The sequence below is a fragment of the Strix uralensis genome, chromosome 10 (assembly GCF_047716275.1).
Source record: "Strix uralensis isolate ZFMK-TIS-50842 chromosome 10, bStrUra1, whole genome shotgun sequence".
NCBI classification, from domain to species: domain Eukaryota; kingdom Metazoa; phylum Chordata; class Aves; order Strigiformes; family Strigidae; genus Strix; species Strix uralensis.
In genome coordinates, this window is record NC_133981.1 from 24,751,653 (window position 1) to 24,809,929 (window position 58,277).

The 58,277-nt window shown below is 43.7% G+C and overlaps 2 protein-coding genes across 9 annotated transcripts; one reads left to right on the top strand and one right to left on the bottom strand.

Moving 5' to 3' along the window:
- Window positions 1-1,555: 1,555 nt before the first annotated feature.
- NINJ1 (ninjurin 1) lies at window positions 1,556-21,483 on the top strand. Its single transcript, XM_074879847.1, has 4 exons — window positions 1,556-1,934; window positions 11,879-12,113; window positions 16,873-17,034; window positions 20,064-21,483. Exons 1-3 carry the CDS (start codon window positions 1,863-1,865, stop codon window positions 17,025-17,027), a joined length of 462 nt encoding a protein of 153 aa, XP_074735948.1. The 5' UTR covers window positions 1,556-1,862; the 3' UTR covers window positions 17,028-17,034; window positions 20,064-21,483.
- Window positions 21,484-34,647: 13,164 nt separating this feature from the next.
- CARD19 (caspase recruitment domain family member 19) lies at window positions 34,648-56,131 on the bottom strand. Of its 8 annotated transcripts, none has more exons than XM_074879841.1 (7): window positions 50,906-50,982; window positions 47,251-47,507; window positions 45,442-45,584; window positions 43,124-43,277; window positions 38,676-38,735; window positions 36,758-36,829; window positions 34,648-35,101 (listed from the first exon to the last, which is right to left on the bottom strand). In XM_074879841.1, the coding sequence occupies exons 3-7, from the start codon at window positions 45,550-45,552 to the stop codon at window positions 34,989-34,991; spliced, it is 510 nt and encodes a 169-aa protein (XP_074735942.1). In that variant the 5' UTR covers window positions 45,553-45,584; window positions 47,251-47,507; window positions 50,906-50,982; the 3' UTR covers window positions 34,648-34,988. The 8 variants fall into 8 exon arrangements, with proteins under 8 accessions (XP_074735942.1, XP_074735941.1, XP_074735939.1 ...); XM_074879840.1 differs by lacking the exon at window positions 50,906-50,982 and adding an exon at window positions 48,303-48,435 and having other exon boundaries at window positions 47,251-47,514; XM_074879838.1 differs by lacking the exons at window positions 47,251-47,507; window positions 50,906-50,982 and adding an exon at window positions 56,015-56,131.
- Window positions 56,132-58,277: the final 2,146 nt, after the last annotated feature.

The window sequence follows — 58,277 nt, forward strand, 5'->3', positions numbered from 1 at the left end:
TTGCCACAGTTCCACTCTGGTGCCTGCTCAGTAGCTATCGCACGTTAGAGGTGTGCTCGCTGCTGCATGGGAAAGGCTGCAGTGATACGGTGTATGGCACAGATTTTTATCTGATGTGTCGCAGTCCTTAAGCCCGAGTCTCCGTCTCCGGCAGACCCACGCTGTAAGGTCACTGCAGTCCGAGACCTGCTTTTCTGCAGATGACCTCGTGTTTGACACGGATATGATTTAGCAGCAATTCAAGATTTATTAATAGTGTGCGGTGGATCAAAAAGTTGAATTCTAGCAGCACTTAATAACTGACTGATTTAAAGGTGATTTGGTAGAATATGTTATGATTAAAATAGCGACTTAATTACAGATTTGAGAATGACAAGATTCACGCTAACTTACCACAAAGTATCCTAAATCAAAATGTATATAGGTATAAACACAAAACATAGACACAGAGAGACAGAAACACTTGGATCCAGTGAAATATGTAGATGCCCACACTCATTTATACCTCTTCTAAAGAAGTCAATGTCTATTTATTTATATTTACATTCTGTACATTTGTTTACATTCTGTAAATAGATTATCTTTTAATTCTGCTAAGAGAGTGGGAAAAGCAATTCCTTCCATAGAAGATTTCGAAGGAGTTAACATGGGGAATACATGTTTGGCCACCACACATAGGAACAGGTTTGCTGAACAGCTACTCAAGAACATTTTCAGTGCAGATGAGCAGTTCCTGCTAGCCTTAAAAGAGATTACATATGGTCATATAAGACACATCTTTTTTTTTTAAAAAAAAATTATTTTTTACTCTGAACACTGCTAAGTAAGTAGCATAAGCTTTGTCTGTAATAATAACATTTAAAAATCTAATTTATTTTGTTTTGTTTCACCCTTTAGGCTTACTTTACTGCTCTTGTTGCCAGTTGTGTTGTTTCTGTGCATCTGAGTGTTCCTCTGATGTTCCATCACCACCAGACCTGTACGTTAATTGTTTTTATGTGCATCCTTTGCCATGGTACAGGTGGGAAAATAAGTTTAGGGAGGGAAAAAAAAAAAAAGGACAGTGAAACTGAAAACCTTAAAGTGCTGCTGAGAGCACTCTTAAAAGCCTTCAACTTTAATTTTGTCCAGATCGAGTTTTCTAAAATGAAACATTCGCACAGAGGGCCAATTATCTGTACCCCTCCCCAGAACTGTACAAACTGACTCCTGGCCAGCGTCGGGTCTTAAACCCAAGCTGTCTGGTCTTAAACCGAAGCTGACCGTGCGAGGCGGCCGCTCAGCCCCCGGCCCCGCTCAGCCCCGGCCCCGCTCAGCCCCCGGCCCCGCTCAGCCCCGGCCCCGCTCAGCCCCAGGCCCCGCTCAGCCCCCGGCCCCGCTCAGCCCCCGGCCCCGCTCAGCCCCAGGCCCCGCTCAGCCCCCGGCCCCGCTCAGCCCCAGGCCCCGCTCAGCCCCGGCCCCGCTCAGCCCCCGGCCCCGCTCAGCCCCAGGCCCCGCTCAGCCCCCGGCGCAGCAGGGGCCGGGTCACCCCAGGCAGGGTTTGGGCAGGGAGGAGGCTGCGGCCGCAGGGGCGGGCGCTGGGTCCCCGCCGCCCGCCCGCCCGCTCTTCGTCCTGCGTGGGAACCTCCACCGCCGGGGACGGGACTTCCCCGAGCGGCGTGTCTGAGGGGAGGGAGGGAGGCACGGCACGGCACGGCACGGCACGGCACGGCACGGCACGGACTGCGGGGGCCGCCGCGCCAGCGCCGGTAATCGCCGCCTCGCCGGAAGCTCCCTTCCCGCCGCGGGGCCGCCGAGCCGGGCCCTGCCGGGACATCAGCGGCTCCCCGCGGGCGGCGCGGCTGGGACCTGGGCCCGCCGGGATGGACTCCGGCACCGAGACCCACGAGCTCAACGGGCAGGCGGAGGGCGCGGAGCCGGCGGCCGTCGAGCGGGTAGGGGCCGGGGCCGGGGCCGGGGCCGGGGCCGGGGCCGAGCGGGGGGCGGGAGCGGGCTCGGCTGCCGCGGCGCCAGGAGATGGCGGCGGGAGCGCGGCGGGAGCGCGGCGGGAGGTGGCGGCGGCGCCCGCCGGGCCGGGGCCGGGGCAGCGGCGGGTCTCCCGGCAGCGGCGAGACGGAGCCCATCGCCGCCCCCGGGGGCTGCGGCAGCGGGCCGGGAGGGACCCCGGGGGGGCGGTGTGCCGAGTGCTGCCGCAGTCCCGTCACCGGTGCTGCTCCATTGCCGCTTGTCTTTACACGTCTGCCATTCATTCAGCACCTTTTTTTTTTTTTTTTTTTTTTTGTAAGGATGCTGCTCGCAAGCATCCCATTTTGTCTCACTCCAAAGACAGGCAAGTGCCAACGGAGGACTGAAAAGCAAATCTTTTTTAGCCCTTGGCACGCTGACCCCTTAGCCCCTACACACGTCAGCTGGAAGGCGGTGACCTCCCCCCCCCGAAATCTCTGCCCGGAGCACCCCGGCACCGCTCCGAACCGGGAGGGTCTTTCCATCCGGATGACTTGGGAGAGGATGGAAAAGTTACTCAGGGGTATCTACACAGGAGAGAAGTGGGAGGAATTACTTAAGGAGTTGAGCCTGTATGGGGTTTTTTTTTTCCGTACAGTAATCCAAATAAAAACAAGAAGAGAAATACCCAGCTTTTTACTACTCCCTGTTGTCAAAACATGACCAGAGATCTGCACTGGAAAGCATTTCATCCCATATTCTGTTTACGCATAAAGGATGTTCTCCAAGCATGCCACTTATCTGAAAAGCCAGACTGGTAAAAGAGCATCTTTTATGTTGTTTTGGAAAGGACTAAAAAGCAGCTCTTATTCCAACCTAAGACTCTGCCACATAGAAACAGTTGTACTAAACCACCTTTTACGTCACTGGTAAAACTTTCTGGTTGCAGACAGACTGGACTGATTGTGTAGCAGATCTCTCCTTCCTCCCTCATTTCCTGACAAACCCTTGTACTCATGAATGTCATACCAAGAAAAAAAAAAAAAAAAAATCTGGTTTTAATAAATCCTGGAAAGTACCTAAACAGAATCGAGGCTGGGATATGTGGATCAAACAGGTGGCCTGAAGGGATTTCCTTTAAGCCACTGACTTCTTAGCAATTTTCTTTTTTTATTAACATAGTTATGATTGCATCACAAATGCTAGTCATGGGGGTTTATTTTTTTAAACTTGATCTGCTCCAAGAATTTTTCTGCAACTTTCCTGTTTTGCTTCATCTTCAGTTGCACGCAATCATCGTTTTGTTACATCTTTCCCATAGAAACTGCAAGTTTTATGTGAGCATCATGTAAAGAATAGGCAGAAGGATGTACTAGTATATTGTATTATATGTATACAGTAGCACTTCAGAGAACTTCACACTTTTTTTCATTTTCTCACCAAAAAAGAGAAAAGTATATGTGAGGTAAAACAGATGGGGACAGATTTCTTAAAACCCAATCTGTGGATAGGAGATACCTTTAAAAATCTGACCAAGTTCACAATTCACACAAACAAAAGAACACCCCAACTCAGCAGCCAACTAAACCTGGAGAGACCACAAATCCACAGGTGCCTGGATCTCCAGTACTGGAGTCAAAAGTGCGTAAGTGTCTGCTTTTGGGCATGCTTGCAGGCATCGCAACTTGGACCACCCTGGTTTGCTTCCTGCCCACCCGAGCACCTCGCCTCTCCTCTGAACAGACTTTCTTGCACATCTTCAGCAATAGACTGCTACCTTCTCTGACAGAGGAGATGACATGAAGTGCAGATGTAGTTGTCTTACCTTCAAAGCATTCAAAGCACACAAATTAAAAAAAGACTGGTTAAGCCCACTGTAATTCTGAATGAGAGGTCACACAATGGTTTAATGTGGTTTATTTTAACGCCATTGTTAATTTGGATAAAATTTTTTAGCAGCTGTCAAGCTTTTAGAAGCAAGAAATTCCTTACTTCTAATGCTGTGTTGTCCTGGCACACCTCACTGGCTAATGTGAATAATTACACTTGGCAGAAGTGTCTGGCTGCTTCTGCAAAGGATCTGTTCATACCAATACAGATAGTAACTGTTTTTTCATCTTCCTCTGTCTGCTTTCCGTGTTCATGGTCCATATTGAAACAGTCTAGATTCACAGTGTTGTAAAATCTGGGTTAATGTTTCCAAGATAACAGAAAATGCTAGTTGAAAGAGTTAAAGAAGAACTATGAAAAAGGTGAACAGGGACAGTAGAAAAGAACAGCTCTGGAATAGTGAGCTTCTGTTATAGTCATGTTACTAAAAATGTATTCAAGATTGTATATTAATTCATAAGTAATTTTGGGACATGGTAGTTTCTTGATGTCATACAGCAAGTAATAAGCTTCAGATTTGTAGGAACTTGAAATTATTGCATATAGAATGAAATGGCAGTTCTAAAGCATTACTTATATGAAACTGAATGTGGAGTACTTGATATACTCCAAATATTGAAACTGTTGGTGATAAGTTTTTGTTTGCTTGTTTTTTTAAGTAGCTAGAATAAACAAACAGTGCTTTAACAACACAAAATAGGCAGCAAGACCAAATCACTGGAATGAGGCATGGCTTGTATCAGCACTAGCGTGGCCAGCAGGGACAGGGAAGGGATCTTACCCCTGGGCTCGGCACTGGTGAGGCCGCCCCTCGATGAGTGGGTTCAGTTTTGGTCCCCTCACTCCAAAAATGCCATTGAATGACTCGAGCGTGTCCAGAGAAGGGCAACGGAGCTGGTGCAGGGTCTGGAGCACAGGTCTGATGGGGAGCGGCTGAGGGAACTGGGGGGGTTTAGTGTGGAGAAGAGGAGGCTGAGGGGGGAACTCATTGCCCTCTACAACTCCCTGAAAGGAGGGTGCAGAGAGGGGGATGAGTCTCTTTAACCAAGTAATGAGTGATAAGACAAGAGGGAATGGCCTCAAGTTGCGCCAGGGAAGGTTTAGACTGGATATTAGGAAACATTTCTTTACAGAACGGGTAGTCAGGTGTTGGAATGGGCTGCCCAGGGAGGTGGTGGAGTCCCCATCCCTGGAGGGGTTCAAGAGTAAAGTTGACTTAGTGCTGAGGGATCTGGTGTAGTTGGGAACTGTCAATGTTAGGTTAATGGTTGGACTGGATGATCTTCAAGGTCTTTTCCAACCTAGACGATTCTGTGTGATTCTGTGTGTGTGAGCAGTAGTAATGCAAGACAGAAAAAAAAAATCACACAGGAGAAAGCTTCTATTTAAACAGCTGCATGAACAACTTTTAAGTTATTACTTCATTTCACAAAGTTAGTCATCAGGTGTGCTGATTATTTTTAAGTCGTTTAAGGAGCGAAAATATTCTAACTTGGTCCTGGAACCAGTATAGTTTTAGGAAAATAGTGCTCTGCCCTGAGCTAACATGACTGTACTTTTCCCTTTTTTTTTCATAGTAACTTTTTAGCTCTTGGGAATCAGAGTGGTTACCACTCTTTTTTTCTTAATGTAGTCATACTTACATTTTCTGTCTGTATAGCAGGTGGCTTTTCTTAAGTACAGGCTTTTAAAGATGCTAGAAAATTGATGCAGGCTATGAAATATGAGCACAGACTGAGATCCCCCCCCCCCCTTTTTTTTTTTAATTGCCTGCAACCACACTGTCTCAACATATGATTGCAGAAGTCTGACAGCTAGTGCTTGCATGGCCAGTTTTCTCCCCCCCACCCTGTGAAATTCCTACAGGAAATGTAACTGATGATTCAGTCCAGATGTGGGGGGTTTTCTCTCTGAGTCAGTGCTGAACAAGTGATCTAATGTTTTATTGGGTATCTTCTGAGGAGGTGTACAGAGGATCTAATTATTCATTGCATAAGTGTTATAGCCTAAAATATTTTTGTTGGAAGAATATTTCTTTTCTTTGTAGAATATTTTCCCTATTTTTTTAGATCAGCAAGATCCCTGAGGCAGAGGGGAAGTCCAATTTCAGAGTAGCCACGTATGGTCCATTACATTTTCACTAGGCAGGTGATGGAGATGTGGACAGAAATTCCAAATCTATGAGGATTTTAAATAACTGTGTAAAGTTACTAGTGCAATCTGTAACTGTAGGGTTGATCTTAGAAAAAAATAAAAGTTCTGAAATTGTGTTCTGTTTTAGTCCTGTATTATTATTTTTTGATATAACTGGAATTTTTCCTGAACATGAAATTACTGCTAAAAGATCCGGAAAAGTTTGCTGTGCAGTATTTTCTTAAAAGTGAATACTTTAAAAACGTAGAAAATTACTTTTTAACAAAAGAGCCTTTTAGCATCTTTTTAACAGCTTTGATTAGAAAGACTGTTGCAAAACACAGAACAGAACAGTCCACTGTAAGATCAGTATGACTCAGCCTTATGTTTCCACAGCCTCATTATTACATGGCAAGTTTACATTATTTTAAATTTAGGACTGTCCCTAAACACAATAATTTAAGGAAGCTTTCTCTGTGACATTACAAACTCAGAGGTCATCTTGATCAACAAGCTTGTCTGACCTCATTTTGAATCAATTGTCATAAAATTGCAGTAATCACTAGCCTCAAATAGAAAGAAAACTGTATGCAGAGTTAGAGCAAGCCAAAGACTATGAAGACTGTATTTCAGAGTAAATGTAACTGAAGGTGAAGAACCTTCTGACAGCTTGAGGAAGGTGTTATTAATCAGAAGCACAGTTCAAGAAACCTTGTTTGGAATACAGACATAATAATCAGCATTATTTTCCCAATTATCCCAATGCAAACTGTGGGTCTCCTGTATTTAATAAAGGCATTCTGCTGCATAATGATTTAAAGTTAGAATACCATGGAAGTATTTTGTGCTGATACTGTAGCAATACCAATAAGTATTCATGTGTTTTCAGAACCCAGATGTGGGACTCTGGGCCTGACATGCAACACACATTGAGCTCTGGGCCCTGCAGTCCCAGCTGATATTAAGTAGCTGCAATTACAAATTGCAAATCAAAATTAAAGAGACCCAGGCTGTACTTCTGGCTTATACTTTGCAGTTTCTGGTTCTAAGTATTTATTTGGGAAATTGGAAGTTCACCTGCAAAATACTGGTTTTCTAGTGGGATATAAGAAGCAAAAAGTATCTGTTAACTTCATTACAAGAACAGTAAATTCAGTGTTTATAACATATCTGACTCTTGGAAATTTCAAGGTCCTATTGGTTCAGGCAAAATTTGCCTTTTACAGTTTTTATGGGGCTTTTGTTTTGGCTTTTTTTTTTTTAGATTTTCTTAAAACAATCAAGATAGGGGAACATATATATGGTGGAAGACATTTAAGAGGCTGAGTAAAGTACCGAGGAAGATACCAAATGAGAAGGAATGAATCCTAAAAACTTGCACTCAAAACCCAAATGATTTCTTTCCTCCTGCGTTCATAGGGCAGAGTGACAGAAATGTACATAACTAAGTTCTAAATACAAATGCAAAATAGACATAGTTTTCACTATTTCCCCCCCCCCCCCCCCCCCCTGTGGATTACAGATGACTGGCATGTCAAAAACCCAGCCTTTCTTCTCTGGACAGACCAACTGGTACATTTAGGGAAACTCAGGTCAAGTTGGAGAAGGAAAAGAAAAACTACTTCTGGGCTTTCCTTATTTTTTGGTCAGACTATCAGTACGTAAATTTGACTACTTCAGCAGTCACTAGTGTTTGATAAATGCTCTGTTGAACAAACAGCAGCATAAATTTTGTCACAAGTAGCGATTTAATGCTGTAATAGAACCCGAAATCCTTACTATAGGAAGTTACTGTATTTAGCAAAGATACTTTATTATTTGTTTTCAAATGTTTCCATTTTCAGTGCTGTTTCCTTCCTGTTGAATCACCAGGTGGGTCTTAGATGTGATTCCTGAAACTCAGCATCTAAGGACATTTGCCTCAGTGGCACTTTTATTAATTTTTTTAATAAATGTGGCGATAAATCCTTTCTGTGTTTCAAAGGGACTCAGTTCTTCTGGGTGTACTGTTGAGATGACGAGTGAAGCAAAGCAGCGGCAAAGTCTGTACCAGCACAGTAAGACTCTGTATCCCACACCATTCATTTCCAGTGTGAAGGTTTGCTCTTACAGAAGCAGACAAGTGCCAGCTTCTGATGTAGCATCTTAGCTTTTTCCTCGCAAACTGCAGTGCTCTGGGCAAGCAAACAGACCCGGCTGCTGTGCAGAGACGTGGAGCAGTACTGTCTGTGGGGACAGCATCCTGTGGTTGAAAATAAGCTCTTCCACAGGGGATTCTTCCAGTCACAGATGGGGCAAGAGGGGGAGGCTTTTTACTCCTCTCCTCTCTATAACTGTGCATAGACCAGCACGGCGGGTTGTTGTGCTCAGAGGTTGACATTCTGCGGGCGATGGCAGACCTGAGGGTGTGCTGTTACCCACAGGGAAAGGAAGATACAGCAGTTCTAGCTACACCTGTCTCTGTGCACACACACGTGAGCACACGTGCTGTTTTTCCGCAGACTCATTTGGCGACACCAACTGAAGGGATCAGCTTGTCTGTACCAGGTAATTTGAATACTGGAAGTGTGTAATGAGGTGTTTTGATTACATTGAGACTGAAGCAGATCATGTGCAATCCATCCTGTTCTCTTGCCCAGCGGCAGCTGCAGGAGAAGCTGTACTTTACCTGCATCCTAGAAAATCTCTGGCAGTTTCACTTTCCCTCTGTGAGCCCTGCAGGTGTAACAGCACCATACGTGTCGTTCCGTGCTGCAGGCTGCACGTGTTGCCACAGGCTTGGAATCTCCCTGAAACCATAAAGCCACATAACAAAGTTCCCATATAATTTCTGTTGTACATGACTCTCATTATGCTGAGATTAAGGCAACAGCTCTCCTTTCATTGCCTGTCTATATATCGCTGTGTAACATAGAATCACAGAATCACAGAATTGTCTGGGTTGGAAAAGACCTTGAAGATCATCCAGTCCAACCATTAACATGTAGTCTGATCTTAAAAATTGCCGCCATAGTACTGACTGCCTTTGTTTTGATACTTTTGGCAGTTGCCTTCAACTTGCTTCCAGAAGGCAAGGCCAATTTGCCTTTTGTTTTGGTGTGGTTTATGGTTTTCCAGCATGAGTCAGGAGGTTCCATTTCTCAGTCAGGAGATGAGAAGTTATTGTTTCTGGGGCTTTCGTGATTACAGATCCTTTTTCCTGACAGAGGGAAGATCACAGGCCGAGAAAAAGCTCTGTACAGTACAACTGACATTTCAGTTCTCCATATGCCTAGTTCCAATTCCGAACCGGTCTGCTTTCAGGAGTGGTAGCTGAAAGCCTCTTAACAGAGTAAAATGCCATTTTTTAGAATCTAAACATAGTAGATAGCTGAGTTGTCATTCCAGAAATAAGAAGGTTTGCCTTAGTTAGCCTTACAGCACCCTACTTTGAATAGACTTCTCTGTATATTGGAGTTCAGAAGTGACTCAAAACCATTGCTTCCACGGCAGTTCAAGCGCCGTAGCACCTGCAACTTTACCATGCAGAGAATTACTAAACAGCAGGGTCCTGAAAGTGCAGCAGCACATTTCTCCAGGAAAAAAAAAAGATCATATTCTGTTGTTTATGTGGAAACTGTCTTACATCATGTAGTCACAGCTGTAACTGAAAGGAAGATGTAGCCTGGACTATGTACTCTTTTGTATAGCTAAAAAAAAAAAAAAAAGCCACATCAAACATGATCACATTCCTACATCGAGTGAAAAGAAAGAAACTATTTGTCGTGTTTTCACTGCAGTCCCCTGAGTCACAGCTACCCGTGTAGTTTTTGCCCGTGTTACACACTGCTGCCTCGTAGACCCAATAGATACTTCAAAGTCAGTATTTTTGGCAGGAAGGAGTTAATTAGCTACTAGGCATAGGAAAAAACTTCCTCGATTATGAACTTGTGACAAAATAGATTATATTACTTCTACAGTCTACTGAGAAGAATTTCTTTTAAATTCATGCTCAGAAATTGAATTCTGCTATTACACACGTAGTTCCCCATCCCCTCTTACACTGCTAGCATTAAGTAACCAAGAACTAAATGTGTGTGTTGGGCTTTTTGCTGTACAATAAACAGTGAAAAATGTTAGTCTGGATTTTTCTACGGAATACTGCCAGCATATATTCCATGCTGCTTTCCATAAGGAAATGACCATCCACACCTGGGTTAGTGTTTCTGGGGGATGATATACTGGGACGACAGTATTTTTTCTGAAGCACCCAAATGCTATAGTGGTTTAATGAGGCAGGGGGGTGGGAAGAGGAGACTCTCCTTGGCAAGAGAAAAGGTGACAAATGGGGGACATTCCCCAGCCAAACTGTGTTTTTAGATTGTGGGATATAGACAAAACCAAATGAATTTTGAGTTCTTCCTGACTGAAGTCAGTATCCGTCTCAGAGCCATTTTCTTCCTGGGATCTCAGTAAAGAAGCTGTCTGCACGGAGCTACAATTACATGTTTGCTTTCTCTTTGAAGCAAAAAAATCTGCTGCTGCCCCATCATATTTTTCTCTCAGTAAAATATTTAGCCTGTGGTTGATTACAAAAGTCTCTGGTGAAAATAGGTCAAGTTTGGTATTTGAATGCCCTGGAAAAACTGGCAATGTGTTTGCTGTCTGCATTAATATGTGTCCTATTTAAAAGGAGATTTTAAAGTCTGGACAGTGGCAAACCTGGCTTTGGACTGGAAATTTGATAGTTATTAGTGCTGCTGAAAAGAATAATTAGAGAGTGTTTTCTGCATTTGAACTAACCTTCAAAGAGAGACTTTCCTCTCCATATTTTCTGACAAGTGGGAACACATTTGTGCAGTGAGAAGGTCTCTAAGAAGCAGGTTTAAAGAAGTCAGCTAGAATAAGCTTACTCTTAATATATTTGTGTATTATTTTTTACAATAAAGTCTAGAATTAAGAGCAGCAAGAATGAAGTTCCTAACCTGTTCAGAGACTGCAGAAAAGAGGGTTACCTGCTCTTTCTTCATCTCAGTTAAGTAGCTAAGCCTTACCAAGTCACCCTGAGCTGCATCTAATCTGTAGAGAAATAGGCACCCCTGGGAGACGAGCGATCAGATTTCAAGCTGAGTCACATGAATCGTCATCAGGCAAAACTCCTTTTATTTATCCCGCCTGGTTAACTAGCTTTGGTTTTGCCCTGCAGTTAGTCTTTATTTTCCTGTTTGTTTGCAGGGGAATTAAAAAAACCCCACCCAACTGCTGATGCAAAAATGGAAGGAAAAATTTCCTTGTAATTGGGCAGTGCTCGGCAACCACAAATCCTATGATATTTAAACAGAAAAACAGTTCACTGCGTATGGATGGACCTGGACGGTGGCATGGCGGAGTGCGAAGCAGTAGGGAAAGAGGTCAAGCAAAGCTCATACAGTGGCCAGCTTCCACATAAATCCTCAAAATAAGACTCATGAGTAATTAAGGAGCTATGTAGATGTGTGATGACAGAGGGTGAATTTAATAAATATTTGTATTTTTAAGTATGCCTTTAGGAGTAAATTTGTTCACTCCTAAGCAACAATTTGTTGTTTGCTTGATTGTTTTACAGGGGGTTTTCCCTCCCAACTTTTCTCAGTGCAAACTTTTCAGCTTTTTCAATCTTGCCTTTTCTCAGAGTAGAAGCATATTGACTTTTTAAACTGATCCCACAAGCTGGAAAAAGTGTTTCTGCCAAAGTACAGTACAGACACTGTTTACTGCTCTCTCATCAGGTGGAGGACAGTGGTAACAGTGAAAAAGCAGCACTGATAGTCTCAGTACCACTCTTACTCTAGCAGTATGATTACAGAAACTAGTTGATGGGCCAGGTCATCTCTTGCTCACTCCACCAATTAAAAGAGGTGTGAATAACCTTTTTCCCCTCTCCCAATTTTAGCGCAGAATGTCACAGTGGTTTCAGAGAAATGGACCTATGAATATCAATCACTACGCAAATAAGAAGAGCGCTGCCGAGAGCATGTTGGACATTGCCCTGCTGATGGCCAACGCATCCCAGCTGAAAGCCGTGATGGAGCAAGGACCTTCTTTTTCCTTCTACATCCCCCTTATCGTTCTTATCAGCCTGTCACTCACACTGCAAGTTATGGTGGGAGTGCTCCTGATATTCCTTGGTATGTAGCAACAGCAAGAGCCATTGACATGTATTTTCCTTACAGGATGCAACCTATAAGATGGTATTTGAGATGGTATATAGACTCCTCTTTCCTTTTTTAAAAAGCTGTTATATTTGAAAGTCTTTACCTCAGAATTGGTTAAAGTTTTCTCTTAAGACCATAGAAATATTGCAACAAAGGAGTAAGGGCAACTTTATGTGGAATCTTTGCTTTTGATCAACTTCCTCATACTCATTTGCCCACAGCATGAATATTTTTCTTTTCAGAAAGCCTGAGGAGGAAGGAAAATGATGAAATACTGTAAAAGAAACATTAATAGGCCAGATAGAATCATGCAGCCTGCCCAGTTTCATAATACTGTTTCTGGCAAGACCTGTTACTTAATCTTATGACCGAAATGTATTTGTTCCATATCGGTCATATCATAAGTAATATTATAAGAATATATTGCAAACATAGAACTCCGAAACAGAAGTGAAAGTTAAAATGTCCATCTTCATCTTGGTGTGGCGTATTGTCTTCAGTTGGTTTGTGTTTCTGCAATCAAATCAAAGGCTTGACAGTAATGAAAAAAAGCTCTTAGTTTTAAATTTAGGAAATTATTCAAGGCATCCTATATCTCTAGGTGGGGTGCAGTAGAAATGTACTTGTTAATTTGCAAACTTGTGTTAAAATGAAGTTAAAGGTAAAAAGAAAAATGGAGCAAGATTTCACTGTAAGAACATAACCTCGTTTCTTATCCACATACTATGACTTCAGTCAAAAAATTTGAAATTATGTACAATGTGAAAAAACAGTTTGACTTGCATTCTGGGACTACAGATAGATTGTCTTGAATTCTGCTTGTTGCTAGGGAAACCTTTTCTACTTTCTACCAAAGAAATGTGATGCAATACATTTAACATATGCTAGAAATCATTTTTCAAGAGAATGAGTTCAAATAGGAGTTGTGTTAGTGTGTGCTTTGGACGCATTTAACGAGACAGCTGTAGAATTAGTTCCCTGCTCCCTGCCTTCCCCCCTCTCCACTTTCCATCTCAGTCTTGAATCACGGACCTTCACGTTCCTAGAAGTTCAATGCAGTGCCTTTGCTGTTCTCAAAAAGAGAGGTTCCGCTATTCAGTATTAATAGGTACAATGCTATGAGGCAAAAGGACCAGTACTTATCACTAAAAATTAGGTATTTTAAGTTAATATTGCTAGATTAGTAGCACATGTATGTCCTACGCCCTCTGCCTTATTCTGTCAGGAAGAATGGTTATCTAAGTAGCTGTAGAACCAGGTTCATTTCTACAATGTCATCACTAAGGGAGCATGAATTACCCAAAAAACCCAACTAAAACTCCACGGAGACTGGAGAGACAGCACTCTTCTAGCAATCCAAGTTTTCTGTTTCGACCTTAAACAAGTCTTCAGTGCTTCTTTTTGCTATCTTAACCTACTGTGATATTTCCCCCCTTGCTTTTGCAAGGCAAAATGCAGAAAGAATCCAATAACACTTTGCAAAGTTGCTGAAAGCCTGAGACACTCATTAGCAGCACCCAAAACCCTAGACCATAACTTTGGGGAGTCAATCAAAGATTCCTGTGGCAATCAGAGGAAATGTGTAGGTTTCAGCATCAGTTGAACCCCATTATTCCCTGAAGTAAATGACACCTTTGCTGGTAGGAAGCAGCTGTGGATCGCTGCTTCTGCTAGTGATATATGATCATTTATTCTCATCACTTTTTTCAAATCTTCCCCTTTAAATTAATGGGTACTATTTGACAGATCTTGTCTACCCTAAACGAAAAACCTTGAAGGTGACAGCCAGAGTTCACACACGGCATTTACTAAACAACTTTCAGTTCAAGGAGGAAGTTCCTAGGAAACCAGGATACATAAAGCTTGTGATACTGATGTGCAGCCGATGCGGCTTTCTTCTTTCTTACGAAAGAGACAGGATACAGCTGTCTCTGCATTTGGTAGAGTTGGTACAGGAGCAAAACCCAGGTCCTGGCTCAGAGGAGATTCCAGAAGGGGGCTGGGAAAAGCAACCTGATGATACTGGGGAATGTGGGAAGAGAGTCATGGAAAAATCAGCAAAACACTTCTATGTTTCTTGGTTGAAGGCATCTCCCTGCTGGTTGTTTCAGTTAAGCAGGCTTTGAGGCTGCAAACAAGTTCCCTGGTTTTTGTTGGGCAATAATTTCTCAGTATATGCTGAGACATTGCTTTTTAATGCTTGTTTCTGCCGGTTATTGCCAGAGTGGCTTCTGTCTCTGTAATTTTTATCTTCGTCACATGGAGAGTAGAGAGTCCCAGCTCTGAAACTGTGCTGCAGTAGAGTTCACAGACCACTTAGAAAACAGTGAGATTCATCAGGAGTTCAGCCCGCACTCCACAGTCAGCGGTGGCTGTAGGTTTGGTGTACCAAGGGGGACAAAGCTCTCGGCTTCTGGCGGTGTGCTGTTGGAGTGATGCTGTCGTGCTGAGGCCAAAAGTACTGAAGACAGGATATGAAGGTACAGGCATCATAGCAGGAATTTGCTTTTCACAATGTGTATTTGGTAGTTTTGGCCTGTAGGAACAGTTTTAGCTTCCATCTAGTCACAAAATTCTGCCTCTTACAAACTCTCACAAGTCAAAAAAAAAAAATAATCTGTGCAACCATCCAGTTTCTTTCCTTGAGAGTTTTATCCCAGGAGCTACCAGTTCTCACAGTCCTCTATTAGGAATTAAAATTCCTCCTTCAAAAGACCCTTTCACAAAAACATTTTGAAAAATGTTCAGCAAACTTGTCCTTGAAAGTGATTTGGTAATCTTAACTTTCTAGAAGAAAAGCAAAGAATGTCTTGAAGTAGTTTAAGTGGCATGAAATCAAGAAATCTAATCCAGCTATAATAAAATACTTAAAGAATAACTGTTCTTAACATTTTCACAAACTCCCTCATCTTACGTACTGTCACCACAAAGATAGGATTACTGCAATTCTACTTCAAATTTTAGAACGCCGCCTAAACTGACGAGCAATACTTGTCTTCTCTGACCCTTATTTGGAGAAAGGGACAGCTCTGAAAGTGTCATTTCTCCTTTGAGCATGATTTCTTTTAACTCAGAAAACACATGAGACCGTTACTGCCTTTTCTTTGTTAAACCAACTGTCTGAAGTGCTTTTCCTCCATACTTCAGGATTAATTATTCCATTTCATTTATTCTGCTTCATTCACATGACAGTACTAGAGTCCTTCCAGGTACTGTTGGGATGCAAGCATCCACATAGCTCCAGATGCTTTACAGACATGGATAAACTCATTTGCAGGATGAAGGACTGCTGAGCTTATATTATTTCATGCCTACACAGGTGTGCAGTAGCTTCAGCTTTTCAGATAGTTCCCCTGCGCTGTTCTTCAGTGCTTTGACTGGTTTGTGATGTTTGACTGTACTGCTTTAGCAAACAGGACTTGAACAGGCACCCAGAATTCCTTGAGACAAAAACAGCATTAGACTTCCTAATCAGGGAAACCGAGTGAACCTGGTTGTTAATACTTCAGCATCATGAGTGTCTTTGCCAGCACTTCTACCTAACTACTTCAACAAGCGAGTCTTGGTTCTGTGGTTAAGTTCTGCACTGTTGACAGGGTAGTTATGTTAAAAGCAAATAACAAAGTTTATCTCATGCAGTGGAGTCATAAGCTACATCTGTGTATGTGCCTAGCAAAATGAGCTCAGAGTTTTATTTATGTTGCTGTAAAAACTTGTCCTGTACATGCACACACAAGCTCCAGCGATCTACTCGTTTAAGAACTAGGGGTCTTAACAGACAAAACCCATTCTCATAACGCTTTCCAGAATTCATCAGCACTCATTGCACCAGCATCAAAGAAATTGAGTAGAGGGTCTGAGTTGCAGAGCCCTTACTGCAAAAGAACAGAGACAGAGGAAATCCTTGGGTTTCCGCATGACGCCAGGCAGGCGCCCCCAGACTTCACACCGTCCTGGACAAGCACGTGCCTTGCTCTGTCATCAGGTCTCAGCAGTCCAATGTAATGCATCTGTATGTTCTCACAAGGTCTGGAATCAAAGCTTAAACCAAATTAAGACTATCTCCCTTGTGTGTTCCTCCCTCACTCCCATTAGCAGTTCAACCAAAGAACAACTGCAAGAAGCAAAAGAAGGTGTTTACACAGCCGATGCTCTCAGTAAAAAGAACTGCAGCTACCCTGCTTTGCAGTCCTCCTCTGTTTACCAGATACAATGCCCTTACTTTCTAAAACCAGAATCGCTGCAAAAGCAGGGAGTACAACTGGGGAAGGGCACCAGTACAAAAAAAATTCAGCACTGGTAAGAGGTTGGGCTGTCTGCAAAGAACCTGTAGCGTTTTAACTGTAGTAGGTTTAACTGCATTCCGTCCGGTCAGGGCTTCGAGCTTCATGTATTCAAGACTGAAATAATTTTTAAATGCTTAAAGTCTGCAACAAAATTAGATTTCAAAAGATCAAGAACTCAGAAGATTTCTAGTAATGTTTGTGTATCCCATGTGCATCCACAGAGATTAGATATTAATTACTGGAAGCTAATAGGGTCCTTGTGGTTCAAGATCTTCTCCTCAGCAGTTTTACTGACACTGCAGAATCTTACTTCCCTTTTAAGTATGACTGATGCAAATAGCTCAGTGCAAGAGAAATTCTTGAACCACATGACTAGTGAAGACTTTTATTCTGGATTTTGAAATATACATGTAATTAAACCTTTTTTTTTTCCTTTCCCTTTGAAGTAAAATATGACCTTAACAACCCTGCAAAACATGGAAAGCTGGATTTCCTCAACAACCTTGCAACTGGACTAGTATTCATTATAGTAGTTGTGAATATTTTTATCACTGCCTTCGGAGTGCAGAAGCCAGTTGCTGAGTCAGCATCAGGACACTAAGCACCAGGTGAGTGTGGTCTCTCTGCACCGTAAGGTAGTAGGGCACAGCATACATAAATGCAGTGCAAACTAGGGCATAGCTTTAAAAATAGCCACAAGCTTATCTATACAGTTCTGGCCTTTGCAGAGAAGGGAGTTTACTTCAGACTACTGCAAAAGCAAATGCTACTAGAAACTGCTAAGTTATTGCAGTGTGTTTGCAAATGTGGAGTTCAAAAGTTGATGGCACCATCTCACGCTGTCGGGGGCCCTTGCATGTGTCATGCATGGGAAGTGTAAAGGTCATCCTTCTGTCTTAGCCACTCCTTCTCCTCATTGCTGACTAAGCCAAGAAGAGAGAGAATATTGTTTTGCTTCCTCCAAATGCCTCTTTCTTTAAGAAGGTTTTGCAGTATACTGCATCCAGTCTGTTGTCAACACTGAAGACTTAATCTTTATCCAAGTAACTAGGGCTATTAAGTCCAACATAGAGTGCTACACGTCATCGGAGCCCTTCAGTTCCTGTGCAGATAGTGTGGCTATTCTGTCCTCCCAAGCTGCAGGGCTTTTGCTTTGTCGGAGACTCAGCCCGCAAAGCTGTGCACTGTCACTTTACTTGATACATGCAGTCATTTAGAACAATATTGTTTGCTCTACCTGCAGTTTAAAGTTTGTTATTTACTTATACAGAAGGATAAATATAGGAATTGTGGGAATCAAAATGGGTATCTTTCTAGCATCATAGCTATGATGAACAATTTGGGAGGAGATAAACCTAAATTGTAGGCTTGTAGCCCAAGAAGCCCTGTAGTCCAGCATCTGCCTTAAAAATAGCACTGCAAAGTCTGTGTGTGCCAACATTGCTCTGGCTCTTTATCTTCCAAATCTCAAATCATGTGCAGAAGGCCTGCTGACTTTCCTGGCAAGCTGCAGTACACTGGCTACTACACAGACAGCCCATAAATGTAACGTTATCAGTTTGAGTTAACTTCTATATGAAACCCTTTCTCCGTAAAAAAGGCCTTTAAACCCTTACTCTGACGATGAATGGCGCAACAGAAACCTGTAGCAAGAATGGAGACCAGACCAAAATTTATCAGGACTCTCAACTGCATGTGGGGAAAATCAGTGCAACAAATTACTAGGAAGATGAAGGATGAAATTCATTTATTTTGGGGTGTGGGCAGAATCGTCTGCTTTAACCAAAACCTGTGAAATTCTGGCAGTGAAACAAGATTGTTTTATTGTATTTAATGACCATAGTCTCTACAAATAAACTAATAAATATTTAATTTTATCATCAAGGAGCACATAGATTATCTGAGATATTATCAGAATTATAGGTACAACGTCCTTCTCAGCGGTACGTATTAAAACAATACTGAAACACTAACCACCAAATTGCACTGGCAAAGCCAAGAGAACTGAATGAAGGTTTACTGGAATTTTAGCTGTCTTCACAGGAGAAAACATGCACAATAGCCAGGAACAGAGGCAGATACAAGAATCTGAAATAGGCATCAAGAAATTCAAATAATGGACAAGGTGGCATACCAGAATCCCAGATGTGCCTCTTTTTGGTACAGTGAAAGAAGAACTGAAGAGGGAAGAGGGAAGAAGCAGCTTATGCTTATCACACTGACGTATGCTGAGTAGAGAGGGAGATGGGCTGACAATCCAATCCCAGGGCAGTTAGTGCCTTAATGTAATGGTATATGGATAAGTCAGCTAATATCCAGAGGGCGGGTGAGACACACCTTGCCTTGCCAGGATACTGGATGGGTGAGGTCACCCACATTTCATCTGCCATTTCTCTACTAGTGCTGCACTCTCTAATGAGGTGCCTTATTGATTCTCCTCAGTATCAGTGCCAGCTCCGCTCCCTTTTCAATCTCTCACTGGCTTTTAGGAGATGCTGCTCCTGCAGTGTTTCCCAAACACGTCTGCTGTATTTCTCCACAGCGGAACTCAGTGCTGAAGTGCTTTGAAGAACCCTGCAGCTGCTACAGAGTTTGCCAGACACATGTGTTGTGTGTTACCATCCAGTTCAGCTCCGGGCAGCACTAACATGCCAGGCTGGCTTCTGAATGTTACTGTGCTCTTTAAACACGTGGAGTGCATCCCCCTGCAAATTTCTCCCACCCATCCATGCACTTTGTCTACTTTCCCCTTCCTTCACAGAAATGTGTGGCTAAGTCTTATGGAAACATCAGTGGTTTTGTGCAATGTCTTACTGCTTAGCTGGCACCATCTGGCAAGAAGGGGGCTCTTCACAGCATTTATGTTGGAGTTTCTCCTCTACTATTCCTTCTGGTCTCCATAAACTGTCAACCCAAAGGGTTAATTATGACTAGGATTGTGGAATCCCTAGTTAGAAAGCTAGGTCTTAAATGAGAAACCAGTTCACATGTAACTTCCCTGAGATTGTCATGAGGGCATGAAACACAGTTCTGCTCTTAGAGCTCTATATCATACATCACACAGAGCTATGCACAGCCAGAGTTCACATACCTAAACATGACTGGTATCTACTGCTGAAATAGTTTAATAAACTCGCAGTGCCTCAATAAAGGAGAAACAGTAGCTGGTTTATGTCACCTCAGGTAGAGGCAACACCAAAGGATGTTTAAAGCAAGTTTACAGCTGTACAAAACCAGCAGCTCTGTGATCCTGCCTTCATGCTGCTCACACATGCAGTTTCCTAATAAAATGATCAAACTCAGTGTCCAGGACATGTGTCTTTTTGCTCCAGACTTGTTAAATGTGGAAGTTCTTCATTGCTTTGGAACATTACATCTGTTGTTTGCTCACTTGATATTGCCCTTGCTAAAAGCACCTGGTCATCTGAATGTAACTCGAAAAACAAGTTTATTTCGGTCTGCTGCCACAATCTCCTGAGAAAAGTGAGTGGCCACCATTTACTGGCTTCACTTTTACTATTATACATACTTTTTCAAAGAAAACTTAATTCCCCCTTTAAGGCAAATTTGTCATTTACTATAATTACTGTACCACTAACATCTCAATATCTTTTTTTTTTTTTCCTTTGTATTTCAGAGACCTGAAGTATTCATTCTAGATGCCATTTGCACTTCAGCCAGCAACACTTGGACACAGTAGGGAAGAAGAAAATAATCTGAAGAAGCTGGACGTACCGAGCAGCATTCTCAAGTTTCCAAGAACCAGCACATTTGTGTATCTAAATTTTTCCCATGTGTTAATATTTAAACTGGCATCTAAGGAAAGGTTGATTTTGACCCAAGGACATTGTTTTTCTGGAATATTGTCATTTCAATTTCAGTAGAAACTAACTGTTTTTCAGGAAAGCGGCATAAGCTCATCAACCAAAGTACTATCAACTGGTGGCACTTCACAGGACTTCCCACTTTCTGTGCCTTTTGCTTGTGTGGCAATTTATCATTCCTGCCGTGGTAAGAAATGGCAGGCCTTCTGTTCTGGCACGGTGACATCATCCTTCGTTTCACTTGCTTGGTACCAAACCTGTGTGCTCCGTAGCTCAGCAGTGGTCCTCCTCTGCAGTGTGCAAAGAGAGCTGTGCCTTGGTCTCTTTTTTCCCCACTCTAGCTAAAGCAAAGATGAGACAAACAGAAACAGCAGGCTATCTTTTGTCCACTTTTGCTCACAGGTACTCATTTGTCCTGTTTCTTCATCTCTGGACCAGATTTAAAATTTCCTCTCCTTTGTGCACAGACACACAAATAACCTAATTGCTAATAGTTTCTTAATATTAACTGCTATAGTCCATATTCTGTGCATTACATATGCTTCTGGAAACCCTGTTAGAAGAGCCTCCTTTTCTAGGCCCAGCTAGAAAACTAGAGGATACAGGGTGAACTTTACCTGCTAAACAGGTACCAAGTGCCTGTCAGCAATTCAAGTAGCACATTTAAAGAAGTTTATCCCTCTATAACTTACTTTTCCCTCTTCTCAAGATTGACTGCTGCAGTTGTGTTACTCTTATGAGTTTATGGCTAAAAGCATAACTGAATTTTTTATTTTTATTTTTAAATATATATATATAGATATAAATATCTTCTAGGTTCTTACCTGCCAGCTCAGGGACTGACACTTTTTCTAAATACACTATTACTAGTAATGGTGTAGGTCATAAAAATTTCTAAACCAGAAACATTTCAGTCATTTTATTTCCAAAGTATCTGCAATCAGAAAAATCCTGGTTTTCTAGATTGTGCTTATTTGTAGTTGCAGATTTGTACTAATATATTTCCTTACTGTTAATTTTTAAATGCTCCCTTGCACATATTAATAGAAGTTTGACTTCCATATGTCTCATCTCGTTTACAGTTTTTATTGATCACATTTCTCTTTAGTTGTGTCTCAAGGCCCGTTGATGTACCATATCTTCATTTACATGTTCTGTAAGAATTGCTAACAGAAAACAAATCAGAAACTTGTGTGATTGGTAATGGAATAGACATTATTTTTTATTTTTTAATTCGTCTTTTGTTGCTTCTTTGCCAACCTAACATGTATTTAACCAGTATCTAGCAAGCAAGGATTTAATTGTGCGTGTTTTACTAATTTAAACATAGCTCAGAATAAGTTCTGAATAAGGTACTCAGGACAATTTTCCTTATTTATTGTTCACAAACCAGTGAATTGTTGAAGGACTATTCCTACATACTTGTGCTATTGCAGTTTTGGTGCTGTAGTGTAGTGAATTGACTGGCCAAATAGCAGTGCTGAAAACATTAAAAATGCTTTTCTTTTGGAGAAAATAGGTGTCTGTAGGCAGAGCCCTTCCAAGTGTGAAATTTATCTGTGGCTCAACATCGGGCAGTAATTTTGATGAGATTCTGGAATGTACCACCTTTGTTACCTTTCACCTTTTTACTCACTGGAATATTTGCCCATCTGTGCTTCTGATTCAGTCTGGAGAGGCTCTCTGGAGGCAGGTACCTCTCTTCTGAACAGGAAACTTTGTACCTAAGCTAGATGTCTGAAGTAGTTGCTTTGTCTTGTCCTAAAACCATTACCCATCCAAAAGATAGTTTCTTTTAACTTAGGTATGAGTACTAGGTATTTTTCACTGCCAGATTTGCATCTTTCTACTTTTTAAGCAAGACACAAAAATATGAAGAAATGTGTTTCTGGCACCTAGCTGATCCTCTCCTTTTTTGACATGTCCTTACTACCCTAAAGGCAGATGCAAACAGATGCCCAGGCTCTGCTGATGTTTACCATATTTATACCTGGTGGTGATTTGGCCCAATTTTGAATGTAGTTTTCTATTCCTGTGTTACTTATGGTCCTCTTTTATGAGCATGATCATGTTTGTCTTGCACTGAAACACTTGAGAGCAGTCGGAGTGAGTTGCAGTACAGACATACCAAGTCTTTTCCCATTTTATTCCCCTCATTATTGGACCATAATTTTTCAGGTCACTCAAGCAAACAAGCTGTTACAGCTGCTGAGCTATGTTTCTTCTGAGAAAGGTGATAGCTGTTCTTATAGCATCTTTACTGCTAAGCTGTTGTCCAGCAGAAACTACCAAAGCTTGTATATCCCATCCCCCAGCAGCTTGTGGAACTAACTGGATCCAAAGCCAGGGTGGGGAACACTCACCAGGCAATGACTTGTCAACTACAGATTCCAATGGACTTTGCAAGACAGGTTTTGAGACATACAGGAGGGAAAGAAGGAATACTTCAAGCTTAAACACGTTGTTGGGTGCCAAGAGCTGGATGTGGAGATCTGCATTAAGGGGATAGGTGTCTGCTCACTTTAAGTCTGCCAGAGTCAGGCTCAGAACAAAACCAAAAAACCCCCCATGAGTCCTTCTGCCTCCTGAGCTCTGGAAGTGTGACTGGAGCATCATAATGGAGATACTTGCAACTTCAGAGACCCTGGTCTCTTGGTTCTAAACACACAAAAACCTGATCTGAAAGGCATCCGGCTGACTACAAGACTGTACTGGGCATCAGCAGTATTCAACTTGCAACTGGATGTCTCTTTTTGTCATGGTTTATTACCACGTTGATTAAGTAAGATTAGCAAAACATCCTCAAACACGCAATCTGTGTTTTAAGTCTCTGAAGCCTTCCGAGACCATGTATTTTTTAGCAGACAAAAGCAGCTACAAGTTCGTTTCAAGTATAAATAATTTAATCACATGACTGTTATTCTTTCAAGTCAGATACTTATTTAAAATCCTAGTGAATACCTCCTAGGGGCGGCAAACAAACGCATTGGTTTAAATGGTTCTTTGGTTTGCTGTGCTTCTGCAGAGTTCTTGGTTGTAGGCAAACATTTCACTTAAAAAGAGGTCATCAATAATGAAGCGAGATGAATTTTTACAGGCTGTCTTGGGAGACGGTTCAGGCCAGGTCATCCGTTTACTTGTTTCATAAGCTGCCAAACAGCGTAAGAAGAACTACACGTGCTGCTCTGGTCGTTGTCATTAGTCCCTTCAGCATCTAGGACTGCCCGGGTTGGAATTTTCAGTGTAGCTGTATTTACTGAAGCAGGTGACAACAACTAGATTTACTGGAACTGACTTGGATGTATTTGTCTTCTAAATCAGGTCATTGCTGAAGCTTATTCTGCAGCTGAGTATTGTATAAAATGGACTGAACGAGAAAGGTTTTGGTCACTCCTTTTAATTTATTCTAACAAATGCTTTATCCTGTTTTCTGACATGTCTTCCCGCAGTTGCACTGAGCCTGCCAACCCCGCTTTGCTGTAGGTACTGGGTAGCTGGGGGCACTGTCCTGGACCAGAGGTACCGGTGCTCTGCGCTCATCCCCTTGGTCCAGGGCACAGGCTTATGACTACATGTTAGCCTAAAAGCCTGGATACTCTTTTGTTGTTAACAGCTGAAAGAAACATGATCATTTTGATCATTCAAATATTTACAAAATAGTTATCAGAAACCAGTGACAGAATCCAAACACTAAGTTCTGCTCATTTCCTAGCTTAGCAAAGGTGTTGCCATTATAAGATTTATCAGGCTCAGGAAATGCTATGAGTGGTACCAATTTAGGCACTGTTTTAGAGTGCATACCCCCCCCCCCCCCCCCCAAAAAAAAAAAAAAACAAACAAAAAACCACAATGTCAAAAGCTGGTCCTTGTTCTGCAATATAATTTTGTCAAACCACAGGAGAACAAGCGCTACTGAAGGTGTGTTTACTTACTACAGGGCAGTGGGAACACTTAGAATATGTAACTGATGATATATTTTCAGACGTGCAACCCGTATCTTTGATAACCTGCACATTAAAACACACCACTCCTTGAAAATAAATCATCAAATCTCCCATAAGGTTGGAGGCAGCGTAGAGCACATAGAAGCACTGAGCCTGGAAAGAAGCAGGCTCTCCTCCTTAGCTGTTTGCATACAAGAAAACGCCACATTGCTGCTAAATGGCCATGTTTTGCTTTTAAATAAATAATTTGCAGGTTATATACGTAAGCACAATATCCAAAAGTGTGAGGTGGAGCCTCCCATCTTTGCATGGCCATCCCCACAAACCCTACGCTTCCATTAAGGAATTAAAAAATAATAAACGAAGAGCTTCTGAATACTCCCAGTAGTTTTGCTACGCTGTCTGTAGGGAAATGATCTAACAGAGCAGAAGTACTCCCGTTTAGTTCTTAGGACAACACGTGGTATTATCACTATTAAACCAATATCCAAGAAAGGATACTGCAGAAGAATAACATAGATACCACATTTCCCTTAGAATAAGTCCGGAAACAAATGGTACCCCAGATATCACCAGATGGTAGCTCTTTGTAAACTACTTTTTTTCTAGTAGAAATGAACATGGCTATCATCACTTAAATATACACAAATTTAATGACCTTGAAGTGAAGCTCATGTATTGCAAAGACCACCACACCAATATGTTCAGATGCAGATTTTGCCCCAGGGAACTACCCCAGAGGATGGTATGTATCTTGGAAGAAACCTCCCACAGTGACGGGGAAATGAGATGATGTTCTCCTTTGTGAAACAGCATTTCAGCACTTTGTTTTGATTTTGAAAGCTTTCACGTACAACAGCACAAAGCACCATGGTCAAAAGTCTCCACCAGGGAGGTGGTGGAGTCCCCATCCCTGGAGGTGTTCAAGAGGCGGGTTGACATAGCACTTAGGGATATGGTCAGTGCTGGGTTAACGGTTGGACTAGATGATCTTCAAGGTCCTTTCCAACCTAGATGATTCTGTGACGATGATTCTGTGATTCTGTCTTGAAAAGTAGGCAAACTCTATCGCAGGACTACTACTAAGCTCAGGCTAGCTACCCACTGGGAAACATGCAAAAGAGAAGAGTTTGCTGTGTCCCAAATTCCCACTGCCTTTCTCTTGGAAAGCTACATGTCTGAGGAGCAGGCTGTCTTTCTCCCCTGGAAAAAGGAGAGGTCACTGCTTTACAGCTGGAATGTATAAGGAGAGGAGCCAATCTCAGCTCCTTAAAGGGAGGAGCCCATTCACCCTAGTGTCACACAGGGGTCTTGCTGCAGCTCTTTAATGTTCACAGGTGATCAACAAGGCTGGACCAGACTCAAAAGCTAAGACAAGACATTACTAGAGCAAGAAATAAATGAGATAAAGCATTTGAGGAAGAGACAAATAACTGCATGGCCACAACAGGCCCTTAGAGCAGAGTTCAAATGCTGTAGGGTGATGTCAGCTGTACCCAGTTTTACCCTTACCCCACTATCATTTAGTCTGAAAAAATGTGGTGTTTAAAGGCTTCTTCTTCTGCAGGGAGGAATTTCACATTTTCACACTGATAGAATTCTTTACTCTGTATTAAATGCACGCACTCAGCCTGAGCCCCACTGTTCTGATGATGGCCCTTGGCTGTGACACTGGAAGCATTACCTCCATGTTATTGCAGGATATGTTGTGATAAATAGTGGAAGACACAGAATACATTCTTTTCAAGAACATTATCTAACCAATTATTATCCAACCTCCTCACAGGTTGGTGACAAAAAATTACCCTCCCTGCTATTGGATGCAATGGATTATTTTGAACTCGCCTTCCTCCTTCTCTGCAGTTAATTGAAGATCTGTTTTCATGGTTAGTTTTCTCCCCCCTTGGATTATTTCATAATGAGAACTATTTAATAACTTGGCTGCCTTCCCAAGGCGAGTGCCACAGCTCCCCAGCTGGGAACAGACACTTTCCAATGCCTGCTCATCAGGCAAGTTGGGCTTTGTCAGAAATGGAGACAGCAAAAACTCCGGTTACTTTTCCTTCCAGCTTCCTTCACGATGCTTTCCACTCCGTTTTCCAATATTCCAGCTCAGAGGCAGCTCCAATCCCCTTTTTAGGGTACAGGTTTTAATTAGCTGGGAGGTGAGTGGTAAATCTGGTGCCATGGTATGAAAAGCCACACCAGGACTCCTGAAACATTGTCAACCATTTTCACTGGTGCCAAAAATATTTGAGAATAAATTGGTTTCATCACCACCCAACATTACCCCAGTTTTCTGGCATCAAGGATGAAAATAATTTAAAGTGTTGGAAAGGCCTTATGTTTCACATTTGTGTTGGACTTGTGGAAGCTATGGAGGGAGACAGCTATTTACCCTGAAACAGGATTTATTTTTTTCTGTGTCAGAAAATATGATTCATCAGGCATGCCAGGGAAAGGATCATTCAGGAAAGAAATGACTGTATTTACCCCTGGGCCTCTCCATGGCCCATGGAGATTCAAATTCTGGGAATGTGTGTTAACAAAATCAAACTGTATGAAGTGCACTAAATGGGGCAGCGTGAGAGCAAGGCACGACGGGCCTGTGCTGGTCAGTGTTCTCCTTCACACTCTGTAAAAGCTCTTTTTTCTCCATGCTGATAAAAAAACAGGTTTGAAAGCCCCACATCCCACAGCCATGCTGGTAGCTCTCATCACAAGATCTTGAGGAGACCATGGTTATCAAATAGAGATGCCAGCATCGTTAAATCTGATGTCACTTACTATTTGATTTAATTTGCATGTCCCCTTCACTTGCAGAGACAGGGTGTGATGGAATAACAAGTCTTCTTGTTCGTGTTTCCAGACTCAGGACCAGCCTAGACTCATCCGGGGCTGAATTTCATCCAGCTCTGAATGAGGAATTTCTGCCCTACTTGTTTTCTTCATGACTCTGTGCTAGTCAAGACAAGTTTCACCTGTGCTCCACAGTGCTCCCTGCCTGGGAATACCCTGAAAGACACCTTTGCAGCTCTTTCATAGAAAAATGCTATCTAAATACTACTACTAGTAGTAATAATAATAATAAAATTTTTCTGATATCATTTTACCTGTTAAATCTGGACTTTGAATTTGGTCCCTACCTGCCATAAACTATCCTCCTGGCAGGATGGAGTTCTTCCAGTGCTGCAAAAAGCAGGAGTGATAAAGGAGTGATAAACCAGGGAGACTTGAGCCAGCTCTAAGAAGCACACATGGGACCTCAGAGTGAAGGATGAGCCTCCTCTCACCTCCAGCCACTCTAACTGCAACTTGCTGCCTAACTATAAAATGGCATAAAACTAAAGCAAAGCAGGCATGGAGTGGTACGTGAGGTAAGGATGGGAGAACAAGCTCCTGTACTTGCCTCATAAAGCCTGCAGGTGAGATATTCAGAAGCCAGTCCAGTCCCCTGCTCACAGCGATGGGACAAGAACGTCCCCTCTTCAGGACCCTTAATCCCCCAGAACATAGCCAGCTTCTGTAAGGCAGCGAGCAAAAGCTACCAAGAGCATCTGAAGGTGTCCACTGGGAGTCTGTAACACATCTAGAAGCATCCAGCACAGCCTCTGACCATAATGGGTCTGTGCATAATGGGTTCAGTTTTGCATTTGAAAGCAGTGATGAATTCTGGATTTTCCTCTCTTGGTGTGCAGGAAAAAGTGTGAGAGCAGAGCTTTTGCCAGTGGCTCCCGGCTATTGCAGCACGGCCCCTGTCTCCCTGGTGTCACCCCTTGTTTCTCCGGCGGCAGCACCCCCAGCACCGGCCCAGGGCCTGGGTCACAGTACATGGCTGGGCAGCCTGTGCCCTCCTGCTGGCTTGTCTGGCAGCAGAAAGGGGCAGCAAGCACCAGCTCTGCTCAGGAGCAACCCTTTGGTTTTGAGAACTGTGAATTTTAAAAAATGTGTTGTCCTCCCAAGCCAGGACAAGCCCCAAGTTGGAATTGGTAGGATGGAGAGTGCAGGGGTTTTTGCCTCTTCTCCCTCCATGAAAACACCCAGAATCCTCTTTGTGCTTGGGAACCTTCTTAATAAATCTTTATTAAAAGTGAAATGCCCAGGCAAGTGGAAAGGTCAACCCAGGACATGGGAGGGGTGGGAGAGGGACAGAGGGCTGAGCTCTTCCCAGGCAGCCATGGGATTCCAAAGATTTCCAGTGTGCATCTCAGCCCCAGGTAGATTTGGAAATCTCAGTCCCAGTGGGTGGTTTTCTTCCTCCACAGAGAGATTAGAAGCACAACCCAGCTATGCAGAACCATTACGGATCTGGAATATTTAACAGGCACAGGCATCTTATTTTCAACCTCTGCCAGGAGATTTTAAAATGAATTATCTCAGAGCAGACAAAGGAAAAAATAACCTTCGATCTCTCCCTTTCTGTTAACGCAGTGCTGTGGCAGTCAGCAGGGAGGCAGCCGTAGGGACCAGGCATTGCTGGAGCTGGTGTGCGTGTGAGGCAGCCGCCGGATGGCACGGAGCCTCCTCCGGACAGGGGCTGTGGGGCTTGGATGCTGTGGAACCCACAGGGTAGCTAAAACCGGGGCTTAAAAGAAGAGAGAAAACCCCCCCACTGAGCGTGATGAAATATTTCGCCACTGAAAAGAGAGAACTTGATATAAGTCACGCCATGAGGACACGTCTTGCCAGTTGGCTTCAGGTGCTCTGGCGCTCCGGCGCTCCGGCTGCTGGCGTCTGATTTCCCCTGTTACCAGTTCATGAAGCACAGACTCAGTCTTAAGGGTTTTTGCTTTACTAGGCACAATGTTATTAAAGATTTATCAACAGCAACATGGCAGAAAGCTTTTCCTTGCGACTGCAGTGTATAGTGGCCTGTGCTCCAAAATAGAAAGGGCAGGTCAGGATTCACCTGAAATGCTCCTTTATGCCAAAGCAGCTACGCTGAATTAGAGCGATGCTGCTGCATACCTGTCTCATCTCCAGCCACTGGTTTCTTCTGCATTTGCCATTTATAATGTCCCTATGAAGTGGACGAGTTGAAGCTATAATGAAAATTACCACCTCCCCCAAATCCTACAGTTTTGTAGTTTAATCGAGCTGTTTTTTCACTCACATCAAACCCTTGGTGACGTCCATGGAGAAAAGCTCTGCACCGGTCCCTTCTCCAAGCACAAGACCTCTGCTGCAGTGGCAGAGGATCAGGGCACCACGTGCCTGCTGGGCACAGATGCAAGCACAGCCTCCCAGCAATAAAGCTGCTCCTGTCCCTCTTCCCCTGAAGAGCCACATGCCAGCCAGTAGGAAAGGGGGAGAGACTCATTCCAACTCATCAGGCAGAGACGCTCCAAGGGAGGGCAAAGGAGGAAGAGGATCTCTCTTGCTGATCAACAGTTACCTCAGCAAGAAATCATCCTCCATTGACACTGACAACCCAGCTACTGTTTAGCAGCATTTCACATGATATGGGAAGGTGCCAAGTCTCTGGGGTTCCTCTTGGCCCTCAAAGAAATTGTTGCAGCAGGGGATGCAATGCAGGCTGCAGGCCAGTGACTCCCCCTGAAGCTGCTTCTGCTGCAGCAACACGTTGCTTTGGCTGGATCCTTAACACTGCCCATAGCAGCACCTGGGCCAGCAGATCCCTCTTCAAAGTTTACCCAAAAGAACAGGCCAGTAGCAGACTTGTCTGCATGTTTTTCTTACCTGAAGGCCCATTTTGGGTGGTCAAAGTAGCCCTTAAAATCCATCTTGTGTCAGAGTCACTTTCTACCAAGAAGAGGGCAGGCCTCCACGCGTGTCTCCACGGGCAAGGATCCACTGCACTGCCAAAATGGCACAAAGGCAAGGCTTAACCAAATGAAAACATTATCAGCAGATGAAAATGTTAAAAATCTTGTCACAAATACCCAAACCAAAAATTTAACCATCACAGAGCAGGGAGACAAGAAGGGAGTCAGTCAGCAGACAGCAGCCACGGGAGAGCAACATGTTGAGGGGCACCTCCTGAAGGACGTGCAAAGCATTAGCTACAAGAAAAACAGCAGCATTTTTTTCTCAGTACAGATTTTATTTCAATTTAAATGCCAGCTTCACCCCATTAAAAAACAAATTCCATTAATTTCTACAGGATTCATGAAGATGTATGTTAGGAGAAATTCTTACAAAACGCAGGACCTGTCAAGTACAGCAAACGGCATTTCTTAGTGTAACAGCAACGCTGATTACAGCGCTACAGCACGGCATCTCTGCGGAACAACAGCTGTGCACACAGCATCCACAACTGCAAATTTTGACAAAATATGTTTTCAATTTATTACAGTATGAGAAAAAAAAAATTACAAGTGAGAGAAACAAAAAGAGTAACTTAGCATTGGCAGATTTAAAAAGTACAGCCAGCAGCTATGAAGTAGCCCAGTATGTCCCAGAATGAATCATCACTTTATTCCAGCTCTGGCTTGCAGGCACATCATACTTCACTGAAGTACTTTAAATAGCAGTCTGTCTTTAAATGGAATAGTGCAAATTCATTGTATGATCTGTCCCTTTGCTTCCCAGGGCTCTCTGCACGCAGGCGGCCCTGCCACTCTGCCTTGAGTGTTTACATGGCTCGGGGCAGTCACCTGCGTGACCTGCTTAGGGGGTATCACACCAGCTAACTCCTGCCCTCGAATGTAGACAGCCCGGCGTTACCACCAAGACAGTCAGAGGCAGTTCAGCTTTACCTTAAATCAAAAAGCCCATTCATAAGAAAAAAACCACGGAAGGAAGATGATTTTTGGCTAGGTACGAGGAGTCCTGCCGGCTGAAGAGTGTGGCGCTCACCCCCTTTCCTCCCCCTTGGGATTCATGCACAAGTCTCAGCGCAGCGAAGGGGGACGGTCCCTGGTGGGAGCTGCAGCAAGTCCATGTGCAAGGCGCTTGGTGCAGAGCACAGACCAAGCTGTCAGGGCAGCCAACTGCTCGATAATCTGCGCGCTCCCACCCTCCAGAGACCACAGCCTCTCCTTGCTCATCTCTTTCCCGAGAGCCCCGTTCAGCTCCAGGAGAGCATCACCCATGCAACAGCCGTTCGGCTCCTCAGCCCACAATGCTGCTTAGGGAAAAGCAAACGTTTTACTTTTTCAGTGAGAGTTGCACAAAGCAAGGGAGGATATGTTGAAAATATGGCATTTTATTAGCTCCTGTACATTTACTGTCTGCATTCACAAGAATGGCCTCTCTCCTCCGCACATGTAACCACCTGCTGAATTTTACACAGTCAGACAACTTCCCCGCACATAAAGCAAAGCACGGTCCTAAATACCAGTACAGTTTCAGCAGCAAATGCCAAGCTATTCTTGACTTGTCAGGGAAGCTGGAATTCTGCAGCTAGGTAGGCTCATCCAAGACCCTACAAGATTTATTTCCCAGTAAGGAACACTGCTTGCCTAGAAGGACCTGATCCCATACAGGTACATACGGGCTTCCTCTGGGAGCTGAAGACGGAATTACCCCTTCAATCTGCTGTCTGCATGCACTGCAGAGAAGGGTATTAAACCTCAGTATTTGCTCCAGAAGGAAAAATCTTCCAAGAAAAAGAATGTCTCCCAAATTACGCACATGCCAATTTTATAGCTAGCGTCACTTTTACTTTTTAAATTAAAAACCAGCACTTCTAAAAGAACAGATTATTTTCTATTCTTTGCTGTCAGGTCCTTTAACTAACAACACTGGGACGAACCAAGACTCATTTTTCCTCTCTCCTCCCACTCCTAACCCTGGGGATAGCTCATCCTGGATTTATTTTTTCTTCTCCTGAGAGGCATCCTCATCTCAAGCAACCTCAGAAAGGGAAGAAATATAGCCATAGCCTTTAGTAAACTTCCCTATTCCCTACAGTTATCAAGGCTCAAGAAAGCCCCTTGGTTTAAGGAACTGGGAGGACTACACCCTCCTGCACAGCCAGTGTGCTCCTGGGGCAGTTTCATCAACTGAAGAGGGCTCCTGGCACTGCAAGGCATCCTTGAACCAGTCAGTATAGCAGATTCTCACCTTCAGATTAAATAAGGCACCAGTAACTTCTGTAGGTTTCAGTAACAGCTCACAACAATTTGCCACCTGTTATTCAAAGGGTCACACGGTGGATAATCTAAACAGAAAGAATCCGCCCGGCAGCAATAAGGCCTCTGTTTCTGCTTTAAAATGAGATGTGACTGTTGTGATTACTTTGAATAATGTTTTTTTTGGGTAAAGTGGAATACCATTCATCTAAGGAGGTTTCAAAGTTGGCTTCAAAGCAAAGATTTAAAACCCCTTTAGATTTCAGATATATTTTTTCTAGCCCATTAAAAAGGGGATGCTACAGGAGGTAAGCAGCAGCGGGGAAAGGAACATTTTATTTCAAATGTTATAAATTAGAGCTGATTTGCTGGAGAAAAAAAAAAACCCTGTTGTCACCTTAAACAGAAGTCAAGGCAGAGACAAAAACAACAGAATATAATTAAAGCACTTCCCAAGATGGAAGGCAGCACAACAGCAGATCGTTGTGTAACAAGGGCAGCAGAGTCTCACGATTAGCCAATTTTGTAGGAAACGCACTCAGCTGCGTCACCATTTTCTCCCTAATAAGAGTCCCCGTGGAGATTAGATTGAAGAGACGCAAGAGCTGGTGGGGTGGAGGCAGGGGGAAAGAAGCCTAAATAAACTGCTCTGCTGGGTGTTATTTTGTTCGCATGGCATTTGTCTCATTCCACGTTTTACACCGCAGCAATCAGGCTTTTCACATCCCTCTGCCCACTGCTGATCTTGGGGTATGTCTGTCTGTCTCCACAGACAACTCTCGTGTTGAGCACTGCACAGTTACACCAGGGAGCTGTTAGGGCAATGCTGGCTCTGCAGGCAAATGTGCTGCTGCAGCTGGGTAAAAATAACCAAGCCAGCTTTAACCTGGCTGGTAGAGGCACCGTTCGCAGTGTAAACCCAGCACCTGGGAGCTGGGCTTCCCAGAGCCAGAGTAAATACTGAAGCAAACAGCTTGTGCTGACTTACAGCGTAGCCACAGTGTTATCCCTGTAGCTCGTCCGGTTCCACTGGGGTGTTTCAAGATGAGCTGTGCTCACACCAGTGATGGCCACGAAGAGGTGCCATCTGTTCCTGAGATGTGACCTAACAAAGACTGTGGCTACCTCTGCATGGGGTTGGCTCATGTTCCAACCACACTCCAATGCTTTAGGTAAAAACATTTTATCAGAAGAGTAAAATCAGAGTCCTCCGGGCCCTTTTTCATCTCTCATCTCCCACAAACACTCTCTGGGTCTTTTATTTGAAAATTTGGCTCTGTACCCAATCCCTCCTCTAAACTATATCCTTGCTACTGCATCGGGTGCATGTTGTCCTGGAAGGAAATACAGTTATTACAAGATGATTTGCTCTGGAGAAGATGGTGACATTTTTATCGCATGAATAAAGTTTAAAGCTGGAAGACAATTTTCAGTCTGATTATTCTGCAAAAACCAACTCCAAATGACTGAAAATTTCACATGTGATCCTGTAGTGCATGGTAACTTGTAACGTAGCTGCAGTTTTCATTGAGGTGACATTTGATCTGATCTGGAAATCTCTTCATGCAGTCAGTGAATGAAGAGCCACAAACCATCTTTCTCACCAAGTACAGAGACATGGTCTCCCCGAGCTCCTTATGCTCTTGAGCAGCTAACTGAAGAAGTATCCACCAAAACCATCGTTTCTCACAGACAGCTCAGAACCATGGCCATTTGTACCCAGCTAGGCAGGAGCAAGCTAATAAACCCTGAGCTGCTTCACCTGCAGCCCTGGCTTCCCTGCATCTCCTTCAAGAATTTTAGTCTTACAATGGTTTCTGCAAGTTTTTCAGGTTTCAACTCACCAAAGAAAAACATAACATCATCAAGTAACATTATGAACAACCTCAGACTCTTTAAGTAAGTATATATATTTCTGGCCATAAAAAAAGCCCCATGTCATGGCACTCAAGTCCCTGCAAAGTATCTTGGATTACTTCAGCTCCTTAGTAGACAGACTGCAAAACACTTCACTGGAAAAAAAAAGCTAAATAAATGTGAAAAATCTTCTTGGTAGTTTGAAGTGCTACAGATCAGACATTCCAGCCCCTGCGACCCTCCACAGGCTGGGAACCAGTCTGCAGCAGCTCCAGCACATTCAAACCACGCCCAACAGCTGAGTGTGAACAAGGCAGGCTGGGATGAGGCAGGAACAGGAGAAATAGAAAACACGGCAAGTATTGGGCCATACACAGAGGTAACTGGCACTGATAAACTTCGTAGGTGCCAGCACTGACCTGAGCTCAGGCAGTAAATACAAAGGATCTAGACAAAACAGACAATCCTGAGATGGAGATCCACTTCTTAGTAAGGCTTCGAGTGCATGTGGGTTTTTAAGTGCTTTTCTTAAATTAATTATCACAAAAGACAGGCTAGCATTCTTTAAACAGTTGTGATCCTTCATTTCAGTATAAAACACATACACAAACATGGCTTAAGACCCATGATCACTTAGGATATAATTTTAAAGTTTGTATTAAAAATATTTTTTCTCCAAATGATAAATATTTTAAAATAAGCATTTATAAAAATAAATGGTCCATTCCCATAAGGAAGGACATACATAGCTGAAATTCTGAATACATCTTGAGGCAACACAATTATTGATGAAGCTAGTTAATAAAATCTTTGGTATGAGAGTATAGTACATTAATATTCATGCACCGTTGTCTTCCCTTGGCAGGTATACTGTACAGACAAGTGAAGAGGCAGCTGTTCCTTAATTTCTTGATACGTCTTCCAAATACAACATACAAATATTTCTAACGTGTCTTCCTATGATAATAGGAGAGAAGCCCAAGATTCTCCTGGCTCTTCCTATGACTTTCGTATCTAAAACAGAATGAAGATGGGAGGAAAAAGAGAAAGTGAACACTGTTAAATTTCATTCTAGCTAGCATCTACAAAAAAAAAAAAACCAAAATAAAAAAAGTTTCTTTACAGGAAAGCCCATTTTCTTCAATATTGTATCCATCAACTGCCAAGACAGGATAATGACAAATCTGTTAAGATTCATCGCTGCAAGTTCAGACACACGAAGAGGAGATTACTGAGTTAGGTAAGGGGGCAGCTTTACACCTGGGCACGGCACCACATGGTGCAAGCCTGCAGCACTACATCCAGGTCTGGTGGCCCTGTTACACATGGGGCATTGAGATACTGCAAAGGTACCTGGAACTGGAAAAAAGAGCCTTGGAACAAAAGACTTGGAGAGATTAGTTGGTAATTTTAGCAAAAAAAAAAGACAGAGAGCCGACTTGAGGCACAAGGACATCCACGGGGATAAAATATGAAATGTCAGCTGGCACAGAAAGAAGGGGCTAAGGGGCTCTGCAGTCTGGTAGAGAAAGGCTTAGCAAAAATGATAGGCTGGAGCTGAAACCAGTTCAAACTGAGAATGAAACTCACACTTCTAACACTATGGACAATTAACTGGAATCAAGGGAACTGATGGATTCTCCGGTATTTTGGTATCAGTCCCTGAATGCTTTTCTGAAAATGCTTCCATTAAATGCTGGTGACTGTATCTGATGAAGGAAAGTGATGGCAGCTAAGGAAACGTGGGTTAGCCTCAAAGGTCTAATGGTTCCCTTTTAGCCTTAAACCCTGACTCCATGGTAACACGGCCCAGACTCCCACATCACCTGAAATATCCATGAACTGGTGCTACTGTAGCCTACAGCTCTGGGAAAAAACAGTAAAGAACAATATTCAACCGTGTCTACTGTGACCAGGGTATGAGGAGCAGAAGGCACTAAACCAACATGGAGTTTGGATTCTGCTCCCCATCCCCTGCGCGAAGACTGGCACTTCCCACCGCACCAGCACCGTGCGAAGACTTGAAAGAAAGCGACACTTCTGAATCAGCTACTCTCTCCCCCTGGATCTCTCCCACTAGCAGTGACTCACTGCTTTGCTGAAGTTGATTCATGGGGACACATCAACGCGCTTTCTGCTAACAGCTGCCGCTCTCACAGTAACGTTGGGTGAGTGGAAGGGAGGACAGTGAAGAGGAGCAGGAGCTCTGCTCTGCCGGCTGCCACGAAGCAGACAACTTTGAGCCGACAGAGCTAACACCCAGAGCCAGCAACAGAGGCAGCGGTTGTAGCTGCTTGGGCTCAGCAGATTGAGCCAGTGTCCTCCGGCCCTGGCACTGGTCATGCTTCACCCAGCTCCCAACGGACGTAGAAGCCAGAAGGTCTGGATATGTCTCATGACTGCTGGGAACATGACCCATTGCTATAGCAACAGGAGCTCACATGACTACTGTCTTTAAAATGAGCCCCTATTTGTGGCATCATCTGTAGGCAAACTATCCATTATTTATACCTTGGCATGTCTGAAGTGCAATTTGTATCCTAGCCTCATTAATGAATGATGACACCTTGACCTGCTCTATTAAGTAAGATGTTGGATCAAGAGACACGCTGCTCTCCCATCCTGGGCTAAAGTAAGGCAATCAAGAGAAAAATCACTGGAGCAGATTACCTGAGTTACAGCAATACCAAAATAACGCAAATCCTGCAGCAACGCTAAAACAAGCAAGGAAGAACACCGGACCTAAAGAAAATGAAAAAGGAAACACATTACAACAGAACAGAGCAGTGGAAGTTTAGTTCCGTTCATAAATCATCGATTGCTATTAATATGCATAATTAAATGTATTCAAATGAAGCTAACACATTCACAATTATGTATGTTCTGTGGCTAATGTACTATGAAGCACATTTACTATACTCTAATTAATTTTTACTACAGTTGCTTTGACACCAATCACCACTCGCCTCTGTTCATCTAGCTATGTCCTATGAAATTTAAATGAAAGCTTCCTTAGATGTTTTCTCGCTCTAAAACTTTGTGCAAAACCTCCTTTAAACACTACAACAAAATACTAACCAGACTGCTGGGACCTCACCACACAGCGTAACATTTTACTTTATAAAGAGCCCCGCTGGGCCAACGCACTGCCTGTGGGTTAGAGTACATTATATAGTCTGCAGTCCCTTAGAAGCAGATTTTTAGGGTTTTGTTTTTTCCCCACAGATGTTCCACAAATTCCATTTTCATGACAAGAGCAAATATTCTTGTTCCTGTTTACAATTCTGCTGGAAGCTGAAACGCAGAGCCACATGCACACCTAAACCAAATCTCCCACTGGAAACATTTCCTTCGTGTGCCTGCCTGGAATTACATGCAGTTTAATGCTGATGTTCAGTATTGATGTTCAATAAAACGTTTCTAATTCTTACTTATCCACAGACAAAACCTCATCAAGATTTATATCTGCTTCTTTATTATCTAACATTCTATTTGTATTTACTACAATTAAACTGCACCTGTCAATTTAAGGGCAAATGTACTGCAGACTGACAAATTAGTGGAGCTGACCGCACGGACAAGCACATCAGAGAAACAGCAAAGGAGCAAGGACTTGGCTGCTCCTTCGGCTGTAGTCTCCAACGAGGGTGGCTAGCAGCCGGACAACCTCCACTCTGAGGCCAGGTCTTTCATCAGCATAAGTAAGAATAGAAATTACTTAATTTTCTTCTTTCCAAGCACTTCCTCTATTCTTCCTGTACTGTTATGCTGCAGTCAGCAACAGTGATGTGAAAAATCTGAATAGCAATTTGGTTCAATATTCAAAGTAAGAACACCCCAGGCAAAAATATACATTGAGTTAAATGGTGGTTTTGCCTCTCATTTCAGTTTTCTGTCAGGGGAAAACTGGCAAAAAGGCATAGTTGATAGAAGGCGCTTTTATTCTCTCACAATTGTATCCAAATTTCTAAATAAAGTATCAATTAAACTTAAATTATAAAATAGTTCATTACAAATTTTGAAAATTCTTTAGCTTTCTTTCAGATCTTCAATTTCTTTTCAAAATATCTTTCAGTGAATAAAATATTTGCCTCTGTAATCTGGGCATTGAACAGAGAAAGGGGAAAAAAATTAACATGTTTTCCTAAGAAAAATATATTTAAGTTCAACCTTGCTCATCTTCCTTTCTAGTCTTTTTATTGAAAGCTTTAAAAAATTGAAAAGTTTTGAAAGTTATATAAAAAAATTATTGATGGCCTTATGCAAATTGACAGCAGAAGCAGCTGAATAGACCCTACTATTCAAGCATTGAAGAAATCATAGGAAATGAAGAATTTAGCTATAACAGTGTAAGTAAAAATACCATTGTAAATATTGATTAAACTCTACAGTCTCTTCAATTTCCTGGCACTGTTTCCCTCAACAGCAGTTCAGTACGTTTTCCTCCATTAATTCCACTTAACTTGTGACAGTAAAGACATCATAAAACAAACTATTTGTTACATGAAATGCAAATTACATGATAAAATAAATTGCATCATAATCTGAAAAGCCATTCCATCCGGTGACACTGTATGCATTTATTTACCCCTGTCATTTAGCATATATTTCTCCTTGTCAGTGTCTATCTCTGTGGAATCTGTGGTTTCTAGAAATAAAAGCAACACATGAAAAGTTAGTACTCAGCTCAAGCAAACAAACGAACATACTCAGCACATGCAAAATTGTGCTAAACAACACATTTCAGAAAAATATCCAATTTTGACATAAAATATTAACCCCTCCAAAGGTAAATCATTGCTATTATTGTTACATCTGGATATATGTTGATCAAAAGACATAGGCATGTAGTCATTTGAATGCAGCTATAAATAGCTGCAGCAACATCTCTGATCTGGTTAAGCCCTAACCATGTAAGTAACATTACACTTGTTTCCCAAGTGAGGAAAGCAGGAGCTAATCCCTCCATAATGCCAGAAGTTTTTATTGTAATAAATACAAACTATTTGTTAATATATGTGCTAATCTGAAAACACCCCTGTAATTTAATGCATCACCGTTCTTTCTGTTCTTCAGTAAATCTCTGGGCATGAATATATCTGGCAGATGAAGCACCTGAAACAAACTGCTTGGCACAGATTATTTATTTAAATTCTGATCTCAGCTAAAGACATGTACAGCTTCTTTGAAAGTCTGTAGGTACTATGTGCTAACACTTGGCACAATTAATTTTTGCCTCTATCTTTCTGCAAATTCTAGTAGAGAAGGAGATTGACCTTAAGACGAGGTGTTCGGTAGTTAGCAGCAATAAAGCAGTTTCTGCTTTGAACAGAAAGACCTGCAGCTCTTTTAGAGGTGCCTTTGCCATATGAACGTGGAGATAACATTGTCTGCAGAATATGTGGGCTACACCAAAGAACACCGCTGTCACCATAAATGGCAGAGGAATGACTTTTCTTTAATGTATCACGAATCTGCAAAACAACTTTCTTAGTCAAACCTCTTTGTGTCCAAGGGGGTTAAAAAAAAAAAAAGAGAAAAGTAAAAAAGGAAGAGCTCCAAACTTGGCTGTCAATAGGGAATAATTTGAGACTGTTTGGTTTCAACTGATTTCCTTCTTCTACATGACAATCTGGACCCAAGTGAGGTGCCTTGGAAAACTGCCCAGTACACCAAGTCTGCAACAGGGACCTTCTGTCAGCCAACATTAGCGGGTGAACATCCGTCTCCCACGCTAACTGCGTCCCTCCCGGTGGGGTGACACGGCGTGGCATTCAAGCAGAACAGAAACATCTGAAGCACTTTGCTGCAAAGCCTGAGAGTCGCTGAAGCAGAAAGGATTGCTGCACAGCATCCACGGCACACTCAGTACCCGCGGCAAGCTTACCCAGCCTGCCCGGTCGGAGGGATGTCCTCCCGACGTGCTCTAGCTAAGAAATCCTCACACTTCACAGCAGAGCACATCCAAAGCTCTGCACCTTTGTCAGGCTATTGCTGTGTGGGGCTGATCCGATCCTTTATCTTTCTAGTCTGTGTCAGCACTGGGAGAAATAAAAACATTTTCTGAGTCACTCGGAAGATCCTGTTTGGCTTATAGCTCTGAAGCTGCCCGTGCCGTGTGCCTTACCCACCCTCTAGTGGGAATTCTGAGCCATTACTAAACATTTCACTTGCAGTATTATACTCGAGGCAAGGAAATTTTGTTCTAGTGCAAATTTTAAGGTTGTTTTTAAAATGAAAAAGAAATCTTTCAAAGGATTTCCTCTGTAGAAAACATTTTTCATATGTATAGCTGCATGTAATCTATTATAGAAATCTGTCCTGGCCAGTTCATCAGTGTCCTCACCAACAATTTCTCCAGGTGTTTATAACACTGCTTGTTTCAGTTCAATCTGCATTTAGAACAAAGTCCCCATGTTAGGGGTTCCCTTTTTTCCTCATGTTTACAAATTCTATTGTCAAATCAGTAAATGCTCTGTGCTAAATTTGACAAATTTAACAACTACTGCTATAAGTAACATTTGAGTAACATAAAATTTCACAGGTGAGAGGTCTGAAGGATAATCCCTTTAATATTCAAAATGTTCAAGGTCACTTAAATGAGAGATAATACCTCATATTGAAAAGGGAGCTTTTCCTGAAGAATAAAGTTGGTTTTGGTTTTAGCTTAAAATGCTGCACAGATGTTGATCGACTATACAATCCAGAATGCGGACATCTGTTTTAGTTACAGAACTCATAAAAAGCAGCAAACATCATCTCGTTATTTCCTTCTCAGGTCAATATAAGGAAACTGCAGAATCTCAGCATGTACTAGTATTTTAACTCAGTTATTTTAAATTATTCTCATTGTCCTGAGGATGGTAACACAAGAGAGCGTACCAAGATACAGAGACTTTAATGACTTATGATGGTTACTGGAGTCCCTTTGCATAATGCAACAGCAGCAAAACAGTTTCAGGCACCACAAACAGCTCTATTTTTTCTGTGAAGCACTTCTAGCACATGTACTTGTTATGCACAGTCTGAACACGAGAAGCCCTAACCCTGCCTACTCATGGGGCTACCCATGTAAAAGCTCTCAGAAGTAGCCACATAAATCAGGTGCAAGGAGGAGCACATTTATGCTCTAGCTAAAAATGAAAGCATCATGCAGACACCCTACACAAGTTTCCTTTCAGCTGGTTTGTCCAGATGTGACAACAGCATGAGACAGTGTGAGAGTTCATCTTCACAATATCTGCAGAACTTCCAATGTGAGTTTTATGGGTACAGATGAACTTGGTCACAGCTCTACTATTTCTAGTACTCAAGTGAATTCAGACCATCTATACGGGAGGCAGTCAGGCCTTGGCTACCTGTACATGTATGTTAAGATACATTTTCAGAAATGGCTTGTGGAAGGTCTTACTGAACATTAACAGAGCTTAAACTCTTAAAACCATTAACACACTCTTGAAGTTTTATTCTTAGTGACTACACTAAGACTTAATAAGTTCCTCTTAATTAATAAAGGCTGTCTGCTGCCTTCTAGTCAGCCTGGCAGAAAAACCTGTTGCTTTTGAGCTCTATCCAAGTGAAAACAATAGACCCAAGACTATTGGATTTAAGAGCCTGCTCCCTCAAAAGGCATGACTTCTGCAAGGTGAATATCAGATTGAAAGCACTGCCTTAAAGCTGCTGCCAGGTTGAATCAACTGGGATTTGTGCTCATCTGAGATTCTGAGGCAGGGATAGGCCCAGACTCTCCCTGTTCAAGAGGGTTCAGGTATGGATGTGGAGACCTGGGCTAACTTTGCAGCCTCCCTGGGCAGACAGGAAAATGGTGCAGTCTTCTGCTGGTACGTATTTGTGCTGGGTACCTATAAACCCCTTCCTTCAAAATAAAGGTAAAACAAAGCTAGACAATGCAGTATCTTCAAAAGTAATTACAATTTTACATGCAATTTTCACTCCAGAAATAAAAGAGGTCAAACTGGTTTTTTTAAACCTGTGGACTTTGGTGTAACGGTTTGAATCTCACTGGAGTTTGACCCACGTGTCTGAAATTTCCCCTGGCACCTAACTGTGGAGTTTCTTGCAACTAGAAATGAATTGACCAGTGAAGCATCAGTGCTGTTAGATACTTTATAAGAACTTCTTGAACTGCAGTCCCTTTGCAGCTTCATTAAGTTAAATGGGGGAGTTTTCCCTCAACCTCAAGGCATTTCAGTATGCAGGGTGCCTGACGTATTTCCCAGCCATTTGGAACACTGTTATTTTCTCCAGTTTGTTAGATGAGAAAAAATAAAAAATTTTTAAAAAGAAAAAAGAAAGAAACACCAACACATAAGCAAGCATTACCCCAGGTTGGCAAGTCAGGCTTGATACTTTTCCTTAAAGAAATGAGCTCCTTTGCAGTATAGAATCAAATCTGTTTTGAGCCCCAGCCCTTCTGAAGTAAATAAATGTATATTTGGGAGGCAGCTTTATTGACATCAGTCAGGCCCATCAGCTGCATAAAACAAGTCCTAAGTGATTTATCACAGTTCACCATTGCAAGGGCCTACGAATGTTCGCTTCACGTTAAACTAGACACAACTAGGAGATTTATGGTTTGAGGGGAAGCCAAGCTTCTGGGCCACCAGAGTTTTGAGCTTAACAAATGTGAGCTTTGTAATGTTCTTACGTTCTACAAGTCAGAATAAACACAGAGGAAATAAACAAGCCATTAAGAAGTAATGGTTATGAAAAGAGAAATTGTACTTCACAGGAGTTATATTGCTGTCTTACATGTTGCACTTAAACTAATAAAGACATATTTCATATTTCAAACCAATCAAAGAGTTTTGGACTGCACATACCAGTCAACAAGTAACAAGAACTATGCAGTCAAATCCCCTTCAAATCCCCTTTTGGCTTTAGGAAAATTCCAGTCAGAAGGAATTAAGGTATACCCCCAAAGTTACTTAAATAACCTAAACCTCATCTGAAATGAGGTTTTGTAATACTTTGATGAGGAAATCCACAACTCAATCAACTTGCAAATCAACTTACTCAAGATTTTCCTGCTTGGCAGGTCATTATACAGCTGTTCAGCATTGATCTGTAGAGCTCTGTAAAACTCTTGACAGTGTCTGTCTCCTTTCTTCTGAAGGTGCTTTATCAGATCTGAAAGTCTGGTATGGAGTGATGCCTTTGGATTCCTGAACTGTAAGAGAAAAGCACTCGTCAGAAGAGAGATTACAACAGCTGGAGATGAATTTTACATCACTTTACAGTATGCCAGGGAGTGAAGATATGGAGCCTCTTTTATATTTGCTAAAAGAACGGGCCAAAAAAAATAGGGGAACCTAAAAGGGACATACATGCATTGCACAGTAGTCTTCAAGGCACTGAGCCCCATCTGGTCACCACTGACTGACTGAGGGACAGCATATTGCCTCTGCCTTCCCTCATTCTTTTTTCTGTCCTGATAAAGTGACAGCTACTCCGCGTTTGATGTTTTCTCTGCATTCAAACTAACATGATACTTGCTATGCTACAATTTGATTGACAGCTGGTGATAGAAAATATCAACAAAACTTTATAAAGTCTTACGTTTTCAAGTTTTCCCTTAGTTGCCTCGTAATGATCACCCAAAAAGGTACTTTATACTGCTTATATTAGTCCCAATATTGGAGTGTTCATCATCCCAAGATTACATGTTTTATTGTTTCCAGCACAATTAACTGCTGTGCACCCAGTGCAACATGTACGAATTCTCATTACTCTGGCAACATGGCAAGCAGCTGCAGAAGAAAGTACTTTTTTTCTGTAGCCAAAATATGGTGAATTAGGAGACCTTACAAAAAGAATGAAAATGTGTACTTAGCCTGACACACATCAAACTGATTTCAGCTTATTTGGAAAACATCCAAAGCCATTCTCAGCACAGCATTATATTTCAGACCATTACAGTAGATAACTTTTATACTATACTTAGTTAGGATCAATTCCTGCTCTAGGGAGACAGAAATGCAACACACCTTATACAACACTCCTTATTCTGACAAAATCCCTCCAAGGTCTACCAGATATAGCTGAGATTGTAAGCTTCCTAAACACTCAACAGAGTTGACAGAACTATACAAAAGCTGTTCATTTCTGTCTCCTAAGTGCAGAAGTCACAAACTATGTTTCACAGATTCTTTATGTATTTATTTTGAAGCTCTTGAGGGAATGAGATGATCTTTAATTATGCATGTCTAGACATGTCTTTTGACTAGATATTAGGAAGTATTTCTTTACAGAACGAGTTGTTGGGCGTTGGAATGGGCTGCCCAGGGAGGTGGTGGAGTCCCCATCCCTGGAGGGGTTTAAGAGTTGGGTTGACCCAGCGCTGAGGGATCTGGTGTAGTTGGGAACTGTTAATGTTGGGTTGATGGTTGGACTGGATGATCTTCAAGGTCTTTTCCAACCTAGACAATTCTGTGATTCTGTGATATGTCACACTGTTTGTCACAACTGAGTGACTAGACTGGCTCAGCTGATGATCTAGCACTGCTCTACACCACCAAAACACTATTCATCCCCACAGAGTTTGGTTATGACAGAATTAGACCTATTTTTCCTAATGTTAAGATAGTGATATGCCAAAACCCTGAGCCTTGTGCAAACAATGAAGTCAGCAGAGGGCAAGTACAAACTGTTGTTAAGTAGGATCTGGGAAGCTTTTAACTGACTTTAACTTTCACTCCACACAAGTCTAAAATACCATTCTCCCTAAAAACAGCTACCCATTTTTGAAAGCTTCATGTCAGGGAGGGTGGCCCTCCTTCATACATAGCAGCACCACTGAAAGATGTTTCTAACTGCATTCACTTGCCACAGCTCCCACACTCACAGGTGGGACTAATGCCCCCCTTCTCTACCAATACTCAGTTATTAATCACATTAATCAGATTAAGTTAACAGAGATGATGTTGTGGACACAGCTGGCTGCAGCACAAGTCATCCGACACGACACTCCAGGCAGGCTCACGTGAGGAGGCAGGCATGCAGGGCGTTTGGTCACCCGACGGGTGCAATCCTGCCCACAGAGCAGTTCTAGAGCATTCTTCTGCATGCACGGCACCAGCCGTCACGGCAGGGCCCATGGCATTGAGCTGCTGCCAAAGAGGGGCCATCTCTCATAACCACTTGGCACAGGGAACACGCCAGGCCTCTGACTTCTCCTCTGATACGAGATCCCAGATACAACTGGTCAGCAAGCAAGAGGTGAGGAAGATTGGCTTCATGTGGCACCAAGAGTCAAGTCGGGAAGAGGGCAGCTGAGCTACTGACCCGCAAAAAGAATGCAACATTCAGAGATATAGTAAAATTCATCAAATTACCTTTTCTGCTTCTGCATTGGTAAGAATTTGGGGGTAGACTCTGTTAAGCTGAAGAATAATTTTATCAACCACTTGCTCATTCAGTCGGCTATTGCTTGTAAGAAAGTACATGTCGTGCTGCAGCCGATGACAATACGACTGATCTAGAGAGAAAATAATACAAAGAACAAAGCACAGCAGTTAATTAGCAAGCCATTTTAAAATTCTGTACATTTCATTTTCCTAACAGTAGTTAGCTAGCTAAAATAAAATTACCACCATCATGTAATTTTAGAAAGCTCAACTATCTATTAGGGAAACACAGCACAGCCACATGCTTCCGAAGACCCATCCACATAAAATTACATCTTAACTCCTGGCTGGTCACTTGTGCTGCCTCTCTCTTTCCAAAGGGAGAAGGTTCTAAATTATTAAGATGTCAAGCACTGATGGATATTTAATCAAATACAGTCCTAAACTTGTTAAATCACTGATGATAAAATTTCGATCATTTATGAAGTCAGATTATGGAGTTTAAAAGTAATGTGTTTTATAAATTTTTTGATGGGAATATGTATTTCACAGAGAGAGGTTCTCTCTGATGTAGAACGGTAAAAGGACGTAAATTTGGCTTCAAATTACGTACATTACTGATACTGGTACACAGCACAAGGCTGGTCTTTGCCTGCTGCTTAGCACCTGATGACTGCAGCACAGTGCTTGCACAGCCAGGCAAAGCTGGGGGCTGGCTGACCTGCAGTGATTTGGCCCTAACTTCACCCAACCCTCCCAGAGTTTCTTGCTGTCTCTGGTCTAATGGGAGACTTCAGCAACTTGCCCAGCAGAAACTGCCCAGACTGAAACAGAACTGGAACATCAGGAACAGCATCTCTGCCAAAGAGCCATGAAGTCTTTTAGGGAAGGACTTCTGCCATCGCTTTGCGTAGGAGCGGGGAGAAAGGGCACTCAAAAAGCAGTACATTTTTACCATGGAAGTACACTCAAATACAGGTACAAATAAACCACATCTTTTTCTATTAACCCAAACTCCTGCAAATACACAAATCCAGACTTGCTGTTGTTTTAGGCACCATTTCCAATTTCACAGCAATGGATTTTGCAGGAGCACAGACTTCCCTAGAGCTGCTTGTCTACAGTCCCTAGATTAAGATACAGGCACAGAGTGGCTCCACAGGTTACTGTGCCCTTACCAGATTTAGAAAGAGAATGTCTATGACCATGTCTGAAATAAGTGTTAAAATGTCAGTACAGCACTTTATAACTGAGCAGCATAGAAAACAAAACCAAAATACCACGAGCCCCATCACATTCCCCATTTAAAGCAAATGCATAGGTTTTATGGTATTTTGCTACCAGAAAATACACAACCATCAGCCCTTTGTGCCCTGTAATTTAAAGATAAACGAATGAAGAGCCAGAAAACTTTGGCATGATGCACTGCACCTACACACAGCCCTTGCCCTTTCTATATCATGATTGTTTCTTTTTGTTTTACGCTGTTCTTTTCCTGTATCTGTGAAGCACTAACAGCATTTACAAGAAAGGGTTCAGGAAAATCTCCTAGTTGACCACCACACACTAGTAACTTCTCCAGTGCCAGTGTCACTCCTATTCAAACAGGAACATACCGCATTTGATACTGCGCAGAGAGCTGTGATTCTATAGGCACAACAGGATTTCAGTTACATTTTTACTTTTTATACAAACACCATATTATTTCCATGTGTTTCTAATGCCTCACTTTTCCACGGCTCGCTGTCAAGGCAACTTTATTTAGTGTACTGTCAGAAACATATTGCCCTGACATACTTGCTGTGCAACTCCCTTTTTTTGCAAGAAGTTCCACGTTATCTGATTCAGGGTTGAGATCAAACTTCTCCTCTTCAAATCAACTCATTGGTATGCACAAAAGGCTGAGGCAAGGATCAGGAGACTGTGAAGTTGCGTCTGTTCATGTAAATATTTTCTGGGGAATGAAGAGCCACACTCCCTGCAGCCTTCTCCTCCTTCTGCCTCAGCTACGTGATTTGCAGTGATTCTCAGTGTCACCAACAACTCTGTACCTTCTGCAAACTTACAAAGAACATGCATTAAACTGGGGTCTTACAGCTAGCAGAGCAATTAAACTTCAAACAACATTGTGACATTCAAACAACGAATCACAGCAAGTGCTAAAAGGATGACAAGAATCTGGCAGAACGAGTATACAAAGTAAAATAAAAGCAGGCTCAAAGTGTCACCTCCTTCCCTGCTTCTTGCTCTGTTGCTGCCATGTTATTACCCATCCCGGCACAGGCAGCATGCAGCAATTACACCACTGAAGATAACTATGACCAACTGAGGATCAAATTTAAGCCAAGATCATTTTCTCAGCAGTCAGGAGCACTCCATGTCCTCATGGCACTTTTCATTTAAACACACTCATTAAACCATCACCACTCTTACTGAGGGCTTTTTGCTGCCATCTGAAACCTGCACGCGGGTGCACAGTATTACAGGGCATAAGCCTCTCTGAGATTTCAGGGGTGGCCGTTTTCTTCCCATCTAAGCCAAAAGGAAGGAGAAGAAAATGAGACAATGCTCTTTGTCTGTCTGGCTACTGTGCCTGCCAAGGACAGGTCTTAGGCCTGGCTCAGGCATCTGCAAGATGCTTCTCCCATCCTATGGGATGCTCCATTTTTAAGAAGTGCCATGAAGTAGTCTGCTTCCTCCCCATTCCCACAGAGACATTTCGCCTGCCTGCACGTTCACCTCCTCCAAATTACAGTATTTAGGATGGGGTGCAACGTTTAAAATTTCCAGAAGAGCAGTTATCAAGCTCAACACACTAGCTCAATAAATGCAGAGCAGAAATATCTCACCCTTCCAGTATCTCACTTCTCTCTTCTGAAATCTTTCGTCTCTCCTCTAACTCTGAGAAATCTTTGCCCAAACCACTCAAGGAACTGCCTTCAGGCTTCTGGTAGACCAGAGAAGTGAAACTTCCCACCGACACCGCCCACCACTGCAGAATTGTGCCCCAGCTACTAAATTTAAAGAAAACAAAAAAAGCCCCACCAATCCTAGCAGCTGGAACATGGCACCCTGCTTTGGCGTGATAAGGGTATCTGGAAAGCACAGCATGTGCATTGGAAGCCAACACACAATGCTCCCGGGCCCAGCTTGCCCCAGGAGCTCCAGCAGCTTCGTTATGGCACAGACTCGCTCCCATGCACTGTCAGTCATGGCCCAGTTATAAACATGCTCATGCTATGAGGTTTTATAATGACTGTTCATGAACAGCAGCTTTTTAATGTTGAACATGCCCATTATTTACATTTTAAAGTAACAGAAACAGGCGTGGCATTGCCAGGCATTTTAACGCCCTCAGACTGCACAGGGATTGCACCCAACTCCGAACTGGTAATTTGATGTTACTGCAGTTACACCTTCTCCTCCACCAGAACGTTAATTGAACTGGGTTTAACCCTGTCCGCAGCCACAAGTTTGCCCAAACCCGCAGCTGCAGTAGAGGAGTCTGCAGGTTTTGACACAGCTGGAGGGCTGGCAGTGGACTGAGCTCAGCCTCACTAAGAGACACAGCAAATACAGCTGAGATTGGGTACCACCTCACCACAGCTGACCTAAAGGTTGCTTAACAAAAGGTCTGTATTTACTCAGGGAAAACAAACTTGTCAAAGAGACTGACAGGAAACTCAGGAACCGTCTTTGACAGCTGAGAAAAAACATGACTAATAATTTCATGTTATCATTACTACAAGCCCACAACACATCATACACGACCGCTTTTTTCTCTTATCCAAAGGACCAAAGGCCTCTGGCATACAGCGTACGCACACCATGCTAACATACCCAGCCTGCACCTGACCACACACACGGAAGGAACGTATAATGAAGAGATATCAGAGAAAAGCAAGAGATTACTGGTTATTTGTAGCCAGCAGCTCCTCAAACAGAGAATAATATATATAAAATCAGTGATGATAAATGCGCAAGCAACAAATGACCGTAACTAAACCACACATTCATCATTTTTCACCTGCAGGTAAAAATCATCCCCATTGCAACTCTTCATAAAATGACACATCTCTACTGTTCCTTCCAAATAGGCAATTAGGTTTCTGGCAATAGGTACACAATGACCCAGCCATTATACTAAGTGCTGCCATTTTCAGGCTGCTGAAATACATTCTGGTCTTGGAAGTAATAACACTCATATGCAACCATAACGTGCCAGACTGTCTTCTACAGCACCTGCAGGGAAAACGTCAAGGGTGACAGAGCTACCCTTCCCAAAGCTCTCCCTAATTTACCAGCAGAGTGTTTTCACAGAGAGTTTTTCAGAGACAGCTCCTAACGTGGGCACTGGCATACCAGACCCCGGCTGCAGCCAGGACGTCAGACAAGTGCTGTGGCATTGACACTCTTGCTCCATACGCCTGTGGTGAGGCGTCCAGTCCCTGAAAGGTGTCACTAGCCACCGGCACAACACACTGATAACACCAAACATAACTTTCAGTTTACAGTGGCTGTCAAAAACCCCTTTGTAATTTTAAGACTGCTTAATTATTCTTACCATAAAAGACCTCATGTTGTTTCTGTACAAGAAATAGCAAATGGGATTTTTTCTCTCGCCATCCCCTGCATAAGCTCCTCTGCAATCTACTTTTGCTGCCCTTCTGGATAAAACCACATGGGCCCCTGGGACCTGCCACCTTAGGCTGGGGTCTGCCTTGCCACTTCATATTTATTACAGTAAATGAAGAAATCCAGCTGCATTTCAAGTTCATAGGCTGCGATCAGCCCATCCTCGCTATTTTGTGACATATAATTGCTCTCATCCACACTTGGGCCCCAGAAGCATAAATGCTGCCAACTGCCTTAAGTCAGGCAGGCAGACCTGCCCAATTAATAACTCCAGCAATATTTACATAAGGACTCTTGATACTGTCTCTGACACCACTGTATCTTTATTATGGTTCCATCTTTTGTTTTCCCCATAAAAGCCTCCTTCAATTTACCAAGCAATGACAGGATTGTCACAAGCAGATGTATTTAAATACAACAGACACAAACCCCAACACATCCCTCTGACGTTCTCCATAACAACACACGTAACTTGTAAACATCCATTCCAGAAACCTCGGTGGTATCTGCTGTGCAACACAAAACCAAGTTGCAACTCCCTGTAAAACTCCTGGATGATTTTCATAAAAATTTATAAAGGCAAGCCGACAACCAAAACCTTGAAGGTATGTGACCTGCCATTTGTACGTGTCCATACAAACTCCCTGCCAGAGCATCTCAGGAAAGAGCTGAAAAAGTCTCTCAGCAAAACGTAAGCTTAACACTAGTTCAGGTTTTGGCTTTTCCCTTTCAAGAGCCCGAGAAAGAGATGCTGAGGATTTGAGAAGGAATCTGGCTGCACAGAAGGTGATCAGGTTGCACTGGTTACCAAACGCACCTCCGATGAAAAGACACTGGTTTGCTCCTCTGGGCTGGAAGCGGCGATCGAGGTGAAAGCCAACGTGCCCCCTCCCCAGCCACACTCACCCACTGCCACATGCTGGTGCTACTGGCAAGTCAGTAACCAGAAACCAAGAGTCTTTCCCAGCACGTTCAGTAACTCATCTTTATCTGAAATATCTTTTAAAAATAGAAAAAATAATAAAACAGTACGCAAGATACTAAAGTGCTCTCGCTACTCAGGCGTGGCACTAGCTGACCCACGTTCCCGGCGCTCCAAGCTCCGCACCAAGACCAGCGCGGGCAGTACCGGGGGAGCTGGCGGGCGGGGGCCGAGGCAGAGCCCTGACGAGCAGAAGATGGAGGCCGGGCACCAGCAGGTTTCTCCCGGTGCCACCCGGCGTGCGGCTCCGTGCCAAGGGGCGGGATCCGGCCCAGCCCCGGCCGCGCCGCAGGCAGGGCCGGCACAGCCGCCGCCCTCGGCGGGAGGACACGAGCGCCCCGCTCCGGCCCCGGGCCCGACGGCCGCTGCCGGCTGCCGCCCCCAGAGCCCGGCCCTGCCCGCCCTGACCCCGCAGCCCAGCCCCGAGCCGCGGCGCTGCGGCCGGAGCCGGGGTTACGCCGCACTACCGGCCCGCGGCGCCGCCACCCGCCCCGGGGACCCGCGGCTCAACCCGCCCTCCGCGCCGGCGGCGGCCCGAGTACGGGGCGCTGAAGGCACCAAAACACTCGCCCTGGCGGAACTGCGCGGCAGCCCCCGAGCGGCGGCGGTCCCGGGCCCCCGAGCGAAGCGGCGCCGCCCCGCAGAGCGCCCGCCGCCCCGGGCTCCCCGCGCCCCGCCGCCCCGGGCACTCACCGGCCATGGCAGCCGCGGCCGCGCCCGCCGGCGGGCTGCGGGCCTTCCTGCTGCGGATGGCGGCGGGGCCGAGGCGGGCCGGGCGGGTGCGGCCTGCAGGGGCACCGCCTCCCGGCCCCGAGGGGCCGCTGCCGGCGGCGCCGGGGGGAAGCGGCGGCGCCGGGGGTGCTGCCGGGCTGCCCGCGCCGTGTGGCGGCGGGTGCCCCGCGGCGGGAAGCTCGTTCCCGTAGAACGGCCGCATGCGGCTGCCCCGGGCCGCGGCCCTGCAGCGCGGTGGGGGGGAGTGCGCCGGCACGGCGCCCGCTTTGAGGCCATTCACGGCAGAATTAGTTTTTCTTGTGCCCCAGCACTGGAGACGGTTGTTTAAACGCAGCTGCGACGGGGGAGGCAAATCTGACAGCCGGGTATTGAAGTCCGAGGAGCGGGGACAGCTTCTCTCGGAGAAGGGCTTGCAGAGAAACATCTAATTAACTGTCGTATATTAACTTTGTGAGGGGAGAAGTACAAGGAAATCTGTCCATTTTAAAAACTCCCGTTTGCAAAAAAATGCATCAGCATTTAATTACCCAGCGAGGTATGGAGGACAGTGTGCCTTCCTAGGTATACATGCTGCAGAGCAGCGAAGCTGACCCTTAGCTTCCCAAATTGTGATAAAGAAAGAGATTATTTATTACTGCAGACTTATTTTTTTACTGCAAAATCTGGTATTTCTATAATGTAGAAATGAAGACAAGATTGCTTGGTTTTGATTTATGCTAGCATCTCATGTTCAGCCCTGGACTTCAATACAAAAAATAATTCTAACTAGTTAAACAGTTAAAACCTGGTTTGCCTTGCCTTTGCTTCTATTTTATTCTCAGTCAGCCTTTCTAGGATCAGAATAATTTTTTTTTTCAATGTAGATATTTGTCCTCCTGAAGGAGTGCTAGTAACTTATTTCCTGATAGTGCAAGAGTCTGCAGCTCTGTGGAGGGTTTGATCAGAAGGCACTTCTTTCTTAGGGCTTTAGTTGGCTTCTGCTCCTACCCTAGAGTATTGTTCCAGGTCTGGATTGATGACACACCTCCATTTAAAAGGAGGAGGGACATCAAGTGGGGCAATGCTAGCCTGTAGCACATGATTTTAGGCCAAAAAAAGTCTTCAGGTTGGTAGTTGACTCTATAGTGAACCATGCCATTAACCAGGCATGGTTACTAAGTGGTAACCACCACTCTATTCTCATAGTCCTAGCCTGAAGATAAGTGGGTTTTGGGTTGTTTTTATGTTGCCATGGGATAAGAGACACACATCCACCTTCTCAAACAAGAGCAGGTTGGTAAACAGGCTGTGTTAGAAGCCTATTATAAGTTAATGAAGTCAGTAATGGTAGTATTTGAGTGGTCATTTGTAAACTGCTATTTTTTTTTTTCTGTGTTGGAAGAGGCAGATTTATAGTATGGCAAAGGCACAGGGTGATTTGTAATTACAACTTGTGTTGAAACCATGAAGAAAATGTTATGTTGAACAGGGACAGAAATCTTCCGGAGAGATTAAAATCACAGCAGGCCAAGCTGCCTCCAGACCGGCACATAAAACACTTCAAGCACACAACTGCCTCACACAAACACTAAAACACTTTGCTTCTCTTAAGTAGCAGGTCCCCGAGCACCAAGACGGGCCCTTACCCAGAAAACACGACCACTGTGTGGGTGACCGCTAGTCCACAAGATCCTGAAAGGTTTGCCCAGTTTTGTCTCCGTGCCATCTTAACCCAAGCACCTGGAAAAGCTACACCAATACACCGGGACTGGTGAAACGGAGATAATAAAGCATACGGCCCCTTGCTTTGGTGTGGCCTCTTGGGAACCTGCGGCACCGCAGCGGGAAGTCGGCGTGTCCTGACCGACAGGCCAGGAATCCTGAAGCTGCACGAGCTGCCAAGTGGGAGATAAGAAAGGGTTTAGTGAGGACCTGACTTTGCACTTGGTTACGTGCTGTACACCCTCTTAGGAGAGACAGCTCCAGCTAGCTCGAGAGTTAAAAAAAACGAAAAAAGAGAGTTTGCTGGAAGTTTGCGAGTGCTGCCACTTCGTGGTGTCGCGGAGGAAGTGTCACACCCAGCACAACCCCAGAGATGGTGCTTGGGGCATACTGGGGCCTGTTTCTAGCATGTCCTGAGGCAGCATTTTGGCTGGCAGGATTAGCCACACAGTCCTGAAGCCTCTTCTGGGTCATTTCTTTCTCTGATATGTTTGCCTTTTTTTTCGGTGCCTGGCCTTCCCTGCCAGGGTGGAGTTTCTAGCCTGGCAGAGCTTTCCAAAGATAGCGGCGTCCCACCCCAGCACCACATCTCACACCCCTGCCCTTTCTGTGCCGCGCTCCGAGGAGCTCACTGCCGAGACCTTCCTGGTGAGCACAGCCAGAGCTGCTGCGACCTGCATGATCATATGCACCTCTGTTAACAAAGGAGACACCTGCATCCCCACATTTATTCTTGAAAATGTTGGCCTCTACCTCCGTACTACAAATGAAAGCAGCTTCCTTATCTCCAGTAAGGGAAAAATGGGGAAAAACCTCACTGAAATATTTTTAGTATTGTCAAATGTTGTGACATTTATGGTGCGTGTCCTTGGGAAGATTAATAAACATCCTGAGTTTATTCCATTTACCCTCAGGAATCCGGATCTTCTGAACAGCATGAAAATAGTTTTTAAAATTATTATTATTATTGCACATGGAGTCCTTCATCATGCCTGTATCAGAGTGATTTTTGGCAATGTATTGCAGTAACAGAAACAGGCACCTTGTGGAAAGGAAATTGTAAATTTATAAGTCCTTTCATCATATATTTTTAAGGTCATTCCATACGTATGTTAAAATATTACAGCAAGAGGTGTTGCCTAGTACTAAGAAGCAGCGGTAGGATGGCATGCTGAGGATTTGTTTTTATGACCATTTTATACCGTTGTGAATTCACTGCTAATAAGTTTCCCTGGAATCTCTACCAGAATCTAAACCACAAAATTGAAAACCTGGTCATCTCAATGTGGTATAGATTGAAATCTCTAATATAAATCTTAAATGTTTTTAGCAGACGGTGTTTCCGAGCACTGTGAGTGAAATAGAAGTGAAAATCAATCATTCAGGAATGCTGTGGTGTACAGTGCCACATTGCCTGGAGATATTTTTGTCCTGTAGACTCAGAAAACGATACAGGAATCAAGGGTTAAATATATCTCCTCCTCATGCCCATGGCACGCCAGACTTCTGCAGCCCTGTCGCTGTTAGGTTTGCCGGGGACAGGCAGGTCCTTGGGAGCTGCACGGCCACGGCAGAGGGGACAGAGGGGACACCCATCCGCACGCGTGGGGCGCGTCCCTGGGGAGGCACACGCTTGGCCGGAGCTGGGCCACCGCATGCCCTGCCACGGTGTGACCCGTGACATTCAAAGGGCACAGACGTACAGGGCAGACACACGCTCGGTACTGGTTACAGCGCTGAGCCCCACGCAAACGGCGCCACGAAAGCCTCGCGCTCGTGGAGGAATTCCTCATGCTGATTTTCAAACGGCTCCCGGAGCGAGGGGCACTGTGCGAAGCCCTCGCTGCCTGCTGATGGCAGGCGTGCCGCGCCGACAGAGCCCGCCTTGTTTCCGGAACTCTGTGATTCATTTCAGGTTTCTATCTCTTAATTTAGTGGCTAAGCTAAGTGACATGCCCAACAATGTTTTATTTCCCAGTGTCTAAAGGAGAGCAGATGTATTTCCTGGTTAGCTAATTCCAAAAGCCATTCCTGCTTCCTCCCTGATAAACCGACTGATTTGTTTATTTGAGTGAATTATTTGATTTACTAAATATTACCCTTGTCCTGGCAGCATCAGCATGTAGCATTTTCTTGTTTTATCTGTTAATTGTTACATGACAATATGGTTTCTCATTTTCCCACAGCTGAAGAGGACTGGATCTCTTTAGGAACAAATTAAATCCAGATAGTGCAGGGAGTTCCTTTAACAAAGTCTTTCTTTGTGTTTAAGAAAATAGAATTAAATATTTCTTAAAAGCTCAGATTACACACTAAGCTCCCTTCAGCAAGTTTTAGCTAATCATTTATAAAAACAGACTCTAAGAAGGAGAAAATAATGGGAAGGCAGCGACTGGCTGGCCACTCACGTCACAGCCACTGCCCCTCCTGGCTCCGCACTTCTGTTCCTGCAGATCCGGACTTTTCAAACCGGTCATTCTGCCCAAGTTCTCATGACAAATGTGCACTTACATGTCTTGTAGAGCATCATCCATAGGTTTCCCAGGTCTGGGCTGTGCCCGGTGCCCGTGCAGCAGTGGGGCAGTGCCGTCCTTGCCTGGCCGAGCAGAGGTCACTGGCAAGCGGGAGAAGTGAAAGGCAGCGGGAGGAGCAGGTCGGGCTGGGTGCAGCTGGCAGAGGCCTGGCGGGTGGCAGCGGGTCACGGCTGCCGGCAGCACAGACCCCACCACTGCAGATGCGGGGCTGCTCCTTCCCTCCTGGGAGCCAGCGACAGTTTGCTGTTGGGTTTAAGGGATGTGTAAATACAAGGCTGTTTACTCAAAGTTATGGGATTTTTTTTTTGGTGCTTCTAATTTCTACGAGTTCTTTGCATATAGAATGGGTAGTTTCCCAGTCTTATTTATATAGCCATAGCATTATTATTGGTATAATCACCTTTTATTTCTTCAGTGGTTAGGAGAGGAAGAAAAACTATTCTCTGATTCCAAACACAAAGGCAGAAGCTGTGCTGCAAGTTCTCAGCTCTTTATTCCCAACCAGTAAAGCCAAACTATTAGATGTGAACAGAACTGACTTGGGTGAAATCATAGCCTGGAGCATCCACAGCTCTGGAAATTCCTGGTCAGTTTAAATTTCTTGTATTCATTACATGAGTGAATTACATGCACCCCGATTCTGCTGTATGACACCCTATCCTTGGAAATTTTGACAGCGTTAGTAAGCCAAGAAGACGATACAGATAATGGGAAAATTGCATAGCTCTTGTTCCTGACACAATGGAAAAGTCAGCATATAGAATAATCCCGTGTATACCGATCATAAATCAGCTTGATAAATATTACAGAAGTTACTGTGTTGGCTGTTAGGTTGTACATGGGATAATGAACATTCAGCTTCACATACATGATCAAAACCACACTTATTCAGATCCCTTGTAAAGTACAAATCAAATGATACACATGAGAAAAAATACTCAACCATTTTTTTTTTCTAAAAAACCCAAAACATTGAAATCCTTTGAAGGCAGGAAGCAAATAAAGCCATTTGAGCTCCTCCTCTTAAAATAGATGCATAAATAAACAGCTGACATCTTGGGCAAACTTGACATTCAACAGAGCTCCAGGGAGAGAACAACGCCACTTTGACTCCAGTGTCCTCACATGGAAGTTACCACCCTGCCAGCTCAGTGCCCCACCTGCCCACCACGGGCCAGGAAGGACAGAAAGGATGGGGTGCAGCCAGCACACAGCCCACGGGCTTTATGAATTAAAGGCCAGTGTCTGGACATGGATTAGAAGCCGCCACAGACCGCAGCTCAGAGATGCAACATACCTCCTACGGGAGTAGTGGGAAACACTACTGTGAGCATTTCCATATAACCTTGACCTTGAAACACATGAGAAGTCTGAACACACACACGCTTAAGTATAGCATCAGGGATCCAGGGAACAAGCTGCTTCTGCTCTGCTCTACACCAGATGAACTTTCACTGCCTCACTTGCTGCTGTGCCAGAGGAGTTTCATGTTTCCACCATTGCATTAGCGTTAGCTACCAGGAATGGAGACTGGCTTTGAAAACATCTTGATGTGCAGGGTGCTAGCAGTGCTCCCACCACCTGATACCGTCTGGGTGCATTGACAATAGAAATGGCTATTGGTTGTGGAATAATTGTACTAGAGCCTTTCAGCAGTGGCTCTGTCAATTGTCTCTCTTTTCATAACAGTCCCTAAAAAATAGGTAGAAAAGATCACCTGCTCGGGTTACTGAAGGAAGAAACAAATGAGGTTCCTTGTGTCACTTTTAGGGGGACAGGATTTGATCAGATTTTACACAGTCATGTGTTATGAGGTTTAGCTCAAAATACCACCCTAAATCTGACAGGTACTGCTCCACCACACAGCAAGTTTATTAAAATGTCATAGAGGAACCTCACTTTACGCCTGTTGGAGGTTGTTATCTGGCTCTTGCCTGTGGTCTGGCTTCTTGTGGGGAAATGGGCCCAAGGGGAGGTGAAACAAGTCCCAAGGATATTTTAAACATACATCACTAGCTTTTCTGGACTTTTGCTTATCTGTGAGTTACCCTATCCTACTCCCAAACCAAAAAAAATTCTTAAACTTCTCAACAATTTCTAAATTTACTGAAGATGAAAGAGTCCTATAGATGCAGTCTGGTATAGCCACCTTTCTGAAGCAAGCCAGAGCAGCATGCAAGTCCCAGCTCTGGCTGGAGGTCCTCCGCCTGCAAGGTGCTCATGGTGACGTTGCTTCCTAC

What these genes read in the sequence shown, in the direction of transcription:
- NINJ1 (XM_074879847.1), top strand. Translation starts at nt 1,863, where the DNA reads ATGGACTCCGGCACCGAGACCCACGAGCTCAACGGGCAGGCGGAGGGC. An exon ending in AGCCGGCGGCCGTCGAGCGG is followed by an intron (nt 1,935 to 11,878) that starts GTAGGGGCCGGG and finishes TCCCAATTTTAG; the next exon opens with CGCAGAATGTCACAGTGGTT. An exon ending in AGTGCTCCTGATATTCCTTG is followed by an intron (nt 12,114 to 16,872) that starts GTATGTAGCAAC and finishes TTCCCTTTGAAG; the next exon opens with TAAAATATGACCTTAACAAC.
- CARD19 (XM_074879838.1), bottom strand. An exon ending in CCAATGCAGAAGCAGAAAAG is followed by an intron (nt 43,278 to 45,441) that starts GTAATTTGATGA and finishes TTTCTCTTACAG; the next exon opens with TTCAGGAATCCAAAGGCATC. An exon ending in TTGGTATTGCTGTAACTCAG is followed by an intron (nt 35,102 to 36,757) that starts GTAATCTGCTCC and finishes ATTCTGTTTTAG; the next exon opens with ATACGAAAGTCATAGGAAGA.